The 71,269-nt window shown below is 40.6% G+C and overlaps 6 protein-coding genes across 11 annotated transcripts; 2 read left to right on the top strand and 4 right to left on the bottom strand.

Annotated features, from left to right (window-relative positions):
• Positions 1 to 18,453: 18,453 nt before the first annotated feature.
• On the bottom strand, positions 18,454 to 22,172 carry RB195_005811 (uncharacterized protein; the record flags this gene model as incomplete). Its single annotated transcript, XM_064178552.1, has 9 exons — positions 18,454 to 18,576; positions 18,658 to 18,732; positions 18,838 to 18,943; positions 19,242 to 19,318; positions 19,383 to 19,478; positions 19,550 to 19,660; positions 19,843 to 19,995; positions 20,291 to 20,388; positions 22,124 to 22,172. The coding sequence occupies 9 exons, from the start codon at positions 22,170 to 22,172 to the stop codon at positions 18,454 to 18,456; spliced, it is 888 nt and encodes a 295-aa protein (XP_064035588.1).
• A 1,142-nt stretch (positions 22,173 to 23,314) lies between these two features.
• Positions 23,315 to 24,424, top strand: RB195_005810 (uncharacterized protein; the record flags this gene model as incomplete). The annotated part of the gene is made up of 4 exons (XM_064178551.1): positions 23,315 to 23,364; positions 23,775 to 23,803; positions 24,125 to 24,180; positions 24,269 to 24,424. The coding sequence occupies 4 exons, from the start codon at positions 23,315 to 23,317 to the stop codon at positions 24,422 to 24,424; spliced, it is 291 nt and encodes a 96-aa protein (XP_064035587.1).
• A 910-nt stretch (positions 24,425 to 25,334) lies between these two features.
• Positions 25,335 to 34,338, bottom strand: RB195_005809 (uncharacterized protein; the record flags this gene model as incomplete). Of its 2 annotated transcripts, XM_013444559.2 has the most annotated exons (13): positions 25,335 to 25,449; positions 25,509 to 25,660; positions 25,721 to 25,850; positions 25,918 to 26,054; positions 29,180 to 29,311; positions 29,394 to 29,549; positions 29,608 to 29,721; positions 31,805 to 31,934; positions 32,100 to 32,236; positions 33,416 to 33,634; positions 33,703 to 33,834; positions 34,008 to 34,163; positions 34,222 to 34,338. In XM_013444559.2, the coding sequence occupies 13 exons, from the start codon at positions 34,336 to 34,338 to the stop codon at positions 25,335 to 25,337; spliced, it is 1,827 nt and encodes a 608-aa protein (XP_013300013.2). The 2 variants fall into 2 exon arrangements, with proteins under 2 accessions (XP_013300013.2, XP_064035586.1); XM_064178550.1 differs by lacking the exons at positions 25,335 to 25,449; positions 25,509 to 25,660; positions 25,721 to 25,850; ... (3 more) ...; positions 29,608 to 29,721; positions 31,805 to 31,934 and having other exon boundaries at positions 32,096 to 32,236.
• A 3,515-nt stretch (positions 34,339 to 37,853) lies between these two features.
• RB195_005808 (uncharacterized protein) lies at positions 37,854 to 38,855 on the bottom strand (the record flags this gene model as incomplete). Its single annotated transcript, XM_064178549.1, has 4 exons — positions 37,854 to 37,954; positions 38,015 to 38,080; positions 38,586 to 38,620; positions 38,743 to 38,855. The coding sequence occupies 4 exons, from the start codon at positions 38,853 to 38,855 to the stop codon at positions 37,854 to 37,856; spliced, it is 315 nt and encodes a 104-aa protein (XP_064035585.1).
• A 460-nt stretch (positions 38,856 to 39,315) lies between these two features.
• RB195_005807 (uncharacterized protein) lies at positions 39,316 to 46,483 on the top strand (the record flags this gene model as incomplete). Of its 4 annotated transcripts, none has more annotated exons than XM_064178547.1 (7): positions 44,722 to 44,808; positions 45,157 to 45,234; positions 45,341 to 45,380; positions 45,785 to 45,808; positions 45,916 to 46,078; positions 46,172 to 46,224; positions 46,305 to 46,483. In XM_064178547.1, the coding sequence occupies 7 exons, from the start codon at positions 44,722 to 44,724 to the stop codon at positions 46,481 to 46,483; spliced, it is 624 nt and encodes a 207-aa protein (XP_064035582.1). The 4 variants fall into 4 exon arrangements, with proteins under 4 accessions (XP_064035581.1, XP_064035584.1, XP_064035582.1 ...); XM_064178546.1 differs by lacking the exon at positions 45,785 to 45,808 and adding an exon at positions 45,673 to 45,721 and having other exon boundaries at positions 46,002 to 46,088; XM_064178545.1 differs by lacking the exons at positions 44,722 to 44,808; positions 45,157 to 45,234; positions 45,785 to 45,808; positions 46,172 to 46,224 and adding exons at positions 39,316 to 39,365; positions 42,769 to 42,862 and having other exon boundaries at positions 45,916 to 46,134.
• A 1,446-nt stretch (positions 46,484 to 47,929) lies between these two features.
• On the bottom strand, positions 47,930 to 48,262 carry RB195_005806 (uncharacterized protein; the record flags this gene model as incomplete). Of its 2 annotated transcripts, XM_064178543.1 has the most annotated exons (2): positions 47,930 to 47,979; positions 48,067 to 48,262. In XM_064178543.1, 2 exons carry the CDS (start codon positions 48,260 to 48,262, stop codon positions 47,930 to 47,932), a joined length of 246 nt encoding a protein of 81 aa, XP_064035579.1. The 2 variants fall into 2 exon arrangements, with proteins under 2 accessions (XP_064035579.1, XP_064035580.1); XM_064178544.1 differs by lacking the exon at positions 47,930 to 47,979 and having other exon boundaries at positions 48,044 to 48,262.
• Between the last annotated feature and the right edge of the window lie 23,007 nt (positions 48,263 to 71,269).

Below are 71,269 nucleotides of genomic sequence, written 5' to 3'. Positions count from 1 at the left end.
CCCCAGAATCGTGGGGTGATGCCTTTAAATGGAATGATAGAGATTAAAACGTTAAATTATCCTCGTCATTGATCTTGACGAGGCTAGACGAGACGGATCTTGGCGGTGTGGCTCTTTTCTATGTGGGAGCATAAATAACGTACATTCTGCAAACATGCACAATATGCGCACAAGGATCACATTTCACTCGGAGCGAATATCGGCAGGTTTTGAATACTATGTGGAATATATATATATATATATATATATAGTATATTTGTGGTTATATATATATATATATATATATATATATATATATATATATATATATATAACCACAAATCAATACTTCGGACCACCACTGTCTTTTTTTTCAAGGGAAAAGCGGCTAAAATGGATCTTTAGAAGTTTTGGAATTGAAAAAAAACTTTAAGTATGAAACAACGAATCTAAAAATAAAAAAAAATACTTTAGAGAATAAATTTCCAGTGCTACTTTTTTTTTGTAGGGAAGCGCTAACAAATCCAACAATTTTCTCGCTTCATTGAAGAGGTCTCTCATTAAAATAGACATTCAAATAATTGTGCGTGCGAAACATTAAGATTATATTTAATAACAACAATATATTTAACATTGTTTGACTTGTTCTTGAGATGAAGAGTTTTGTCTTTTGTGAAGCGAATAACCATTATTTGAGATGCCCACTTTAAATTCTACAGCACATTTCACTCCACTAAGCACTACTTTAGCTATTTCGTGAAATGTCACTACGTTCGGTGAATGAGTGGTGTTTGTGAAGAGAAAGGAGAAGGGAAGGTTAGACCGTGACTTTTTTCTTTTCGGATTCCGTCAAATGTTTGGGATTAGCCGCATGGAATAACGAGATAATTTGGCAGTTGAAAGATTTTTTTTGTGTTCACATGGTTCACGTATTTGTAAGTTCTCGAATCATTCATACATTTCTATAGTTACAGTTATGAGCTTCAAATTATGATATTCTGGGCTATTCTTTGAATCGCGTATCAACTGCACGGCTAACCGAACTTGTTTCTCGTTACATCACCTCTTTGGAATTACCGCTCATAACCTCATATTTTGCAGTTCATTGATTTGTTCATCCTCTATTCTACCGCTTATATATAGTTCCCAATTTTTTTTTTGTTGAAAAAAATGACGAAAAATGAAGCGCTTTTTTTCCGGCAAAAAGGTGAAAGTAATTTTTAGAAAGAGGAGAGGCAGGAGATGAATGAATTAACATTTAGTTGTGTAGATAGAAATTTAAAATAAAGATATCAATGATTTGTTGAAGAAGAGGAAAAGGCTCCTAGCGGTGCGGAGAAGGAAAAGAGCTGTGTCCGGAATGACAGACTTGAAACACGATAGAGACTAGAATAGATTTATATGTGGATAGAGGAAATTTGTAGAAAGACTAGAAAAAACAAGATATGTATAGACGGAAAATTGGAAAATATCTGGACACTGTGATACTTCACTAGTTTGATGCATGCAAAACATTTGTATATTATCATTTTTGTTTTTAAAAGCTTCTGTTGACCTATCTTCCAATACTTCTCCGTTTTGAGATGATACTTGACCTTGACAACGTTTTACTGTTCTCAAATCAAAAATGAATTTGTAGTCCCCTGAGGACTTCCTTTGTTATCGTGCTGAACGTACCTTTGACGTTAGTTTTTGAATCATTTAAAAAAAAGAAAGTCCAGAAACTTGTGGAGGGGCATCTTAGATCAAGTGCGATGATCAGTTGTAGAGGGTTAGAGAAAATAATCGAACATAAACTTGTTAAGCGAATATATTCGCTTTCCTAGGTGAATAGAATAACATAGGCATCATGCCATATAATAACGGGCTCATTCTGTCGTGTGTGTGTTTTGTTCTGCGCTAACTGTTGAGGAGAAAAAGAAGAAAAACTCATGCTTCGAATGTTTCCAAATTTTTGCGTAATCGATAGAACATATGTAGGTGTAAAATCAAGTCTGAACACTCTCCAAATAAAGTACTGGCGAATTGAGGAAGAAGACCAAGAAATCATCACTTCAATTCACGATTATTCTGTGAATGCTTAAATTTCTAAAACGAAAGAACGAAATGGTTTGGGACGGGTCTCACGGCGTCGAATTGGTGCATTGGTGCCGCAGAGCTGTAGAATGGGATGGGACTGGTCCCATGGTGTTGCTGTACGGTGGTAATAACTCGAAATGAATTTGTCAAGCACGAAACGCTGTGGACCATTTAATGGTAGTGAGAGTTCATGTGTTGTGTTCCACCGATACGTACTTCATCGCATGTCCATTCCGCCGCAAGTTTGCGTTTTCAGGACGGTAGCACCCATTCTTCAGAATTAGAAAACACGAATGCAAACGGCTGCTCGAATTGTAGCTTACATGATCTGGCGCGGAGCCTTTTCTTTATCACTAGGCTGATGACTTTCACGTCATTTCATGTAAGTACATTGGTCTGCGCTAATCGGTGTGGAGAGAGGGGAGAAAACGCAATGATCCGAATCATGTTTTCAAATTGCTACGGTATAGAAAGAATATATGTAATTGCAAAATCAAGTTTGAGTACTCTCCAAATGAGGTGCTGACGCTTTTGAGAAGAGAACCATGAAATCATCACTTCCATTCATCATCATTCTAAGCTTAAAGTAAAAAAAAAGAACGAAGGAGGCGTCGCTAGAAAATATGCAAATTTAATTTTACAAAGAATGCCACCACACTTAGTTTCTACTGGTCAATGAGGGCGGACGAAGCGTTCACCCACAAGAAGCCTGATGCCCAGCGTTAGCCTGACGTTCAGACTGGTATTAAATAAAGGGCAAAAAACAGAGCAAAAAAGAAGGGAAAAAAACAAAGGAAGCATGTGGAGAATTTCGAAAAATACTTTTGTAAGACTCAACTGAATCCAAATTCTGATGCGTTACTTTGATTTGGAACTGGCTCTATGCATCTGATTCTAATTCACCAGGACGAGCAAAGTCACCAGGATCACTTATTAGTTATGAAAAATGTCCCAAATTTAGTTCCACGTGTTGAAGTGCTAGTACTTCAGAAAATCAGGTTTGGAATGAATTTTCAGCGGAAACAACGGAAATTTTCTAGAAGATGCAGTTCTGGTTGGAAAACTCAGATTTTTCTTGTGGAAGATTCTTCCTCTGCTGATTGGCTGCTGTTTAAATGACTGTAATGAAAGAAAAAGAAACATTTGAGTGCAGTAAGGAATGGAAAAATGCAGTTATTATGTCTTTCCTTCCTCCTACTTCCTTCATTACCTTTCATTTCCCAGCTAACGCGATGTTGTTAACATCTGCGTTCCTTGATACTGGACTGGTTTTCAGGTGTTTTTCTTTTCAGACCCATACCGAATTGAGCAGACCTTTTTGTGCCCTCAATTTCGCGGTTTTTGAAGTGACCTGTTTCGTCGTTGATGTCATTGCGTGGGTGGAGCCTAATTCTATGATGATTGCCTGGCACGATGGACTGTGACTCTTTACCGGACGTCGTTGAAATTGAAATGAACTGTACGAATAGGTGCGTTGACCCGTTTCTAGTAGATTGGTTCCACTAGGCTTCTAAGGTACAATTTGTAGAAAACAAGCGTTACATGGTCTGTTGGGAAGTTTTAGGTGCGCATGAATTTTCCAAGAGTTTCCCACTTTCTATCCCGCTGACTTAGTTATTTCCACAGAAGTCTACGAAAACCGGTAATTCTCCTGCAATTTTGAGCCGATGTTCAGTTTTATGGAGGGGATCTATCTAGCCGAGCAGGATTTATGAGAGTGCCAAGTGGACCAAGTTCGCTCATGCAGTAAATCCCGCACGGCAACCGACAAAAAAAGATCATGAGCGAGTTTTCCGCGTCCGTTCCTTCGGTTGCCGTTTGCCTGACCTTGTCTTTTCCCTCATTATTTGTGCGAGCAGCACTCAAGTTGGTGAGGAGAGTCGGTCAATGGACAAAGTCTCAGCGAAAAAAAAAATTGAACAGGAGTTTGTAAGTTAAGAGGCGATCGACTTTTATTGATCTACTGACTGTTCATTTCGCACCATTTCTCAGAACTCTTCTGCTGAAATGTTCAACAGCGAAAATAATAAAAAAAATCTCTGAACAAGCAAATTCTATGCGAGAGCAGTTTTTTAAAGGACGAACGAAAAGGATTGCAGTTGGCTTGGAGATGCACAAAAAGACACGAAGATAGGCAAAAGTGAATATGCAAACATGACTGAACAAATAGATCAGTACACAGCAGCTCCATTAAAATGCAAATTCTACGTTGTCTTCCTTTGTTTTTCTTAATCGTGGTGAGTCAGACATAGAAAAAAAAGAGGGATTCAAAGTAATGCGCTGCACATTTTTCAGACGACGATGCACATTAGTAAGAATCATGGCGAAGTCCGCTTACAGATATTCCTGAGGAAGCTTCTGTCCTTTGCGCACAAATTTATATAATTGCTTGACTCTGCTAGGTGTGGAACATTGAAGTGTAGAAAACGCAATCTCGAAAAAGGTTGCTGACTATAAATTCATTGTCTGGTTGTTCTTCCAGGAAATGTTTCTTTCCGCTCCTTCCCGTATAAGATATCGGACCTAACAATGCTCATTTTTAATGGTGCATGCCAGGGTCCAACGAAGGAAAACCTCTCAAACTGCGAATTCCGGAAGGAAATCCAAGAAATAGAAAAGATATCCCCCAGAACCTACCGAATATATTTGTGTTGGTAAGTTGTCTTGGAATCATTCAAATATTTGTTCATCAAAACGACATCATCTCAATAATTTTGAACGAGACGTTTTTCAACAAACATCGTTGTACACGCTCTACCTCTGCTGCAGGAGGGTGACAAACCAAGAACTCTCCGACAGGACGATCACACCAAAAACTTTGCTTTCCGAATAAACCTCTGCAAAACAATTATTTCTGGAGTGAGTTTTTCTTCCGAGAAAGCGACCAATATTTGACGAATGTTTGCGTCACTAGCAGCCCCCAGCTATGTATACCGCGAAAGACGCTGGTCCATAGACAAACGCAGCCCAGGACCAACAGCAAACATCGCTAGGTGCAGTTCATAGTTTCCGGGTGCCGGAAACACACTCCGCAAATCCCGAAAAAGTAAACAACTACGATCACTGGCACTGGTGAGTGGCCAAATACCTTTACTGGAATCCTAATATCGCAGCTGAAACGGAGAATAATTTACTAACTCAAGCACTAATTATCACTGGTTTTGCCATTCACCCACACAAATTGACAATGGGGTGACTTGGTGACGGTTGAATATTTCAACTGCTATTATCCGTTTCATTCGTTTCACAATAGTCATATTCAATCAACGCTCATAACGTTTCCACTTGAATAGAACAGGTGGATATCGATCGAAGCATCCAAGCATGGACAAATGTTCCTGTTTGCTAAATATCACAGCACTTCTGCTAGAAACGCTTAAAAGCTAAGGAACATCGCGAATTTTTGAAAACCACCTGTTCGTATCCACTTTTTTCCTTGTAGCAAACCCAACTAAGGTATGTTGGATACAATATAATGGTGCAAGAGTAGAATTAATCGGATTTCAAGGGGATGCAGACGATTGCTGTACATGTGCTAAAATCATGCTCTATTGTTTCAAAACAATGCATGAAAAGAAACTGCGTTGAATACTGAATAACATAGAAATTTAGGAAAAAAAATCTGAAGCAGTAACTTTAAGTGCGAAGATAAAGTTTTTAGTGTCAATCCGCTTGGGATGCGCCCCCACGTTCACTTCAATTCAGAATCGTTTGAGGTTTACGAACGTGTAACTGGCCTATACAATGACTTGCGGGGGCTAGCCGATGAGTCAATTCAGTGCTTTTATCCTTCCAGACAACTCTGGTACCAAGTTATCGACCCTGCGGGGATGAAAGGCTTGGTAATCACTAGTGGGGATTCGAAACTCCGATCGATCGTGCACGAAGCGGAACCTTTAACCGCTACACCACACCCGCTCTCATCGTTGTGGAGATTACATTAGAATTAAGAATAGGATTAATAAAGAGTTCGAGAGAAGTGTGTCATCTTTAGGAAATCATTTGAACAAGGGATTTTAACGGTAGAAGTGAATGTCCGTCGTTTAAATGGGCTAGATTACGGAAACTGGGGTGGTTCCGCTCACCTCTCCCTGGATCACCGCAAACAGCCGCCTCCAGAATACTGTTTTGTACGACGCCATCTATTGCAATGTTCCATCCCTTGCGCCGCCACCGCCCTGCGATTCGTCGAAAATCATTTCGGACTGCCCCGATAGGCAGTGAGGGACGCTACGCGTGCAAGGGTGGAGCGTTGCAATATATGACGTCGTACAAAACGGTCTTCTGGAGGTGGTTGTTTGCAGTGATACAGGAAGAGATGAGTGGAACCACCACCGTCTCCAATCAAATCTAATCTAAGACTCCGTATACGAATACTCCACCTGAAATCCGCACCACTTCAGATTCGTGGTATGCTGCGTTTAAGATATTTGTACACGCTTCGCTTAGCTATAATCCAGCAGCTAACTTCAACCAACTGTTTTGATTGCGTTCCTAATGAAATTTCAATCCTAAATCACATGAATATGCTGGAAGGAAAATAGGAAAATAAAAGAACAGCGATAAATCCTCTTTGGGTTCGCTGGCGCTGAGATTGGAACTCTAACCTGACAAAAAAATTGGAGCAAGTAAGTTGTGATTTGGAGTTGGTGCAATTCTCGGAAGTGTGCCGAATTTCGAAAGGAAAGGATCGTCCAACATAATGCAACTTTTTCTATGGTAGTGTGACAAAGGTTTATTAGAATCTAGCTTTGTTTACTCCGAACTTCAAAATTTCGCCAAACATAATTTTTTTGTAGGCTTACAATTCCCTAAGTTTTGGTTTTAGAAAAAGAAGTAGATAGGGTGAGTTTCGCACAGTTTTATCACATGCGAATTTCGTCCAGTGCTTCTATCTATTTTTTCTTAGTGGGTCATTTAGGTAGGGGAATTGGAAGAAGTCAAACCATTATGTTCGAAGCAGTCTACGAAAACGAGTAAGGGACGGCACGAACGAGGAACTACTGGTGGGTGCATGCCTCACCGCATGATATAGTAATGATGGAATCAAGCATACAAATAAGACAACTTCCACATACCTTTCTTTCCCCTGGAAACCCTCTTTTTCACTAAATTTTATGTGCGGAAATGTCTTGATTGAGAACATCCCGTAGTTGTGGAGACTAGACCGCATCGCTGTGCCCCGCCGTGCATGTCCAGTAGGTGACGCCAAGAAAATATTGATGCGTATGAATGTAAAACAACCAAGTTATATGCAGAATAACGTGCCGTAAATGAGAAATGGTGCATATGTAATTTGTTTCTGAAAGTGAAACCACATATTGTAATGTTTCAACAAATTTTTGTCGATGACCCTCCAAAGAAGTTAAAGTCTTTTCAGCGCCGTGAACTATGTACGTTACGTTTGGAGATTATAGCCGAGCATATTATTTTGGAATGGATTACTTGAAAATTGTCTAACCGCAGGAAAGTGTTTAAATTACTGCTCTTTTGCACGTTACGGGTAGTGAACTTTTTTTATTCCATTTTTCCGTCTGAGTAGTTTTAAAATATGAACAAAACAAGGAGCACTATGTGCACCTCTTTCCACCTTGATGCAACCATTCGTATGTTGGCAAATGTGGCGTCAGGAGGATAAGTTATGGACAAATTGTAGCCAGGTTACAATTCCATTGTTGGTACTCGCTTCCGATAATCCAGTTTGAGTTAACCAAAAAAAATTAAAAAAGGAATTAAGAAGACTAAACTAAGTTACATTTGAAGAAATCTGCGACCGATCGCCATCCTCATATTCGACTAGATAAGAAAATATTCAGTTTTTTCCTCAACAAAAAAAAAAAAAAAAAAAAAAAAAATGTTTTTCAGGAATCAGGAGTTTCCAATACCACCCTTTCCTTACCAGTTTCGTTCGTCAATGCTGCACTCGCATATTTGTCTTTATTTTTCCCCTTATTCATAGTGTTTACAGAGCTGATTGTTTTCATTGCACAAGAACTACGATGACAGAAGCGGCGGGAACTTTCGGGCTCCACCCTCCGAGAAGCAAAATGTTTGAATTGTGGACTATTGCCTCAGGGTGGCAGCGGAAAAGCGGAAATCCGGTTTGTGACAGAGCGCGCTGCGTTGGAAAGAGACTGGAAAAATTGCTCTTTGAGAGGGTGGAAGAAACTATGGATTGAGTCTTTTCACACAATAATGTGCTTTGTAAGCATTTGGAGTAAAGCGATCCCACAAAAAAAGAGGAGCTGATGGGAATTGATGCTTCAAACGCTAAGCTGTTTAGTGGAGTTTTTGTGAAGTAATGACTGGCTACAAGGAATTAGCACCCACTAAGCGCTGCGAAAAAAGACTTTTGCTCCCGTTCACACGTTTTTGCCGCGATTCGCCGGCGCTGATAATCGTATCGTGTGACGAAAGCATCCACACTATTTGCACACTCTCTTCGGTTCAATATTTCATGTTTCGCACAAACAGTTTCCAATCCCTATGACTTCATTGAAAGAAAACTGGCAAGATTTCTTGAACGCCAGCCGCCTAGTGTCATGGATAGGCATTGATTGAGGAAACGTTCTCCAAGCAACACGCCACAAAACAGGTAGGATATGAATGGAATGTGGAATTTTCGGCTGAAGGTTGCTCTAGATCTTTTGAACCTTCAAATCGTCAGCTAATAATAGAAAGTTTCACCCTCGAAAGCATCGGACTGTTTTCTTCTGACATTTCGTCAAGAATGCCTTTCACGGATGGCCAGGAACGAACTGGGGTGGGTTGAATACCAAGTTTTTTGCGTTTTACTTGTTTGTATTTTGCAATAAACCGATGAATCTGGGATGCACGGTAAAATTCTCAGAGACGTAATGTTGTTTACTGAATAATGCGCATCACATTTTCCTTTACAAAAATGTGAGCATCGACTTTTATTATTCCCCATTTTGCAATTGCCCTTTTCGTAACAGATATGTTTCCTGACTGAAAACCCACCTATTATGGGGAGACAATTTCACTGTAATGAAATGTAATGGAATTATGTATTTAGGAAGATACCATGACCGCACATTTACAGCGGAGATTCAGGAAGTGTTTTTATACAGTTTACCGATCACTTCTACGGGAACGATTGGTGCGTGGGAAATAGCGTTGGTATTAGGAGATATTCCAATAGAAAAAAACATGTCATGATCTATAGAATTACAGAACTATCCTTAGAACTATTGATTTTTTCGGTTCATATGTTAGGCAATTGGGATATCAAGCAGATGTCGTTCAATAGTGAAAAAAAGTGTGCGAAAGAATTAGAACAAGAATTCGATAGAGGTTTGGAATTGTAGTTATACTGAGACGCCGACGAGTATGCTCTTTGCGAAGATACCGCAGACCTGGGCGCATTCTCTTGTTTAGTCAAACTCGCTCTTATAACTTGTTCGAAACTGAAAAAATCGTAGTTCATGGTGAATGCGGCTAAAATTGGTTCGGTACGATTTCACAGCATTTTTGCTGCGAAATTCCATCAAACAAATATTTCAACAATGGTTTCACTTTTTCCCATGAACTAGACATTCTTATATGTGAGTATTTGATTGAAAATGAATTTAATTGACAAGCAAACGGTTGACGCCTCTGTCAGAGCCTGGAAAGTAGAACATTTACAACCTATCCTGTCAAATGCCTCATTTCAGAACAAGTCGTCATCCCCTAAGATATCACTGCCGCGAACCAAAACCAAAATAGCTCAAATTTATGATTCCTATATGTAATGTGCTTTTTTAGCCATATTTTTCGTTGAAGGGTTATTTTTTTTTTCTGATGCTAGGAAGGTTGATCGGCTATGAGGCAGCGGATTAAAGGAAAAATTAAACAAATTTTTAGGTTGTAAGGAATAAGAACATAATTTTTGTGGAGAATATGCCGTTTTTCCAACAACTCCCGGCTATATAGAGTAAAGTGCACAGAAAAGTTTGGATTCTGAATCAATTTCTGGATAGAGGTGCTTGGGAGAGGAGATGAAGAGCTCCAAGACAATGAAAGAAATCGAGCGAACCGAACGATCGACAAAACTAACCAGCTTCGCCTAAGGAAGATGCTAACAGCAGTAGAAGAATGATCATACTCGTGAGTACGTGGCGCGACGCATTCGTGTGTTGAATGAATCGTCGTCGTTGGGGGCGTGACGACCGCCGCGAGAGAACACGTATAGTGCAGAGAGCGCTGACCAACGATGCAGCGTACTTATAGCAGAGGGCGCAGACAATTTCTATAATCGTAGGTGTGCGGTTACATTACCTAGCGGGATCGACGTGGATTAGCAACTGAGAGCGAACACGGCTAAATGATAGACGGTTCGGATTTTGTCGCAGCAGTCAAGTCAGCGAAAAACACCAAGAACTTCAAAGTTGTGGTTGGAACCAGTTAGGGCCTCACTGTTAAATTTCAAGCTCATTTCCTGAACACTTAACTTACGACGATCCACTGGCTTTAATTAACGATCCAACGTTTGAAGCGCTGTCAGAGGTGATCCTTAAAGCAGTTTGAAGAGCGGCCGCCTTTTCTTTAAAATTTCATGGAAATTCAATCTGGTTTTACTGCAAGAAGTAAGTTGTTCAGTCCCTTTACGTGCGTGGAGGGGCTCATGAGAACCAGTTGTCCTCCAAAAATCGAAAATTTTCATGCTACTGCGAACAGCGTATTTGATTGGAAATCAATTCTGTAATGTAACCCCCTTTCTCCGATTGTTCTTTGATAAAAAAAAATATTTGGCAATGTTTGGAGCTCCTAGAAGCAGTCATAAAAATCGAATAAACCAGTTAAATAAATCATTTATAGTGGGGTTCACCGCATTTCCAGATAGCGTTTACAAGGATCAATGGCTTACATCGTTAATGGTTAATCACCATAAGAGAGAAGATGATAGGCCTCCAGTTTTGACTATGTGCTTGCGCTCTTTGAAATGATAACCAAGAATGATTTCCTGGAATTTTTGAGTTAACAACAACTTTAAGATCCTTCGAAATAGAATGTGATGGTGCATCGATTTAATATCCGGTGACATCATCATCAAATACATTATCCATGTGCCCTATCGGTCTTGTAAGTGATCTTGTAAGTGGTTTGACAAAATCAAAGATTAAGGCTCAAGTCCCGCCCAACACAAACTCACTCGTGTTTTTCAACAGAGGAAGATTATTGCTGAAAAGAGAAGACCAGAACGCGAAAAGAACTGTCTAACTTGCAGATGAATCCGGATAAAAATACAGACCATCAGAGGCGCAAAGAAAAACCCACGAACTATGGCCTAACTTTTTTTCAACAATAAGGAATTGAACCAAATTATTATCCGGCATACGGTTTTCAAGAATTCAGTCAGGAAAAAGCTGCCTGAAGAACTTCCATTAACTTGATGGAATTTCCTTTTTCTACGTAGGGTGAAATCATTTTACAGTTTCATTTTTCTTCTTTCGTTTCTTAAAAAAAGGTTTTCCCCGTGCTGATTTTTCCTTTCCTTCCTCATTTTCTCTTCCACCCAGATTTTGGGAAACCAATGTTTTTTGCCGAGATCTCACAGAATTGAACAAATTATTGAAAGTGCCGCAATGATTACAGTGAAGAAGTCAAGTGTGCGTACTTTTGCGTAAATTGAGTTATGCACTCCGACGAAAGCTCCTGATTGAATCCATCGGATGTAGAGGACAGGTTTTTGGGTTGTAGAAATAACGGAATGAAGGATACGAAATTTTCTTGCTTTCTGAGGTCCTATTCTTGCGTTGTTACTGCAAAACAATAAGGGAACACGACCAGGCTATCCATCATTTTCCGGTTTCTCTCTGTGATTCCTAGCCTTTCCAGGAACGACACGGAATGTTTAGATTTTTGATTCACCGAAAATTAATTGACGAACTGACAAGTATTGATCTACACGTGCTAGTTCTTACAGAAATGGTTTTTTCTTTGACAAAATTCCCGATTTCCCATTATTTGTTTTTTTTTTCGATTTTTGTCATTATGATGTCACTGGGCTATCTGCCCTATTAATTCTTCCGTTTAATCACCCAACTATGTACTGGCTCTGATCCGGAGACAAAAATCACATCCAAGCTCTCTTTGTCGGAGCTCTACAGCGGTCTTGTTATATTTTGGTTTGGCCTCAGATGTGCTTGAGCTGAATGCCCACCTTTGAAATTCACAAAAAATCGCATTATTATCAGGAACACTGATGTGTAATTACTCTGCAGTTATGAGAATTAATTATTGTTAGAAGCCCATTGCATCTAGTGACTTTATTTGAATTCCACCTGTTGTTATGACGACAGTAGCTACTCTATAAGTGTGTAGGAAGTGGTGACGAAAAAAGCCAGTAGCGATCTATGATCTGATCCCTCTAATGTCTTATTTCCTCTTCCGGGAGATTTCTCCTTCTTCATACCTTTCTTGAATTAAATTTGCAGGATTAATTCGAACCTCTAGGAGACTGAATGAGTTATGATTGAGAAGGACCGAAGCGCTCAAATAAATCAACCGTGACAGTCGCGTCCCACGCTCTTCCCACACAACCGCGCACTTTTCTTACCTTTTGCATGTGATAGGTACGTTTTCTCATGATTACTGGTGGGGCAGATGTGTTCGCTGGTATCCTGATGGGTTTGTCTGGATGGGCCCACCTTTGTTAAATCCTCAACTACTTTGAAATATTTCTGGATAACACTTCTGATGGTTCATTGGTAAGGAGAGATTGTCAAAGGAGATGTTATTAATAAAGAGATACTAAGATTGTCGTGAGAATGAACATATAATTTTTTGAGCTTTCGATGGAAAAGACCGCACATCCATGCAATAAATGCCAATCAAAATGCTAGTATCAATTGATTTCTGTTGATAATGCTAATGTTAATGCGTGGGAATAATATGTATATTTCACATGGAATGTTTTTTTTTTAAATCAGGATTCCCTCATTGAGTTGTTTCAAGAGTTATTCTCTCTGGTTTATTTTTCAAAAGTGAGGTTAACCAAATAATTAAAGAATTCTCACACATTTTAAGAAGATATAAAGTTTTCTGATGGAATTGAGGCTCAAAGATTACTTTCCTTACTCTAAATGATTTCGTTTTCACTCGATGTGTCAGCAACAGTGTATTGTTGTTCGAAATCAAATAACCTGCTTTTTTTGAATTCTTATCCATTCATTTGCCTCGAAAACATCTACTAAAGTTCTTTGATGCTGTTTTTCTGAATATTTTCGTTTATCCTATCTCTTTGTTGAGGGCCCTTTTTAATGGCGCGTAAGAATTCTCATATCCGTCCTTTTTTCGCTTCTGCAATGTTGGAGGTTTGAACTCTCATCATCGCTCTAATATTTCATTGGCAAAACATTTAGATCTTTTCTGAATTATTGAAGGAAAGAGTAGACGTTAATTTAGAGTTTCTGGTTCAGAAACAGGGTATATGGAACTGTGAGAGACTAAATGGATTCACACATCATCTCATGTTTTCAGTTTTTTCCAACCAGAGCAGTTAATATTACTTAATCTCCTCGCATTTTCAAGACTGAACTGCTCTACTTTCAAGATTCTGGGTCAGAACTAACATAAAAGAAAAATATAGAAATCAAACTAGTACCACTTGAGGGCGTTTGTCCTTTCTCCCTTTTATTTTGTTTTTTTTTTGGCATTCAAACATCCCTTCAAAAATTAATCCCTCCTTTTTCATCACTTCTTCTGATTCAAAAAAATATGGATATCTTGATCTTCAGCTCAGTTGTTCTTCCGAGACCGTTATCTATAACAAAAATTGTTTTTTTTTTGAAACCTTGCCTAACTTTGGTTACTTTTTGTTTTACTGCAGGAAACACTAGGGCTTCTTCAGTGTAGGCAATTCAATCATCTATTTTTCAAAATCTACATCTTAGAGAGAATCCTCGGAGAACTTTTAAAGAAATGGTAATTCAATTCTGCGAATAGGCACAAGTCGTCAAGCATTACAGTTGATGATGAGTGAGATAAGAACCATTCGATGGAAATTGTTTCACTTGCGTGTTCTCCACTTCAGAATTATACGGCCTTGAAAAAAATTGGGAGAAACCAAATATTATGCTTGCGCCTAGCTAGCTTACTTCAACGTTTCACTCCACGAACCTGGAGTGGAACGGATTTCCGGTGGAGTATTCGTATACGGGATCGTAGATTACTGAGAGAAGAGTGATCCCGTCCATTTCTTCCTAATTGCCATAGAAAAAAGCCCGGAAGATATAGCTTCGAGCGTTCCGGCGCACTATTTTCCAGAAGGAGTTCGATTGGGGTGCGTCAGCCTTGTGCACGCGCGCATCTTCCGGGCCTTTTTTACGGCAATTAGGAAGAAATGGATGGAATCACAACCCTCTCCATTATCTACTATCCCGTGTACAAATACTCCACCTGAAATCCGCACCACCTCAGATTCGTGGTATGCTGCCTTTCAATTAGCAGCTGATTTGGTTCAATTTGCTCAGTGCAGTCGTGAAAAACCTGCAGCGTTAGTTTCAGTGGAACAAATTTTTAACCTTGATCACTGCAGTTACGCAGAAACAATGAAATGAGCTTGTTGCAGGCGAAAATGCCTTACACACAAATAACAGTTTTCCGATCGAGTTCGAGCTGTATCAGGGAAGTCGAGTGCTTTAGATAGGAAAGTTTTGGTCTGGGAGAATGACTTCTTTCTGGGCACCCAATCATATAGAATTATGTGCTTTTGAAAAATGCATGCAATCCGACTTTCCCAGTTTGCTGATCAGTTGAAACTGTTTACTGTCAAAAAGAAGAATATTTTCTGGAAGGGGAATCTTCGCGAATTTCGATAACACCCCGAAATTCAGCAATCCTACAATCAATTACTAGCATGAGTTTTTGAATAATTTGGAGCTCATTCTAAGGATATATCCTCTAAAGACTGGTGCTCGCTGATCCCCGTGGATTTAAAGCTATGGAAGATAAAAGTCATTTCCTTCATCAATTTTGGATTAAAATTTAAACAAAGACAACTCTCTAAGCAGTGTCGTTACCAGCATACGACTTAATAAACCCGAATAGATAGTTTACTTCAAGGTGCATGGACGATTTTACACAATTATTTTACTTTTTGCAGATCAGTGCAGGTGCAACACGTGAACACACCACCTATATGTACCTTCTGAAGAGTTCCGAATACTCGTGCAGTAAATCGATCAACGAATTTTCGAACTATATTTAACTAAATCTTATTTTTTTAACATAAGTTTATATTTGTGCGGTGCGAATCAGACTATATCCATCTTAGCTATGTTCTTGCTAGCAATTCTATCGTCTATGCTGCCTTTAGTCGAATCTAGATGCCGATGCTGCTGACGCTAACAGCGTCTAGATTCGACTAAAGGTGCACGTAACTACGGGCATAACCCGGATGCTCATATCATGTCGCTACTTCGGATCGGTCTCAATTACTGAACACTTACGAATGTTGCACAAAAAATTATGGCAATAAAATGTTCCAGGAACCGGACTTGAAGGTTATTTGAAAGTTTGAAAGATCGCGGCACCATTCAGCAGTAAAGCGACTACGGATGCGAGTTGTAATCACTGCTGAGAAGAAGAAACATCATTCATATATTGCGCCTTAAAGGAAAAAAACTATTAGAAGAAAAAAATCTGTTAAGACTTCAAATCAAATGAAATTTTGAGGTATTTTGCGCGTTCAGATAGACTTTTCTATATTTTTCCCACATTTGGTAATTTTGGTAATCGACGGTAATTATGTTTGTAGGGGTGACCATAATTCTCGCGCTGTAACTAACTACCTCCTTGTCTCACACCCTCTCCTTGCTCCCTGCCATGCTCCATCTGAACATGCATCGCAATCTATTGTTGGCAATAACTCTGCGTAGAAGTCCCTTTCTTTCTTTCCCTCTTCCTTTTCCTCCCTTTCATTCTTTTCTTCTATTTCTTTGTTCCGGACACAAGTTCTTCCTTCGTTCCTGACATAGGTTTATGACAAATGAAATGGGCAAGTAAATACATAAAATGCACATCCAATGAAATGAGTAAGCAAATAGATCAGATGGATATTACAGGGTAGAACGTGACGGACGCAGCATACACATGCAGATCTCTAACTTAACTGTGTTACTTTAGTCTCTCAGATTCAGTCATTAAACTAACAACTTTACCTAATGGAAATTTTACCACGCAAAATTAAGATTCACTTCCCGAGACGGCTAATATGATAGTCTCCAATCGTGGACTACTGAGAACTTCCTAACCATCAACATTTAAGAGTAGGAACACCTGTACTGTTCAGTAGTGTTCTTAGCTGCTCATGAACTCAAGTTCGGACTTCTTTCTGTCTGTTGCGTTTCAGGCAGTGCACTCCTTCGCTGCTTTTTCCAATGTTGAACCTGTTTGATTCAAAAGTCTATAAATGCACATATAATCAAATTAAGGCGGCAGCAAATATGCGTTTGCATTGGGCGATAATTGCTATTCGAAGTTGTCTTGGGTTCAGTTTAGTGCATTCCTTGCTCGGGATTCCTTTCTAGTTCTGGTTTTCTTGTTTGTAGTTCTTATGGGTCTCCGTAGCTGCAGTAGGAAACCCCACTGTAAAAAAAGACACCTGAGGGATCACCCATTCCTAAAGAACGCCAATTTTTCAGTAACTTGATAGGTTTCCAACAACATGTAGGTAGCAGCGAGAAAAACTACATAATCCTTCGATCATTGTGACAGGAGGATGTTGTTCCAAGAAGCAATTTCTTGGACAAATATTCAACGTCGTAAGTGTTGGTTCTCTTTTTGTAGTGGTGTTTTTTTCTTCCACAATGTATGGATGCCATTTTTACAACAAGATCGATTAGACGATTTCACTGGAGGCAAACATCTTTTTATGAATTACACGACTATTTATGCCATTCATCGACAGTGAAAGGGCAGGTTCTTTCGATACATCGTCAAAGTCGGCGAACTGCCGGGAACAGGAGAGAAGCTGATTTTTTACAAATGTAGGAATTTGAGTCAGAAAAACATGCATTTGTACATACAGATCACTGAGATCATTTTCGTTGCATCAGTGCTTGAATACTGTTGGAATGGTTTATCTCCATAGATCCATGTGAGGGCTAATGAGGAACAAATTAGAAGTAGGGGTTTTGTTCGACAAAACTGTAGTAGAGGCGCGTTACATAACAATGTCCTGCTAATTTCAAATTATTTCAAAAATTTATTTTGATAAATGCGTGACCTGAAAACTAGCAAAGTTTCTGCAAATTTCGTTAATTACTTTCACACCTTCCAAATCCTGCCATTAGCATATTCCGCGGATACATCTCCGGGGAAGAAAGAGATGCTCATGGGATTTGCGTTAACTTTGACGAAATGTTTGTTATATTGGTAACCAGGAGGTCATTTAGAGCATTTTGGTGCCCCACATCACATATCAGTTCGAAATTCCCATTCTCTTCATAAATTTACAAAGGTACTCCACTGAAGGTTAATAAAAGGCACACCTTTCTAGCTGTGGAGAATTTGCTCGAAAATTTTGCAAGTGAAATAATGCATTCTTTACAATAGTTCAAGTTGGCCTTGAAGGTTCTGGCTTTGAAGGTGTCCAGCCTTTTCATTGTCAAACTTACAACTTTGCTATATTTCGTTATTTGTTCCAATTTTAGAACAGCTGTCAGCGGCTTAGAATGAACGCTCAAGTCTCGCAATTCGGTACTTATCTAGCACTCCCCTTTCTGTACAAGATTTGGTTTAGGCGCTTACATTGAATGGCATCTGTTCGTGGTTTTCGAGTGATCAAATTGTAGGAGATTCCGACTGTTCTCACGAAACCGAAATTTTTCCAGCCTCTATGGTTTTTGTCGTGTTTGAAATAGGCAGTTTTCCTGCAGAGAGACGCTCATTCGAGTAATGTCACTTACCAACTCACTTCGACTTACCAACTTCAAAACTTCAACGCTGGCTCCGCCCACTTATAATATGATTAGTAAACGAAATGAAACCGAGAAAGAAAAAGAAAAGGAGTAGGAGAAAAGAAAGGACTGGATATTAGTGTTAAACTGAAAACAATGAAGAGTTCTAAAATTTCAGCTTTTTAGTCCCAACTTTTTTCCTCTGTAATGTTCCTTACTTTGTGTTTATGACTCCGTCCTTTGTTTATCTTTTCTTTCGGGAAATTTGTTCCATTTGTTTGTGTTTCTTTTCAGAAGCTTCTTAAGATGAGGAATCTGTCTAGTTCTGATGAGCAAGAACTTGTACTGAAGAGATTCGAAAAAAATAAAGAAAAAAAATGAAAAATGAAAAATACGCACAGAAAAGATGATGATCATATAACGGATCGGTATATGCACATTTTTATTGCAGTCACTACGACGGTTATAACTTATACACAAAAGCTGAAAATCATCCAGTATCACTTTTTTCTCCCGTAGTAGCTAATGTGAAATTTTGCGTCAGCTTTAAGGCTGCGTTCTGTTCTCGCAACCTCTCCACCTCTGCTAAAGCATCCGCCAACTCTGCCCGTACCTGCAAATAAACGTACATAGATTGGGAGGCTCTATCGCACTGAAGGAGATTGTCTCCAAGAATCGATATTGATTAAATCACCTGATTAAGTTCTGAGTTGTCGATTGCTCGCGAGTTTTCGATGTTCTCAGTGTAGCTGCGTTTTAGTTCCGCTATCTACAAACACAAAAATGGATTGACGTACTGATTCCTCCTCTGTTTTTGCTGAAGCGAGGAAGTGATAACTTAGAACTTAAAAATTAGCATTAGAAGCATGCGGACCTCTTCTGTCATAGCTTGCTTGACATCTTCGAGCTCTTTTATCATTTCTGCTGCAGAGTTCAGTTGTGTCTGTAACTCGCTACATTTTTCTTCAAGTTGTTTACGCCTGCAAAATAATTTTTAAGCTTTAACATGGACAAGGAGAATTTTTTCGAATCTACCGGATTGTGCGCAAAGGAGCCTAGCTTATTTGCTGTCGGTTGTAACACTCTAACACACGGCCCACCCAAACTCCTAACAATCCTTCCACCTTCACTTTTCTTCAAAATGACAGTGGTACAAAGCACAAATTCGAGAAGCAGAAAGTGAATTAATGAAAAAAGACGAATGAATGGAAGAACGAAAGGACGAAGGGTTTAATTGAATCGCCAAACAAATGAATAAGTGCACGATGTGTTACTTACTCTCGCTGTGTTAATGAAGCGCGTGATCCGAGAATACTCCTGGTTGACGAGATCATCTCCATCGATTCTGACATCGGCTAAAAATTGCGTGTGAATCAATAAATAAGAATCAGTAGGTCTGACTTGAATGCCAACGCTCACATCCTCATCGGTTTGGACTCCCTCTGTGAACAACTCCGGCTTCACGTCACATTCCTCGTCTATCCGCTCTACCGTAACTTCAGGAACTTCGAAAGACTGTAAATGAAAATCACATTTCACAGAGACAAACAACGCCGTTTAACACCGTTTCTTATTCTGTACCGTACCTTATTCTGTGAGATGCTGTTTTGTACGATTAACTTGTGAAGAGCGGACTTTGCTTTCATGAGTTCCATCTCCACTTCTCTCTTCTCCGATTGTATCTTATCGATTTTTGCCTGTAAGCTCAGAAACAATAAGAAATTACATTAAGTTGCTTGTAAGTTCCAGAGTGGATTCCAGTGCTTGTTCTATTCAAATTTATTAGAAGTTAGAAATCGCAGATACCAGTCAACAGCAATGTCTTTTTCCTACAGGAACATATACATGTGTTCCTACAAGATTTTCACACGCAACTCACATTAGCCTCTTCGTACGCATTTCTGAGCCCCTGACCTTCTTCACGAGCTCTGTTCCTCTCGTCCCTCACTGTGCTCCATTTTTCGCGCCAGCATGCTGTACATTCTGACCACCAACGCATGGTTTTCTCCATTTGTGCAGCTCGGTCTCGTGCCTACACAATGATTCTTGGTCAGAAAACATAGTTATTGATCTACTCGAGTGATACCTCTACACAAATCCAAAAATTTAAACAAACAGAGACAAGAACGGTTTTGCTAATCGGTGATGAATCCAGTTTTGTGAGGAATCGGTGATTCACTTCAAACGTTTCTTACTAGGATTCGTCGGCCCAATGGTTTGCTTTGACTAGTTAGTGGTGAAACTGCCATGTTTCCAATGTAAAGGAAGCGGTTTTTGTGCTCTGAAGCTCGTAATTTTTGCCTTTAACCCCATCAGTCTAAGCAAACCTCTTTAAGCTCTTGCAGTCGAACACTTTCGCATAAATCCCAGTCGGTGTGTCGGCATCGCCGGACGGCTGCTGTTCGGGAGAAAAGCGACAGAGGATCTGCGAAACTGTTGAATTATTGTTTCTGTTAGAAATTGAAATCAAGCGTAACATTTTGTTGCATAGTGCTTGATTCTTGACGGAACTTTTTTCTTCGATAAAAAGAGGAAATAGACTTTTTCCAAATACATTTCCAGAGTCCGTTAACGGTGCTGATACCCATTATGATTTGGTTGGTTACGATATTTTCGAATCAGGTTCAGTGATTCATTGATCACCATTAAATTTGTCTGACTTTTCAGCACTTTTCAGCGACAAATTAAAAATCAGCTTCAAATTTACCGATGTTATTATTTAAAAAAGTTGTTTTTCTAGACATTGACTATATATTTGATGATTGATCGATGCCCAGATGTTGGAAAAAACTCTGCACAATACCGATTATTAGTGGAGCAGTTCGTACGCATTTCATAAATGGCTCGAAAATAAATTTTGATTCAAAGTTGCACAGTTGTGAGTATCTGCATTTTCCATACAAGTCTACGGTTTAGGAGTTCAAGTTTGAGAAAATTTCAGTGTACAGTTCCTCGATCACGTTATCGATTCAAAATAACAATTTTGCTTTCTTCTCCGCTTCCAAAAATGTAAAGTAGCTGGCAAGAAAAGGAACAGAGAAGGAGTGTTCTATAAAAGGCAGCATACCAGGATTCTGGCGTGGTGCGGGAATCCATGGCAAAAGCTAGAGATGAAGTTGTAGATCGCGGGATCAGGGGTGATCCCTGTAATCTCTGCCTAACGTCGCAAAAACACTTCGTAAGAACCGCTTCAGTTCCTACGAGATATGTTAGAACCCTCCTCTATGTGCACGTTCCGGTCCCCTCAGCAGCGTATTCATTGGCTTCACTTGAATACGCTGCCGAAGAGAACTCACTGTGTTTCGACCGCTGCGCAGTCGGCGCGTGTACAAAGATGGTATGTTGCAGGTAAAATAAAAAAAAACAAAAACAAAAGAAAGCCAGAATAAAGGCAGAGTCTTCTAAGTCGATTTTAACGACGATTAGGGAGAGATGAGCGGAACCTCACCTGATCCCGCAATCTACGAGTTTGCACATCGGAAATCCACAGCATGTCAGATTCGTAGGCTGATGTCTTTAAAATAAAACGGGACAAGAACCAGTTCGATGTATCACGGCCATCTCCTCTCTCCTCACAACTTTGAACAGAAACTTACACCAAATTTGCCAAGGGATTGTTGTTAGTAAGGTTTCGAAAAATAAACTTTCCTCTCAATTCGAAGGAAAAGATGTGACTAAACCTAGCAAACCACAAAGTTAGACTACTGTTGAGCATAAAATTAGGTGCATTACTGTGAAAATCAGAGGTGCTTGTCTTTAACAAAAAAGGAAAGCAAAATCCAAATGGGCGTAGTCGATCTATTTTTTTTAATCCTATGAAATGTTCCAAAATAGGAGGGCTCGTCTCTACAACTTATCAAGAAGCGTTTTTTTTTCCAATTATTCCAATCAATAACAATAACTAGTATTAAATAGCCGTAAGTGAACAATCCTATCAGTTGTGAAAACGCAAATCAAGAGCTTGTTGTGGTGGTTTCACTTCTAAGAAAAATTAAGAAGACGAACTATGACTTTGCAAATGGACTGCTCACAATTTTAGAACCTTCTTCCTGCTTACAAAGATACACTGTGAGAAATCAAGAATGTGCGAAAAAATATGCGAACTTTACCTCACCCGTTGATTCTCGAATCTTGAGGAACCTCTCCATAGCAAAACGTACCGCTTATGTCTATGTATCGATTATAGACCGAAGAAGCCGGATCAGCCATGACGCTCGGCAACTGCGGGGCAAAGTGTCCATTCAGTCAGAGCCACTCGGTCGAGCGTTACAACCACAATCAGCTGTTCGCCAGCGGAAAACAGCATGCGGAAAGTGGAGACGCAGAAATGATCTGATGCGGCTCCATCGCACTTCTTTGCGTTGACAACGTCATGGATGTTCGGCGCAACTGCGTGCATAGTCACTATGTGGACTGGCAGAAAATTGTCTGGAATCATACATGCGACCAATTATCGATTAATCGATCACTTGTCAACGATTACACTGATGGTTTCGGAACATCTTAGCACAATTGATCTACCATTCGAACAACTGCAACTCTGTGTTCCTGCGGGCGGCATCGAACCCGTGGTATGACGAGCGATAACGGCGCCGTCACGGGGTGCGCTACGCTTCACATCGGTCGCACGCAAGGTGTCGCTCCTTTGTAATTGTGCTGTTCCACACTATTATGGCGACCTGTTTCCTGCATTTCTAAGAGTAGTTTCCAACGAAAAAAGATCAAGAAGTGCTAAGCATGGTGGGTCCGCTTCAATTCCTGTCAGCCAACAGCTGAAGATCATCGAATAAGGGGAATTGAGTGGAGAATTCCCGTCTTGCAAATCTCGTTATTTTCCGGCTGGCAGCGGCATCGGGTCATAAAAATCAACGCACACTGAGCAATGCCCTAGAGGTCTCTCGGACACCTCAAGAAGTTCTTCTATTTTCCTTGTCTCGTTCCCATCTTTTGGGTGCTTTTATCGCTTGCAGGTGGTATTTATTAGAAGCGATTTTTTCGAGGAAAAAGCCTTCAGAGAGTCAAATCGAGAGAAGATTTAAAACGGTGAATTAAATGGTTTGCGAAGGCCACAACTATTGAACATGATTATAACAGCTTCTAAATTTCTGTTTTTTCCTGTTAGACCTTTCGTGCTCACTGATTTTCATATTGTAATTGGCGGTAATTACAGCTGCTTCGAAAAGGAGAAACAGTTTCGGCGAGTGTTGTGTGAGCTAGTTCGTGTTGCAAAAATGTCGCTCATTCACAAATTTCAGGTTTAGCTGGCTATTTACAATAGTAATACAGTAATTGATGGCGATGGCAGCACCCTAAATAGGTCTCTCGGGAGTCCTTCACTATCGTCTGTAGCAATGAACTACCCATACGTCTTTCTTATCTTCACTGTTGCCTTCTTCCAGAGGTACATTGTTGATCTTCGAACGAAGTGATTTCAAACATACCCACAGCCTGAAGTTTGTCTTTCCCGGAGTATTGCAGTTCATGGTCTCCTTGGCGATTATGCGCCACTCCTACGAGACTTAGAAATGTTCCCACATTCTTAACAAAAAAGTCTATATTAAACACAGGCGGCGGTATTTATGTTGGCACCAGATGTGTCGGCTTCAAATCACGCAGTTAAAATCTGGATGACAAACACCACACGTGATTAAAGAAGAAACTGAAAAGAAAGTTAAAAAAAGTCTCAATCAATAGTTCGTTGTTTTGCTTCAAATCCAGGTCGAACCTCCGAGCCGCACTGAACCAACACATATACCTGCTTCTGTAACTTTCTTCTTCCGCTCGTTTATCTGTAAAAGGGTGATATTTTAGGTCCCATGCAAGCTTCGAGCACGCCCACGGTTTGTGCCGTTTTTGTAATATTTTGATTTTTTTTTACAAGCTGTGAGTGGCTACAGTAACTGTTGCAGATGGCAGGGCCTAAGGAGGCTATGAAAATAAAAATTTGGAGGAAGAAATGAGGGGAATTATTCAACAAAAAGAACTACTGGGGAATTTTTTTGATTTCTGGAGTGTAAGCGGGAGGAAAGATGTTGCATTGCTCTGTGCATCACTATTTAATGAGAACTTTATGGAAGATTTAGTTCTTACATTGAGATGCTGAGTAGTCACGAATTTAATGAAAACCAACATGGAAATCATTTCGAAGGGCACATTTCCAGAAATTCCCGCAGTTGTCCACTCAGTTCCAGTTGTTGCGTCCATTCCAGTAGCAGTGGTTGGTTTCTTTTTTCAGCCACCTACTATTTATACACTCCAGCATGCGTATTCCCTCTTGTATCTCACTTCGTTCTGGAAATTTCTAGCATGCTCACTACCACCATCCTATTGAAGTTGTCCATCACGCTCATTCCGTCCATAGCGGTAAATACGGACGTCATCTCATCGGTGAACCTTTGACTTATGCACAGGGCAGAATTGCGTCATCTCAACAATTTCAATGGAACGGTCAAATAGTTTAGACGTGTTCGTACCTTACAAAAATCGCAAACATGCTGCGAGAAGAGGGGCACACAAACATCACACAAGGAGGATCTAAGAAGGCCATCCATGGACCGCAAGATCAGCATCTGTCGGCAATAGCACATGTCTAAGCTGCTACCTACATTGTTCGTGAGTATCCGTTGACGCCGTTTTAAACATCTCATCGCGTTGATTGTGAGATTACAATTTACAAATGCTGTTCCGGAATCAAATAAACGACCTGGCCAGTTATTTTTTCATTTCCGATTGTTTTTGTCTTTTTCGGAATTCAACATCAGTATCGGTATTGGTCTTGTGTTTAGAGTTTCAGCATACACACAGAAAGTACTTTTTTGTCTTTTATTTCTGAAATATCTTCAGTCCATTTTGTTAGGTTCGGCAATGTTTTTTTGATTGTTTTTAAATTCAAACTTAACGAATATCATTCCAAAAAATACTGCAGGAACTAAGAATCTTGAGGTCACCTGATACTCATCATTATTCGCCGATGATTCGAGGTCTTGCATACATCCATACGTCCTAATACTATACATTTTTGCATTTGCGTACATTTCTTCTCTTGATTCCTAGACTGTTCGCTAAGTGTCTTTTATATCGCTGAGTACATCATTCTGTGCAACACCTACGTAAATAGGGTGTGGAATTAGGGGATGTTAGGATTGACTGTACAGTTCGGAAGAATGTGGAATACACATGCTCTTTTGTTAGGTAGAGAATGAAGGCGAACAGAAATTGCGTCAAAGACAACATAACAAAATTTTCTAGAAAAAAATCAGAAAAATTCAGAAAATTATTCGTTCGGAAAATTTGAAAGGATTCTGGAAGTGAAATCTGCTAATATCTGCTAATGACAACACCAGTCCCTACTTGATTCAACGAAATGATTAGTCAACGACGTATTTTTGAACAGGTATGAATATTTGGATTAACGGAAAGCGTGCGAGAATGGGCAATAGGGGATTTTTTGGTGCAAAGAATGTTGACCATCTGCTTCTGGACACTCCTAAAAATAGAAAGGCATGCACTTCTCGCCGAATTTCATGAGAAACCGATGAAACTCACTTGTTGATGCAAAAGTATGGCAGCAGGGTGGAATCATAATATGCTAAGTTGATGATACTTCTTGTCATCAGTCCTACAGCTGTCCTCTTCTCTTTCTCAATGAATTCCCAGTAGATGAAATAGGTACACTGGATGATCACGAACAAAGCCGTCTGTAAAGAATGATTTTAGACTCTTACCCATATCATTATCGAAAAATATGCATACAGCACCTGTATAGTCATTCGAAGTTCCCTATTGTGTTTCAACGACAATGCATGACGGCAGAATAGATAACCGAAAAGGATTGAATATGCAATGATATTTGAAATCCCCAAGGTGTAGTTGGCAATTCTTTCCGCACTTAATAAGTAGTTTTAAATAAAAAGAACTTGCAGAGTCATGAAGAAATTCATCTTGAGAAACTTACAATCGTAAAAATATCCATGAGTTTTCGGAAAGATCATCGAAAGAAAGAAGATTCGGCACATAATGGTAATGGACATCATTTGGGTGGGCAATAGCAATGAATGCTATGAAAAATGCCCATACGAACACCAGAACTCCCTATAAGAACTATAGCTGTTATCATGGGACCCACAACTGTTCGACACCGAGTGTGTTCATCCGAATGAATGCAGTACGCTTCTGAGCAGAGCAGGGCAAGGACCAAGGAGAGTGTGTGGGCTCAGCAGAGAAACCCATTGCGTTGTGACAGATAAAACTGGGGGTGGCCTATCATTACCTGAAGACGTCTTACGTTCTTACCTACCACTTAACCAACTTTTTTTTCAGTTCCTCAGGGCAGTTTCTCGATCTTCGCCTAATTATTTGCTATTCAGAATTATGTCCGTCAGCGTAAATTGGATTTCATGTGCTCATGCTCCACAATTACTGGTAGCTGATCACTTTATCATCTAGATTTCTTAGGATTCCGTAGAAAAGTGGCTTATGACATCAATTTGGTCATCAATTTGGTACGTTTGATTGTTGTTTAGAGGGTCCCTCATGTCGTGCTAACAAATCAGAACAGTTATATCAGATTTCCGACATGCCAGCAATTTATTTTTTCATCTGCATTGCAATTGTTATGGGTTACGTTGACTTCCCTTACATTATCTGGACGGTCACTCCTCATACGTTCAGTAGCGTTCACAATTTTTGTTGACCTGTGCCGAAGTCACAAGTTAGCACAATTAGTCGGAAGTTCGACGTTAGGGAAACAATCCCTTCATATTTTTCCTAGTTCCCCTCCAGAAACACTGTTAAAACATCCAAACCAATCCTCCTGTTGGATCCCACGATCGCGCCACTGTAACATTTCAACTGGCTTTGCATGAGGAAACACAGGACTATACCATGAAGGGAAACTTTAAAACTGTTGACTTTTCTCGGGTGAGAGCCCTTCTCAATCTGGTCGATTTGTACGGTTCGTTCAGTCTTGCAGAATCGCTAAATGACAAATATGAGAGTTTATTGCTACCTTAGAGCATTTTGTCGATTTGTTCCCAGCACCCCTACGAACGGCAGTTCCCTGGATACATCAATTCGTTTTGCCTACTGCGTTCCTTAGCCTGGAAAAAGTCATGAGAAATGAGAATCCCGTTTCTTGGATGGGGTCTATGAGAGCGCACGTGAAAGTTTCGAGAACTGAAGTTCAGCAGTTCTGTTGAAGAAAAACGTAATTGAATCAGGTGACAAACAAGCTTTCTATGATTACTTCAATTCTTGATTGCATTCGAAACAAAAAATGCGGGCCTTCAGATAAGAAATGCTAGAACAATTAATAGTGATTCTGAGAAAGCTCAACTATTTGCCGACACGTTTGAGAAATCCTTTTCATGTAACACTTCTTCATGCCGCATAGATTCCAAACAATTAATTATCCTCTTGAAGGACTTCTTCGAGGACGAGGACAGTATTTGGCTAAAGCAATGTATACCAAGTTTTGTAAATCACTTTCCGAACGGCTCAGTTTCTACGCACACCCCCTGATGAAATCCTGTTTAAGAAATACTGGTGTTGAAATTGCAGGGCCTCTCGCCTTAATCTTTAATCTCGGCTCCATGAGAGGAGGAGAAGTTCCCTTGAAATGGAAGCACTTCTTGGTCACTCCTATTCCAAAAGAGTACTCGGCAACCAAACAACTTTAGATTTATTAGTAATACCTCTAGTTTTGCAAGACTGTTCGAGAAAATTGAAGAAGTTTGTTAGTCATCGTGCTACTCATTCTATCATTAGCCCAAATCAACATGAATTTCAAATGGGAAATCCACAGTTACGACTACGCTCACATCCCTGAGTGACTGGACAAGTTCGCTTGGTAAAAGTGCAGATTTAGATGTTGTATACTTTGATTTCTGTAAAGCTTTTGATAATGCCACGCACGACAGTTTAATACCAAAACTTCGAGAAGTCACCGTACATCATAGGATCATCATCTAACTATCCTTTCTTTCGGATAGAACGTTTCAAGTTCGTGTTAAGCGCAACCTTTCTACAGTTCAGGAAGCATAAGCGTGTTCCACAAGGCGGTGTCCCATCACCTGCTCTTCCTATAATTTCCAAATTCGACATACTACAGATGATTTCTTCAAGTTGTGTTGAGCGCACAGCATTTACAGATGATATAAAGATCCATTACCCGATTTATAACGAGACGGATACACGTAAGCTTCAACAAGCTATCGATGGTGTGGTTGACTAGTGAGTACAATGGTGGCTACCACTATTAAGAGGAAAAGCCACGTTTCTGGGTTTCGGTTCTGATCTCAAAGAGAGGCATCACACATTAGACTCAATTTCTTCGCAAAATGTCAACGAAATCTGAGATTTTCTAAACGTTTTCTTGCAGCTAACGTCACATTCAATAAACACTGTGATGTAATTGCTTCGAAAGCATCCACCAAACGGTATGGTTGGTATAGATGTGTTATAATTAATGATATGCATATTATATTAAAGGCTTAAATGACCTATGTTTGACTTATTCCCGGAGACCGTACTGTTAATTTTAATTCTCATAAGCGAGGAGCCATAGGCAGACTTGAAGAATTTCAGAACAACTTTGTGATCAGGTCTTGTGGATTTGATTACGCTGCGGTACCTGGTGCACCATCCAGGAATATTCTGATTGATTTATCTGAAACAAAGGAGAAATGTTCGTAAAATCCTCTTTAGTTATAAGGTAGATAAAGGATAAAATACCTGGCGTTAAACAATCCGCTTGGGTTGCGCCCCACATTCACATAAGTTCAGAATCCCTGGAGGTTTACGAACGTGTAACTGGCTTACGAAATAAGTTGCGGGGCTACCCGATGTGTCAAGTCAATGTTTTTATCCGCCCAAACAAGTCTGGTACCAATTTGTCGACCGCGATGGGATGAAGGGCTTGGTTTGCACTAGGGCGGAATCGAACCTCCAGTCGATCATACTGCAGTCTCAGCGGAAACTCTTACCGACCGTGCTATAAATGGAGCTAATGCTTAGAGTCAGCGTGGAATCCTTGGTGACAGGTCTCTGTTTCATTACAGGCGGACATTGACGGCCTGAAGTGCCGCGGTCACTTTATGTCGATAGCCAGTTCCCGTAACACGCCAAGTCTAACAAGCTGTGGAGCAGTGACGAATGCATGGATTCCGTTCAAGCTGTTGCTGTAAATAATTTATTTACGTTACGTATTACTTACGTACTTTCATTAATGAAGGAAACAGAAACGTTGACGCTCGAGTGGCGCAGATAGTGTAGATCATTCGATGAATAGTCATTAGGATTGTGAGGAGAATTACAGTAAAGTATGCAGATGCATTGATGGAACCCAACGTCTGAAATTGAGAACGATAAGATCACTCTTTTCGTGGAGATCTGTAGAAATCTCATAAGTTCTGCTTTGCTCAGATCAATAACCGTAAACAAGTGATGATTCGCGCAGAAATCAGTGTAGGCGAGAGCAAGAATGTCGCAAACAATTTCGACCAAAAAACGAGTTATCGAAACCATCGACATGGATATCAACAGTGCGAAAGAGAAACTCGACTTCCATCCGGCCAGTCTACGGACTACCTGAAAATCAGTGATGACGGTAGTTCAGAACCACTTTTGGAGTTTTCTGAGAACTCACTATAATAAATAAACCATGTAGACCGAGAGAGACCACAGCTATAGTGATTAAACTAATAGCCGATATTGTGCGTGTACTACCCCAGAATACTGGGTCTGGATCGATACAGTACATCTAAAAAATAGGTTGATAATGAACGAACTGCATATCGCTCTAAATGGTCAACTAAACTTCTAAAATACTGCACCAAAGTTAGCGATTTTAATGCAAATGTCTGGATGAGTGGAATAATTCGCTGTCATAAGGAGTCCTTGAACTTTCATATACTTCTTGGAGAATTTTAATATTCACGCTGAATTAAATCAGACGAACTGAAATGTTTCTCCCAATTCAAAAACAGCCTCTGTGTAAATTTTCTTTCTCTCATTCAATGGGAAGAATTTATGCGGAAATTTATGAGATCATTAGTTTCACGTCACATAAATGTAATAAAAATGCAGAAAAAGAACAAAAACAAATTGAAATGTAAAGATATGGAAAGGATCTATCAGAATGAATCTTTAATAGAAATGAAGTGTACATCTTTCCAGTAGAACTCTAACATCGTCACATGATAACCGTAATTTTTTTTATTTTTTGGCATTTTTCCTAAACTAGACCTGAAGGGGAAGTGAGAAAAGTTGTTGTGCTTCGCCACTGGACGAGATAATGTGTTTTCCTATACAGGCTGGAGGCAAATGGATTTGCCTTGAAAGTTGTTTGGTCTTAAACAAAGTGTTAAGCTGTAGCGAATTCATTAAATAGGTCCCATATGTACATTACGTCCTGCCGCAAATGTCTATGTCGTCGCAAACAACTCAAACTTTGAATCGATGTGGTCGAACTGAGAAGAGTCTCGACATTTTTCGAGTTCTGATAGCCAGCAGAACTCTTTTTCGGACTTAAACTCGAGAGTATGCTTGATGTGGCTCTTCTCATTTGGTCAGAGAGAGAATCTCCCATAGAAAGAAATTTATTTACAAAACTATGCTCCTGTTTACCTCAGATGTCTTCACCTCTGCTTGGTCGATGCCGAATATGTCAAACCAGATGATATGCATTCGGTTAGGAGAGTAGGTTAAAAAGAGTGAATGGACATCAGCAACGTTTTCAGGAAAGTTAGTTGTATCCTGGCCAATGTGATAAAATTCGATTATGGCGTTTGTATCAAGTCATTCAATTTTTCTTGTCAAAAAAGAGAGTGGCCGGAAAATTCATCTGTTTACTCGGCTGTTTCTATTTTTGCGTACAAATACTCTATCCTAGCTTACATGTGTGACTGCTTCACTTTGTCGTGGTCGTGCTGGGAATATCCTGTTTTACTGTATGTTTGGTGGCAAACAGTATGTTTGGTGATTTTACTCATATCTAAAATCTGGGACTCCAGATTGTGTCGTGTGAAGCTGGGTGGGACTTTATTGGAAGGAGCGCTCTACAAGGCATGTAGAGAACTATGCAGCTTGTGTCTCACGGTTACTGCCACGTATGTTTGTGAAGACAGAGCTTCTATGACAGAGCTGGTGGGGTGGAAGTCACTGAACAACTCGACAGCAGGCAGATACAGTAGTAGACACGGTGGCAAATGACACAAATTCTTAACTGCTTTCATGAAAAGGGAATACAATGAAATACTGGGGCTTTCAAGGTTATAAAGTGAATAAGTGACGCAGTGCTGAGTAAAAGTTATCAGGACCAGCAAAATCTCTTTATATAAAATTTATATACTAAAAAAATTGTACAGAAGACGCTCACATCTGCAGATTGATACACAAAGAGATCTTGTCACAATAAGCGCTCAGAAATGAAATTCTCGAAAAAAAACTCATTTATTATGGATTTACGGCACAATTATCACTTGCGAGGCGACTGGAGAAAACCTTTCGTATACGGAATTTTGACGAATTTTTACAGCATATCATTTCGACGATTCGATTCTGGATCCTCCTAGAAAACAAAGATGTGTGCAGTGTTTAGTCATTTTTTGCAAGAAATGCATATGAAACATACTTATTTATTACCAAATATGGCAGCAGGATAATGTCGTGAAAAGTTAGGCTGATAACACTCCGCGTAATCTGTCCTCCAACTGTCATCGCTTCTACCTCAATAAACTCCCAGTATACGGAGTAAAGACACTGTATGATCACGGATAGTACCATCTGTAAAGGATCGAGGAGAGATGGGTGTCCGTTGGGTAACGCAACGTCTGGCATCTCACCTGTACCGTCATTCGAAGTTCGTTGTTGTTCTTGAAGGACAGCGAATGACAGATGAATAAATAAGTGAAAATAACCGCATACGTAATTACGCTGGAGAGGGCGAACGTGTAGTTGATAGTTTTTTGAGTTCTGAAAACTGCAAACTTATGAATAATATTCAATTCATATTCAAATATTCAGTTCTATTCCAATCTACACATTTCTTTCAGTTCTATTCTTCTATTTTTCCATTAAATTATGGTAAAAAGCAGAGGGGATAGATTGAGTACAATAGGTGTCTCGTCAGCAACTTACAATCGTAAAATTTCCCATGTGCTTTCGGAAAGGTCGTCATAGGAGAGATAGCTGGGCACAAAATGATAGTGCACATCATCCGGGTTCGCAACAACAATAACCGCTGCGAAGAACCCGCAAACAAGTACTAGCACTCCCTTAACGGTTTACATTATTGGGAAGCAACAAAAATCTATCACCATATTGAATTTTGAACGGTAGCAGTTTTGATGTTCACCTCTCAAGTGTTTTCTGAATAATATGATGGTTTCTACGCGCCGCCCGTCATGTTTTATGTTTCGTGTTCCATTTCAGTTCACCCTACCCACTGTTTTATGTTTCAAATTCAATATAAATATTGCTCTTTTCAAAAGCTCTGCTATATCTGCTGAGAGTACAGAAACTCCAGGCGGCGGAAAGCATTTGCTCTAATTCCGCTCAAAGAAGCCTTGGGTACTTCTGTCTTGGCGGTCCCGTAGCTCTTTTGCTGATTTACTTGGGCTGTAGCGAAAATTGATTATTGATCAGGCATTGATCTTCATTAACAGCTAATCCTTTGGCATTAGCACCTTACTCGGAGCCTGAAAAAAAATCAAATCCATCAGTGATTTACCCTCTAAGGCGCGTCATCACCTTACCGAAAGCGTTCAAACGACGGGGAAACTCAAAAAACGACACATCGACTAATGTTTTACTCAGATACTAGAGATTTGGCAACGCAACAGACCATCACACGTCACAACAACGCGTCGCAAAAGTTTTTATAAGGGACCTGACGGCCCCACTCGTAGATCAATGGACCATTAGTTCTTAGTTGTTAGAGATATTTCTAGAACGCATTTTGGGACGGTTCTGGATCGCTGTGATCACTTATGTTCTGTCTTGATTAACTTAACTTCGGATTTCTTTTCTCGGCATTCTGAACTCGATGAGCACCAAAATACTGTGTGATGTTGCGACGTTAAAGGTCGCATAACACGAAACTGACAGTGTTAAGATCTTTCGCTGAAAAGTAGGGCTAAGGGGTAAAGATCACGGATGAGCGTGCTCACGCCCGCTTCCACTAATCTTTCTGGAAAGCAGCTTGGAATACGGCCTTCAAATTTGATTTTTCCTGAGCGGCACCTCATACTTGGCGCACACGTTGCGTCTATGAGTAAGCGGACGATAATCAGTCTAGTAGTTTTGATGGAACGGCTGTTCAGGAAGGCTATAGATGTGGCGGTATGAGGAACTTCGTAGGAAAATTTGTACTCGGAGATCGTTCCCAACACCATTTCTTAGGAACGATTGGGTGGGTTCTTACGCTCACTCTCGAGTTTACGTAATCTACACACCACCTTCTCCAAGGAAGATCCCGAGATGGTCAACGCCGTGACAGATGCCTTTGATGAGTCTTTGAGAGACATGGGAGCCTCATGAACCTCGAGAATCCCGTTTCGGCCAAGGAAGACTGGATGAGATGCAGGAATCCGGTATATCTCTGGACTTTTCGTCGCCCGCATGTCCACTCCACGGGAAACGGTAGGAAGAATTTCGTGAATGTTCATGAACGCCTGCCAATAAGCTCAAGCTGATAGGTCTATGAAGTAGCGTTAGTCGGCACTAGCATGTGTTGACTTACCTTCATGAACCGAGGTGTTAGGAGGCTTGACGCTCGAGTGGCGCGCAATGTGTAAATCATTCTATGGATACTCATTAGGAGAGCAATGAGAATCGTGGAGAAGTATGCAGAGAGCTTGATGGAACCAAGAGTCTGAAATCGACCGCGTTACATAGGTCCTGTACAAACATGGATTCTGGTTTGGAATTTTCAGTCTTCCTTCCTTCCTCTCCAGTTCTGAAAGTCCTTCAACAAGAGTTCGTCTGGACATTTTCGCTATTTCATATGGCTCTGACTGTACTTCGAAAAGTCACTCAATCAATAACCGTAAACAGATGATGATTCGTGCAAAAATCCACATATTTCAAAGCGAGCATGTAGCACACGATATCATCCATGTAACGAAAAATCGCAATTGCTGACATGGTTATCAAAAGTACGAAAGCGAAATCCGATTCCCACCCAGCCATTTTATAAATCGCCTGAAAATCAGGGTGATCTTGGTGAGGATCCACAACTCTTGGTTTTTTCAGAACTAACCATGATAAATAGAACATGTAAACCTATAGAAAGTGCATCTACTCCGATCAGCGCACCAGCCACTGCCGTGCGTGTGCCCCCATAGAATATCAGTTCTGGTTCATTACAGTAGTACATCTGGAAATATGTCATCAGTCAGTTTGTTTGTGATTAGCAGCGAAGAGCTTGAAAATTGAGATACTACGTTTATAGTTAGGTCTTTTTTGGAAAACTGGAAGAAGATGAAGGAACAAGTAACGTAAAAGTAGTAACAGTAGTAACGGAAAAGTAGTAACAAGCAAAAATTGCAACATAATAAATTGGGTGATTAGTTTTAGGAGTAGAATAAAGTTCGACAACAATTTGAGACAATCTGTGTAACGTGCCGTTCGCGCTTGCTTGAATGTTCGGAGGGTTTCATTTCAAGGAAGTACTTTTAAAAACTATAAAACCACTTCGAAAAAGTGGAAGGAGTAGGTGGAAAGCAGGTGAAAGCCTCTGAGACTCAGCGAGAATGAAAAGAATCAAAAAAAAGTAAAATGAGAATTTAAATGGTGAAATAATCTAGAATAATCTATACTCAGAAAGTAAGGTGGAAGTTCCTACTCGACATTACAAATTGAAGGGAAAGGCTATGATCGCTTCGATTGCTGCTGCGGAAAGACTCTATCCATGATGCATACGCACCGGTTTTTTTTAGAATGTAATAGAAGATGAATCTTCAAATTTTCATTAGAAAATCGCAGCTATCCTGAACTGCCAGAAGTAAACTGATAGATCAAAGCCCAAAGTTACTTCAGTAACTTTATTGTCGCCAAGCAATTTTGAAGACTTTCCATCATATAAAACTCATTTGGGTTAACAGTTTATTGGGATTGTCGCTCAACTCCTAAATGTGAAAACAAATTGATTCAATCACTGCTCCGTAATTGTTTAACGTGGTACGAAACAATTTTCCTATTCATATTCGATTCGGGCACATTACATCGGCTTCATATTTTCCAGAGCTGCGTTTAGAACGCGTGAGAAGTGGAGAATAAGACAGCAGAAAACATTGTAGCACTGACGATGTAAATGAACGGACGAAAATTCACAACGTTGACGGAGGACGGACATTTCGATCAACAACTCATATAGTGAATGTATTGTGGGTTAGACTGCAGAATAGGCATCCATGAACTTCTACGGATGCTCCACATGATCTCGTGCAGGTTGGAAATGAGAGCACGCAACAAAGACTGGTGCGCGTCGTGAAATCGGTCATTGAAGAGCTGTGATTACTGGTCCCGTGGTGCAATTATATCATTTCAATCAACGCTTCTTGTCAACAAACTGCGCGCATAGATAATAATTTTGATCTGCACGTACCCACCAAATGCTGTCTGCTCACTCACTTACTTAGATGCAAACAGATGATGCATAAGCAGCTGCAAACATAGAAACCCATCTCATTTGTGGTCGAAATAATTTGACAACTGTTGGGATCTGCTTTCTATGTATGTTCTTTCTGTTCGTCTGTCGCCAACTCTTCTCTGTGACCGAGCGATGCATGCTTGACTTTCGATATGAATTCCAGTGGGTCGCGACAACAGGACATTTTCCTTAAGGATTTGGGAAGATCGGATAGGTGTTTTGTGACGTATACAGAATTTCAGAGCACATCTCTCAAGCGTTCTGTTGATTGGCAACAGCTTCTTAGAAGTGGCAGTGCTCCTCGTTCCTGCTATGTAGCGATGGAGGAGGGTCGAGTCGAATAGTTGAGGAAAAGTTATTTTTTCAAGTACATTGCAGCATCCATTACCTATACGAGGGTTGCCCTTCTTCCTTTCTCTTTTCTCAAGCCCATGAAGCAGGTGAGATTAAATAATCAACAACTAATAAAAGATTAAGTGGTTAAGCAATGTGATAATCTAAAGAGTAAGCACCAATTGATCCAGTGACACTACAGCTAATTGGATTTGCTTTCGTCATGTGAAGTATTACATAGACCTTTCGCACACCAACGTTTAAAATCGCATACCCCTCTGAACACTATTTGAATTGTTTGCTTTGAAAACAATGCCTTCACTGCTTTTACGTTTTGGATGGGCAAAGGTAGCAATAACTATGCTGGTCCCCGCCTGTGTGAGTGCTGAAAACTACGTTGTTTGAAAGAATATTTTCTACAAAAATGTGCTTTTCCGTGAGAGTAGCCTTAGCACCTGCTTTGGCTGTCTGCTGATCTAAAAATGAATAAATCTGAAAAGTCTCCAAAATAACTGTAGGAACAATGTAAAACCAGTGTCACTAGGCCTATTGCTATGAACTCATTTTGCCGCTTACTGTGCCTTACAAGGGTTCTTGGATCAAGATGCAGTCCTGAATGAGAGTCAAACATGGTTCCAAGAAAGGAGATAGTCTGCATTGTTATCAGAAAGGTGGATCTGCGCCGAAACTGTGCTTTATCTGAAAGAAGACTTTCACGCCAATGATACCGCTGTTTTATTCGCAGTTTCAATCACAAAGCATTCTATTTTCGTTCACTTGTCTAATGATTGCATACGCAACAAGCTTTCAACATCAACTTTCAAAAAATTAAAACGGTAGGAGTGGTATGAATCTTCGTTGGGAAACCGAGCATCAGAAACCCAAATGAATGCTTAACGACCATTGGTGACGTCTTTCCTTTCGCATCGTTATCTCAGTTAAAGATACTTGCGATCCCATTCCCCTGTCATGATCTCAGGCTAAAGTTCTAATATCATGTTCATATATCACTAAACTTTTCTCTTGCCGATGCTTCCCGTAAGATTAAGCGTGTAGACGTCGCCGTTATATCGTGGAATTTAAGGTTCATCGTGCTTACACCATTAAAAAAAATATATTCACCCAACTTAGGTTAGTTTCAATAGATTAGGCAGCTGCTGAAAGACACTACGTTGAAGGCTGCGTATCACGGGACTGATAATGTTGAGATCTCTACGGGCTGATGAAGAGTCTGGGGAAGTAGTTACGAACATGAACGCCCCCTCCCCCCAATTCTTCTTAATCGTCCGAAAGAACTTCGTGGGAAACGGTGTTTGTTATTACTAAGCACGTTAGAACGCGGCCCCTGCACACGCGCCGCAACCGAATGGTCGAGAATCGGAAAAGAAAAGTAGAATCTAGTCACTTGCTTATTGAATCAGAACCAACGAATAGGCTGCTGAGGGGAGTGCAGCGAGCGCAAGAAAGCGAGAGGCCTTCTAACGTACCTCGTAGGAGCGAATGCTGTTTCTCACACTGTTTTTGAGGACGATTTGAAGGAATTGAGACCATTCTTAAACTTCGTCCCAAAATCCACATCTATCCACAGAGACCCCAACGTCGTCGGTTTTTTTTCTTGATACGCCTAAAATGCTTCTACTCCTTCAAATTGCGAGTACGAAAACAGTTTACAACCATGGTGAAGACGTAAACGTCGGAAAGGAAGTGCTCCGCCTGACGAACAATAAGCTCTTATAAGATGTAGCGTATTATGATTTTTTGAAGAAAATGCACAGGTTCAAGGGCAAATGAATATGTAATCTGCGAGTGCAGTTTTATTTTCGAACCGTAAGACACCGATAGAAACACCGAGCGACACGTTTTTCAAGAACGTCGGACGAACTTCGCGTCGCTGACGGTCGCAGCGTTTAGTGCTTGTTCTTGTTCGCCTTCTTGTGCTTGATGTTCTTCCTTGCTGCGTGTTTGCGGTTTTTGAACGGGAACACGTCATCACCTAGGTGTCCGAATCCTGAAAATTGCACAAATGAAAATCCGTACAAGGTCTCATAACAAGCCAACAGTCACGTACCGCCCCAGAAGGAATGGAATGGGAAGTGATGAGAGAGGCCATGACCGTGGTCGAAATGGTCGAAATCTGAAATGCCCTTCTGTGGTGATCTTTACCATGTAAATCTTAGATCTACTGTTTCTACCAAAGTAGGGATCAAGATCTGAAGTGATGGCCATATTTTAATTGAAAGTTATGTGTGGTTCTGTGCAAGTCAATGAATATTTTGTTAATAATGGTTCAAGTGCGGGGCGGGGATCCCACTGCGGGCAACAAGTTTGGAGGCATTGCGGATTTGTCTCCGTAAAGGAGCGTTATTGCTTGAAAGATGATGTATGAAATGCTCTCCGCGAAGTTCACTTCTAACTCGAAGACGGGGTTTTACAAGGTGGAGGCTAATATTGCTCGGAAGATTTCCCTTGAAGCTCTTGAAAATGCACAGTCTACTCAGATTTGGATCACTAATTTTCCTCTAAGATAAATTCTCTAAGATAATTTGAATCCTTTACGATAATTAAGACTCTAGTTAAGATTTTAAGATTGTTCAATTACTACCTTAATATAAACTCAAAAACTAGAACAGCAAACAAACCTCCGAAGTGGTCGTGATCAAAGCTTGCATTGGAACTGAAATTTTGCTGAGTTATGCAATAGATTTCCTAATTTAATTAACTACCAATCCGAGAAGGAGGTTCTATCAGAAAGGAATCATTTTATTTTTTTTTTCCTATTTAACAAACAACGCTAACCTCTGAGTGAAGATGACTACGAGAGCGAGTAGAATGTAGAAACCGTTCATCGTTGCAGATGATGCTGAGACATTCGGCAGCTCCCATTTATAGTCGTGCCTATAGTTCCACATTTCGAAAACTTTCTATAAAGAAAAGCTTGAATTTGGAAAAAAAAGAGCACGTACAAACTATAACTCGTCTGCTAACATCTTAGAAGTCTTCCAGAAATCATCATTATCAAAAAATACTGTCATTACTTCTAAATTGCAACAACTTTACATGCGCGTAATTAGTGGCAACATTACAGCAGAACTAGATATATACTTTGCACGAAACTTCGAGCGTGATTCCTTTATGCGACACTCTTTTTCCTTGCAACTTGAAGGACATAAAACAGCAATTTTCTTTGCAATCAAAGGAGAAAAATCAGTATTGACGCCTTCTTCGAGTACCTACAACATCACCTAAAACACTCCATTAAAGATTTCAGGTTTATCTGGGAACTTTTTCTTGCGGAAGATGTGTGGAAAGTAGAAGAAGGGGCATGGGTATAAATGGGAGCTGTTGAAGGTTTCAGTATCACCTGCAACGATGTACGCTTCCTACATTCTGCTTGTTCTCCTGGCTGTCTCCACTCAGAGGTTGGCTTAGTTCGTTAAATAAGGGAAAATAGGACGGCCCCGTGCATTCGCATCTCTGCTGAAGAAAAAATGTCCATAAGCATGTAGTTCATAAATTTACAGATTTTATAGCCAGTTAATAGAATTCCGAGTTTTAAAGGGCAGTTGATACGATATGCAGTGGAAGCCTTTTAATTAAATTGTAATGAATTAAATTTGAAAAATTCTGGTTAAATTAAATTTATTAATTTAAAAAATAACTTAGCAAAATTTCAGTTCCGACGCAAGCTTTGAGCACGACCATTTCGGAGGTTTGTTTGCCGTTTTAGCCTTCAAATTCATCCTACGGAAAAACAAATGATGCAAAACGGTCCAATTATGTAAATAGAGTCGATTTGCACATGCCTTTTCTTACAACTTTTCCTATGTATGCGATGTCAGTCTTCAGTTTGCAGATCACCATGTTTGAATTGTGAAAAATTTCGAGAAAAATCTTTTAAAAAAAAAAAAAAAAATTATTTAAAATTTTTTTTGTTTTGATTTGAAAAATTCCTTTGAAAAATTGACATTTCTGCATGCCGAAGATCGGATCACTTTAGAACTTGATTGCCACCCTTCACATATGTCATTATAAGATTAGACGATTTACATACGACATACGACAATTTAGATTTCGGCCACTTTGACCATGGACATGCTTTAGCCGCTCCATTATTCCCATACGCACTTGTAAGTATATTGTATGTACAGAGGGAGGGAATAATTGAAAACCTGAGACGTTTTTCAGCACGCTCACCACTACCCATTCCATTCCTACTGGGGTGGTACGTGATGGCTACTTTCTAAAATGAGATTCGGTGCAACTTCTCATGTGTAGAATTTTAGGATTTGGTCACTTTGGTGATGAGCTCATTCCTTTCAAGAACCGCAAACATGCAAGGAAGACTGTCAAACACAGACGAGCGAGCAAGAACAAGCACTGAGAGTTGTGATTTTCAGCGAACTTAATCGAATATTCTTAAACAACGTGTTCTCTGTGTCTTTGAGTCTTACGGCTAGAAATAAAGCTGTAATCACACACTTCCGTAGTCTCAATCCATATTCTGATACTATCAGAATGCTGTGGATCACTGCAGCTGATGGTTTCCATTTTGTAGGACTATTTTATACGACAAATTACCAGATTTAAGCAGTGCTGTCGTCATTATCACCGCTGCTATAGTATCTCTTTTCCTTTTTTGCCGTCCTTTACAATAATATTTTATAATCAACCCGAAATTGTTGACATCAGAAGTAGTCAAGCTGTCCACGACTTTTGGATTTTTATTCATATTTTTTTTATTACAGGGTCGTTTGTCACCACCTACCTTCCATCGCCATCAAATTTTTTAAAATCTAATTTTGGTTAGAAGTGAAGGAAAAAAGAAAAGTAAAGTAAAAGGCCACAAATAGGAGTATAATGAATTCTAGAGTGAACGCTCGATTTGCATAGGAAGGAACCACGTTTATCTCGAAACCTCGTTGCCGAACTCCCACCAGATGCTCCTCAAACCATCTTTAGCAAAGCTTTTTATAGCAGCATTCAAAGCACTTATTCTCTCCGGTATGATCTTACCAGGGGGCGGGTGTGGTGTAGCGGTTAGAGGTTCCGCTTCCTGCACGATCGATCGGAGGTTCGAATCCGCTCACCAAGCCCCTCATCCATTCGGGGTCGATAAATTGGCACCAGACTTGTCTGGGAGGATAAACACACTGACTTGACACATCGGCTAGCCACCGCAATTCAATGTATAGGCCAGATTCACGTTCGTAAACCTCAAACGATTCTGAATTGAAGTGAACGTGGGGGGGCGCATCCCAAGCGGATTGATTAACGCCAGAAACTTTATCCTTTATCCTTTATGATCTTACCAGAAGCAATGCATGCAGTAACTGGAGAATATGGATCGAGATCAGAATTTTTGATTTTCAATGTCTAGCACTTATTCATTTCTACCTTAGTTCACCTTAGTTTCGTTAAATTCCTACAGTGTCACTCGCTGGACCCATTTCAGAAGAGCACTGAGTATCGAAGGTCAAGCGGACAGCAGGCGTGACTGCTTAGACCTGGAAAAGTCTCGAGCTGCTAAACTGCTATCGTGGCGTAACCACTTCAGATCTTAATGAGCACCTCAGACCGGTTGTGGATTCGCTCTAACCCGGTTGCCACTCTCACCCCAAACCTACCGTTTCTCGGTTTCTTCGTGCACGGTCACGGCAACTAGCATGGTACCCATTATTTCGAAAAGGCACAACGGTACATATAGTAAGGTCAAAACGACATGAAGTACTGTGCAGTACTGCATAAGCGACTGCGCTTAGAACGGCACGCTGCAGATGGCTGTTGGAATCGAGGAGGGATCACTGCGAATTGCAAATATGCACAATCCTCACTCATTGTGTAAGAACCAGACGCCTTAGACGTCTAACTTAAAGTCTCTCCGAGTGACGAGCTGCGTGTCAGGCTTCAAGGTCCGTCGGTTTGCCTCGTTGACAAAAAAGATAATAGAAATAGAACGACGGAAATGTCGAACGTGTGGACTACTGCGGAAGGAGAGCGTTGCAGACCCTACAGTCGTGAGAAATAGCGCGGTGCTCTAGCAGGAGACGCCCTGTACGCTGTAGTGAATATTGTTTCAGACGTTACTGACAGATTGAAAAGGTGCTGTATTAGATCGAAGCATGGATAAAGGAGTATTTACGGATTACGTGCCCTCGCCCATTTCCTCAAAGACATCACCCCACAAATCTGAGGTGGTACAAATTTCAGGTGGAGCATTCATATATGGGATCGTAGATTAAGGAGAGGGGGGGGGGGGTGATTCCGTCCATTTCTTCCTAACTGCCGTAGAAAACGGCTGGAAGATACGGCTCGAGCGTTCTGGCGCACCATTTTCCACAAGGAGTTCGACTGGAGCGCGCCAGCCTTGTGCACGCGCCGCATCTTCCGGGCCGTTTTTTATGGCAATTAGGCAGAAATGGACGGAATCGCCTCCCTTTTCATAATCCACTATTCCGTATACGAATACTCCACCTGAAATCCGTACCACCTCAGATTCGTGGAGTGATGACTTTAAGGATAGAGCATAAAGTGTCTGGCTTTAATCAATCACCATTGTTGCAACCCAATAAGTAAACAACTAGGCAGAAGGTTGGGTTCGTTTGGTTTAAAAAGGGATGTGAACAGGTTAGGCGAACCGGTAATCAATACCAGGGAAAAACCTAAAGACAACTGGCTGCCGTTTCTCAATGTCCAGGTTCATTTGTGTAGGAGAAATTGGAAAACAAAATGGTATCGAAAACCAAGTTGTAAAAACATTCTGATTCACTACCAATCGGCGCACCCCTGGAGAACCAAAAAGTCAGTCATTGAAAATATGTTTAGGACAGCGGCAACGGTTTCATCTGAAGCTCAAGGGCGCATTGCCTCCATAAACATGGCTAACCGCATTGCTCAGTCCAATGGGTACCCAGCAAAGGTCTCTTATTCAAATCGGAGCCATGCAATTGAGCGGCGGTGCCACAGGGTAGAACAAGCAACAAAGATCCCTTTCTGCCTTCCTTTTATTTCGGATGACATGAGCAATGCAGTGCGAGCAAGCTTACGACAGGCGGTCTGCAAGACTCAGTCAAAGTAGTGGACATACCACCTGTAAACCTGAAGAAGCTGTCCGCAATCGCGCATATGACGACTTTGTGAGACACCGAATTGCATCTTTGTCCAAACGGGAGGCAGGGTGATTGCGTGGTATCGGGGTTATCTACCTAATCACCTGTCGTTTTGTGGGGCTGTACATTGGCGAAACGGAGATCACTTGTATCCGCGTCAGGAGCACCTGACGGGCTCGTAAAATCAAAAACATTCCCCTTTGGTGCTCATCGCAGACAGTGTCTGACAACACCTTTCAGATAGCTGTCACTATCTTGGCACGCGAATCAGACGTTCTAGCGCGAAAACATTCGCGTTTTTATCACGCCAAAGTCCTTCTGATCGTAAAGAAGAATGCATCGCTGTGACCAACGAGCTGGCGCCATATCAGGACCTTTGCGGGTTTTGACCTACGGGGTGAGACGGGGGCATCGTTACTAGTTAATACTAGCGGCGCAACTCTCACACTGGTGGTCCGCTAACATCCATTTCGTGGCTATCAAGTGGGCTGGTCTGTTTTCTGACGTTGCTTTTAAATAATCTGTTTGCTAAATCATTCTTGTTGTTGACGGCTTTGAGGGTAGATTACACGTGTCTTTGATTTTTCCAGGCTCTGAAGAAGGCGACGACGCCGAAACGTTAGCCAGAATAAAGATCAATAACAATCTTGGTTCAGCTTAAGAAAGTAGTACACAACCAGCCAAACTGCTTGAACATTCGCTCGTACGCTGTGGGAAAAAAAACAGCTGGTAAAACTAGGAAGAGTCAGTATTGGATTTCCAATAGCATGATAACGTTCAAGCTGATGAATAAATTACAGACGTTATCCAGTCACATAGAAAAAAGGCAGTGTGGAAATATACTAGCAAACGTCAGGAAACCAGTGAGTGTAGAACCAAGGAGATCACTAAAGAATAAAGGATAAAGCGCACAACCCTAATTAATCACCTGGATTGCATTACGAAATTGACGCTCCACGAAAACCCCAGGGAACCCGCAGAGTCCGGGTTGTGCGTTACGGTTATGACGGGTATCCTCAAGCACCTTATTCAAGACTTAGACTCATGAATAGGCTGCCGAGGGGAACGGGAAGTGACCAAAGGGACTTGTTCCGACGCACCTCGTGGGAACCAACGCCGCTCCCACACCGTTTTTTGCGACGATTAGGGGAAGTTGAGCGGAGCCACTAGATGTTCCGTAATCTACAACCCAAATCTCTACGGGTTCTCTGAGAAAACGCTAGATTGGAGCGGTCTTGAACCAAGGATTATGCAGTCGCAGACGAATTTCTTTGGTTTGCTGATAAACTATTTGGGATGAGTATGAAGTTCTCAGGGGGCGATGTAGTGCAGTCGGTAAGAGGTTCTGGCGTGGCTGCAGGCGATCGAAGCTTCGAATCCGCCCCAGTGCAAATTAAGCCCTTCATCCTTCTGGAGTCGATAAATCGCTACCAAGCTTGTCTGGGAGGATAAAAACGCTGACTTGGCACAAGGGTAGCCCCGGCAAGTCATTGTAAGGCTGCACGCGCGTTCATAAACCTCAAACGAAGTTTGGGTTGAAGTCCAACGCGTGGGCGCATCCCCATAGGAATTGATCAACGCCGTGCACTTTATCCTATATCCTTCATGAAGTTCTGATGCATATAGTTTCTTTTCGAATAAGAAGAAAAATATGAACATGACCTGGGACATGGGTTTGACTCCGAGGTTTGAGATGCTGGATCTAATCGTACTCGAGAAAAAAGGTCAACCGCTTTTGTTACGCCGGTTCTTGAATGTAGGCGTAAGGACCGTACATGACTCGACAGAACCTTGATAGGGGCGCTTCGGGTCTTTTCGGTTTTCGTAAGGAAAGGGCAGAAAAAGAAGGGCCAGAATGTTCTGCTTTAGGAACTCACGCAATCAGGGGCAGAAAAAGTTAGATGGATAGAAGCAACACGAGAGTGGTCTTGCCACACATGCACAAAAGGTCACTTCCACTCTATGATGAGTGAAGAGCAATACAGGCATTGAAGCCTAATTCCTAGAAAGTTCTTCGCACTTGGTACATCGAGTTCACTTAGTGCTTTTTTTCGGTGGGAGGCAAGAAAGGGAAGTGCTTACAACAGTATAAAATCTGGTCTAGTTAGAATCGAAACATCACCAACGAAACGATGAGATCGTTCTACTGCCTCCTTTCCATCATCTTCATCAACACTCAAGGGTAATGCTTGGTTTTTGGAAGTTAAAAACATCGCGAAATTTTCTCTGACTCTGAGGAAAACGAACGAAATAATTTTCCCACGTTATAATAGCAAGTTAATTTTTAGATCGCTGGCCAACTGAGCTATCCAACTGCTGCCGTTGAAGGTTAGTGGAAAGTCTTTTTTGCTCAAAAGAAAAACTTTTCAGAGCAAAAAAGAACCTATAAAAAATAATTGAAAAAAGACTTACTTGATCATCGGCTGGCCCCGCAACTCATTGTGCAGACCAACACGCTTTCCAAAACCTCAGGGACTACGAATTGCAGTAAAACGCGTTGGCGCATCCCAAACAGATTGATTAACGCCGGTGACTTTATCTTTTGACTTTTGAAGGCAAAGTTGATGCTTAGAAACATTAGACTTTAGAAACTTTCCTAGAAAAATCTTTAGAACTTTAGAAACAAGTCCTACATCTAAATTATGGTGTCAAACGAAAAATAACAGAAAGTGAGATGTGTTCCAAAAGATTTCTATGATAAGAAAAACTAACATAAACAAACCTATGTTTAGAACGAGAGTTCGTAACTTCAAGGGGTTTTCAAGAAATTCTGCAATTTTTCTCATTTTGTGAGTTATCAAAACTAACTAAACTTTCAGAACACACTGATGAACAAACTAATCCTAAAATCTTTCAAAACCAGAACAACCAGCAATCGCAATCGCTCCTCCTCCAGCACCGATTGTTGAACCTGTAGTGGAAGCAGCTCCAGTTGTGGCGCCTGCACAGTACGCTCCAACTCCGGTTGTGGCATCAGCTCCAATTGTGGCACCACCGCCGGTGGTCGCACCAGCTCCTGCATTCCCGTACGCTGTGGTGAGAACATATAATCATTTCTCTTCATGTTCAATATCAATGGGTAGTTGGTACACTTTTAATTTGATAGCTTTCTTTTCCAGTACATCCACCACCATCAACCACGCACTGAACTTTGCTAAGTCTTATTCAAAGGGTCGATTTATGCTGCTCGAAATATTTTTGAAAGATTTTAGGATTAGTTTGTTCATCAGTGGATCTATTGATCATTTTCAGAAACTGGTCACACTTCCGACACTGCTGTGATCTATGAAGGCGGTCACTTCCCTTTCGGTCATTTACCGGCTAATCGCATCTTCGGTGACATGCACGTCGATGGACCGTTCCGAGCTCGCAAGAAGCTCGCCACAAAGAAGGCAGTTCTCGCGCGTATAAATCTGGAGAAGAAGAGCTGATATCGGAGTGATCTTCCCTGATCAAATAACACTTGGGCCATATTCTGGTCTGACCTTAATGTCAGACAATGCTTTTTATGTGCAAAAATAAACTCCGTTATACACTAATTCCTACGCATTTCACGGCGTTTGCGATTTGAACTGAAACTTCCTCAAATCAAGTGTTTTTCGAAAACGACCAGTGTATGTACAATAGAAGGAATTGAGAGCGTTCTTTAGAATTTCGTGAAACTATTCGAAGAAGACGAGAAACTTGCATGCGACGCATAGAAATATCTCGATCTATACCCTCTCCATACCCTTTAATTTTCGACTAATCAACAGGAGCAGGGAGGAGCTCTGGGATGAAAGTTAGCTCAAACTAGCAGATTTGTAAACACTTTTAATTCTTACAACCTCTAATCCTACGGCTTTTATGTATTAGGAAAAAACTACACTATAAACCAGAGAATTTAGAAAGAGCTGAATTTACAAACGATAGAGTCCAACCTCCGGTGTGATCATGTGAACGTTTTACTCCGTTTATAGGAAAATAAGCAAAAAAAAGATTGGAAAAAAACGCTAATGTAGTTTTCGCTGTAGTTGCTTGTAGTTCTCGGATTTGTAATAGTAGATTTTTCATTCCCTCATTCTGTCCTTGCGCAGAATTTAAAATCAACCAATATAAAGTTGAAAGGCTTGCAAAGTAATTGTATTTGTTATACAAGCAGTACATAATCCACTCGACTTACGCCCACGCAGATCTCTCAGACGCTCCAGCTGGCTTGCGAGCCTTTGCTGTCAAATGGTTGTCGTGGTGTGCTGTACAAATAGAGTTGGACCAAGAGGGGGCTGTCTATCGGGCGACTGTCGACGATTTGCAATCGACAACTGTATTATAACGCGATGGGGCTTCCCGGACCCGAAACACTTCCTTATTTGGCCTCGGAATAATCTTTTCTCACCTGAAGTTCAGAGTACTTGACCGCGAATTCAAATTTTGGAGTGATAGTAGCAAATTTCTTGCCTTAAATGTATAAAATCTTCAAGGTTTCCAAGTCTATCCGGGATCTCGTTGAACAGCTTGCGAAAGGCTGAATGCTGCTGTTCTCTAGAACTCCGTAAAAAGCGTACTTCGACTGGACCGGAAGACCAAACGAAAGCGGACTCGTCGTCGCTTTTTACAAGGTTGTCCGACCTCTTCCAGATCATCACCGCAACCATGTCTTCATTCTTACTCTCATGTCTGAGTCGTAGCATGTCGTTCCCTTAGGTGTTTTAGTATTTCTAGGACATTATCACAGTTGTGAATAATGCTTATGCCACATAGCACGTTCACATGATTTTTTCCTGATCGTTCAGACAGAACATGATTTGCATATATATTGATCTGTTCGTGGGACCAAGCATTTATACGTACGGTTATGACCCACATGAAAATGTTTAGTTTTGTGCCGCTCTAGTTCTTCAGGTTCCTTCAGGCCACGCCTCTTCCCATGACTCGTATTCCCTTGCGTCTGAAAAATAGCGCTCCATTGCAGATGTAGTTTTAACAAGTTCTTTGTTCTTTTTCTCTAATGACTACTCTGCTCTCAAATCCGCACCTCCAAGGAAATCGCCGCTGCTTCCCACATGAGCTCGTCCAAAATAGTCGCTTAATTCTATAATCTCTGTTTGAGTGGTCGGTATTTCGTCCAGAAATAGTCCAGACGACCGGCATACGGTTTGAAGTTTGTCTTGGAGATTTTCGCCACTTTGACGCATAGCCACACCCGACTTCAGCCGCGCTCGTAGAATCATACCACCTGGAATTCAGGTTTTTGCCCCGGAAGTAACTTTATTCTTTAAATCAAACTCAGTTGAATCTGACAAACAATGTCTTTATTGTGGTTGTTCTCAGCAATTCTAATAAAGGCTACAATTTTATACGTTTTCACTATTGAATCCCTGATATCAGGATCGGTAGATCGGGATCACTAGATTTTTTAAGTGTACGTAAATTTAATAATGTCACCTCAAAAATTTGTAGAGTGTTGTATCTTGTTTTTGAATAGACAAAGCTCTTTTTTAACTGCTTAACAGAAATTTTGTTTTCATCGAAATCGTAGGTCTACCCTGTTATGAATATCGGATCAAATCGCGGCCTACTCTGAAAAGGTATCGATAGGCAAAGTATTCACCGAACTTCTCTAATTTTTCTTGCCGTTCATCCCATTTATTCCTGTCTATTTGGTATTTTTTCTAGTCGCTCAGTCCTCCTTTCATTCTGTTCATCCATCATTCCAATCCGCATTTTGATTTCGTTCATTACACGTATTACGCATCTAAACTCCGAAATCTGTTTTTGTTTTACAAAAAAAGTCTAGTTTATAAAAATTGCATGAAACGCCAAGTGAAAATAGTGCACAACTTTGTTGGGTATGGCAAAGCGTTTACTGGTATGTGAATGAAAAATCTATAGTTTCCCTAGAAAATTTCAACTACTTTGTAATCCAATAGTGTGCGTACGCTGTAATAATTTTCTCTGTTCTCCATTTTCGTAAGCGAGGAAGATGAGGAGACTTTTTGCTTTCTATAACTTCCGGCACATTTTTTTTTGTTACGATTGCGGCATTTTTAACTTATGATTCTACTGATACCTAAGTCTGCTAATATCCAGTATAAATGTGCAAAGAAAGGAATATTTTGTGAAATCTAAGAATATGCATCAATTTAAGTTCTTCTCAAATCAACGTTACCAGAAACTATGGCAACTGTAGCGTTAACACCTAGAGGCACTGCAAAATCCCGTAGACTCTGCGATTTTGTGAGAAATCGATTTTTAATACGATTCTGATCACATCGATGCATCTATGTTTGTGCATGCAGGAAAACCTTTTCCAAACGATGTTCTTTTGAAAGCAGTTTTTATCACCGCAGCAGGGCTACGGTTGTAAATCAAACCACCACAAATGTTCCTGACGAAAAGAGGCGTAGCAGTTGTGGAGGGTGAAGAATGCTGCGAATTTTTTTTTGCTTCTGCAGCAGTCAATCATTTCTGGAATATATAAGTTAAAATGTATGACTTGAAGACTACCTCGAATTAAATTCTCAGCCTATTTTTCAAAAAGTGATGAGGAGTCAAGTCATTTACATTCTTCATGAGAGATCTTGAACTAGAATAGTGGTTTGAGACTTTTCGGTTCGGAAAGGATTCATGTAACTACGCATATATAAGTAAATTAAATAAATAAATAATAATATTGTTTGAAAAGAGTGACTCATTTTGCAAACGGAGAAAGAACACTTCTATTTCTAAGAAAATTTTGCGACTCTATGAAATTCTATAAAACAGTGTTCGTAAACATTTTTTTTGCATCCGGAAGCTTCTCCTAGAAAACTGGTTTTCCAAGGTTCGAACTGTGACAGCCGAAGGTGGTTATTTCCGTTAGTTTTTATCATAATTTTCAGGAATCGTAAACGTACCATAAATCACTGCAAATGCAATGTTACTCGTCTATCATGGAAATACCCCAACAATCCTCCAAAAAAAAAGGATAAAAAAAACAGAAATCTTCGGACTTTACTCTAGAATACTTCAGGTTTTTTGCGAATCTGAACGTAACAATGCTGCCGAGTAGATACATAATTCAATTAACACGGACCTAAAACATAAAATATAGTGATGGAGCATTCGAGCAGAAATGTATTGATCATACATGTGGGCGTTGCATTTTTTCTTCACTGGTGTGTCTGAAAAATAAAACACTTCCATGTTATTCTCTGTCCTTTTTGATATTTCTCTAGCATCATGACAATCGACAAAGTGCACTTACGTTTCTCCTTTTTCCACTTTCTCGATCTCTTTATGTAACGGAATCGTGGACTGATCTTAGGATTCCAAGACTGGTCCTGTGTTACCGTATACACTATTTCGAGTGTTGTCGGTGTCGACATCATTGTCGTTGTGGGCACACTAGTCTCTAGCTGTATTTATGTACGTCGGTCAGATGGATTTCTTTCAAGGATGAATAGAAATCCTTGGACATGTTCCATGTCATTCTATCTCAACGGTACCTAAAACGACTTCATTTCGATTGATTTCACTTTTTTTATGTCACAAAATCTATGCAATTGGATGTTTATTCAGTTGCATACATACTCGTTGTTAAATATCAGGCATTTTCCTTTCGAGTGCCATTTTTAGCAAAGGGAGAGAATCCCGGAGAGAAGAATCTAACAGTTCCTTTTTGTTTTCTTGATCAGAATTATGAAAGCGCTCTCGCAAATGAGGACAGAGAAATTTGAAAAGCCCAACTCCTTGAATCCTGGACGATGCATACCCACCTGACCCCTTCATCCCCTACCCGGTCACCCCTGAATTCTGAGGATAATTCTGCATCGCTCGATGAAACATTCAAAACCAAGAGAATGTTTTCATCCGTGGCGATGATCCAGAATGACCACCGAAATACGGTCATGACCGGAAAACTCGGTATACTTCAAGGTTCAAGCTTCACCAACCTCAATTTTGATCGCCTGCCTTTTTTCTAGCAGTTCGTTCTTTTTCTGATACTAGTTTTGTGATGTGAAAAAATACTTTTCATTTTTACTAATGTGCTTCAGTTTCTGACTTATGCAGCAAATCCAACGGTTTTGTTTTGCCCAAAAGAGTTGATTAAAGTTTTTTCATTGCACATTCCATGGCCCACGTTAACAATGGTGGACTAACAGAGGACTTTTTTGACGGCTGATCTTCCTTACTTCACTGGAATTCACAGTATTACCTCAACCCTCTTGTGAGGTAAACATTCACCAAAATCACTGGATAAACATCTTGCAGGCTGAAATGTTTCACAGCAATTTTTCCTCCGGTTATTAACTCGGAGCTATGTACCCCCGGGTTCTGTTCGTCACCGTCATATCGCGCTCTCGACTATTTGCTTATTTGCACTTTTTGCAACTTTTTCCCTTTTTCCTCAAAAAAAAAAAAAATCGCTTATTCTCGATGCTTCTTCTTTAATCACTGCCTACTGCTTCTTTATTCATGGTCAATTCAACTTTTTTCCTTTTTCCTCTGAAAACTCAATGTCCACTTGGTATTTCAGTCTTTCTTTCTGGCATCTTCATCGCTGGAGATTTCTTTAAACGAACTTTTTTGCCTATAAGTAACGCTATTTTAAATTGGGCACAGATCGGGAACTCTCTTGCTGACCACAAAGAGGCTCCAAAAAATTATCTCAAGAAGTTATTGCCAGTAGATTGCCAATCTTAAAATTCCTTTATTTAAACAGAGACAATAGAGAATTCTCTGCTTCGGAAACCTGTTACTTTCTCGAATCTTCTACGCCAGGGTGGTGTGGTCCGACGTCACTGCAGAAGTCCTGAGGGGTTTTGACCACCGGGTTTTTCTACTGTTTGTAAAAAGGTAAGAAATTGCGCCTTCACCATTTCCTCGTGGTGGGTAAGTATATGTAGTTATAAAACGAACTCTTCCTCTTTTCTTGAAGAGCCATCAAACAGAACTTGGTGTGGACTAAATGCTGGAATACTCTTCCTGACCTCTCGGCAAGAAGAGGTTCTTCGTCTTCCCGGTCGCCTAATCCACCAGACGGAGCTAGGGCTTTGTGAAACCGGTCGCTACCCCTTAAACTCGCACCCGTCGGACAATATCTTGGCACTCATTGACAAAGAATATGCGCGACGGTTGAGGTCATCGATGAAGAGGTGGGCGTCGGAGCATCGATTCACTATGAAACATGTTTAGTTACCGTCGTTTTATTCGGATGCAATGGGACTAATGGGGACGGATGGTGCGACAGCTCCTACTATCTTCTCTCGAACAAGTTTTTCGAAATCCCACAGTTTCTGCATCAAAGCGGCTACTAGCTAGATGGCCTTCTTTTTTCGGTGGGGTGACGTTTTCCTTGTCGTCAGTGACACCCAGACTGTGCCAGTTGTCCATTCGTTTACCCGACGTTGATGGTTATGAATTTCTCCAAATTTGTGCGCCAAGCAGGAGTGTGTAGATCACATCACTCAGTCGTCAACGCCGTCTTAAATGAGGTCGTAGTACAGGAAAGCACTGAAATCCCTCATAGTTCCAGGTGCTCACTGTAATCTGTTTTGTATCAGTTGCCCGTTTCCATCCCAACCATGACGGATTACCTGTTTTTTTTTCGAATCGTCATCAAGATTTCTTCTACTTGTCGATGTTTTACGGGTGGGTCTACATACGTTACATCTACAGTGGATCTTGGCATAGTTATTTGGGAATAACTATGGCAAGATCAACTGTGTAGTGGTCCCTGTGCTCTCGTTTGTGCCTTTGTCGTTTCTCTATCGTATACTCGTCCCTAAGGATCAAACGGTCCCGGTGGAATGGTCATTTGAAGAGGACAACTGGTGTGTTCATGTTTGACTTTTTCTTTTTTTGCTACAACATCAGCAAGTGCTTTAATCTTCTCTTCACGTATTCAAATGCTCGAAATTAATGGTTCATACTTGAGGTAGGCGAATTTTCGGCTTCTTTTCCTGTTATCTGAGCATCCTGTGGACCATCTTCTGTATTTTACTTCGGGAACTTCCCCATTCCTGTTGAAATTATGGAGTCAACTGATAAATTGTTCTCTTCCATTGCGAAAATGTGCGGAATATTACCTGTTAAGGAAAAAACACGTAAAGAGAGGTGCATTTTTTGTCAGTTGTCCGCTGCACACGATAGGTTTATTCATGATTCGTCTATTGATTTCATTGCATACATGCGTTAAGGCCTGTTTTGCCTATATCCAGGTTAGTATTGTGACAGTTGTCCTCCCTCTGCACCACTTTCGGAAATGTTTTTTCTGCGCTTTGACCAGGCGAGTTCCTGTAATCTTCGCGACGTTGATTTGAAGCTTTTTTATGGTTATTTACAATCGCTCTGTGCCGTCCAAGCTAAGTTATTGGGGGATTGTGCGATCCTACAGCTTTTTCTCCGTTTTTTCTTTCTAACAACGGCTAAGTTCTAATAAAATTCTAAAAAAAGCTTCTATCTCTTTTCTTTTGGGGGCAGTATAATGAAAGGAACGAGTATCTAGCAAAGGTAGCTCTCCCTGTCTCCCTGATCGCGGTAATCCTTGGAATGGGTGTGTCGATGTGAATCAGCGGAGAACACAAAACCAGCCACTACCCTGGGCCCTTTCCGTTAGTTTCTCGTCACAGTTCCGTAGCCAACTGAGATAAGAGCGCTTAGATAAATTTGGTTAGATTTTTGTCGTTAATCGGTTGAAAATTACATTCGTTCAAAAGTCGCTTTGATTAGACAGCTTATTTGTTGGAAAAGCTAACATACGAAACTTTGCACTGTAAGTTAAACTATAGAGGCGAAATAAAAGCAATTTACAAAAAATTCTCCCAGAAAACAAATCCACAAGTCAAGTTTCGGACAGAAACCTTAAGAAAGTGCTTTAAAATGCAGCAATCTAGTTCAACAATTTATTGTTGGCGCCAATCACATGGAAACACAAGTTGCTTCGCTCACTTCGCTTTCCTAAAGTTCTCGAACCTTCTTCTTCTCGAGTTCGTGTTGAATTCATTCGAGAAGATCTTCCATTAACGCAGGCTCAAAAGTGTTTGACCTCTAAGTTGCGTGCGATCGAAGTTTTTGCCAATTTGTGCTAATTACCAGTATCATCACCCATGATGCCCTAGTGGCCCGGAATCAATGGTCTGTATGTGCTCCGAAAAAAAAGGAGGATTCTGATTTTGAAGATACCACATTTTCAAGACGACCTGCGGAGTTTGTAGCAGATTTGCTGTTGCCTGTTGTTTTTGTGAAGAGCGTTAGATATCTGTTCGTTTATTTATTTATTACGCTCAGCGCTCAGCTCAGAGGCATGCAACAAGGGCAGACAGGAACAAATCGAGTAAGTATGTAGTGAAAAAACAGAAAGGAAAAGAAACAAAGAGAATACAGTAAGCACGGATTAGCTCTGTGTACGATTCTGACCCAGGTAGCTTGGAAATATATAGCGTGTATGAAATTACCCAATGCAGAAGTCACCGCCAGTGCTGTAGCTGCAAAACCAAATTAACGTAACTTTCTGGAAAACTTTAGCAAATTTGGCCGCCTTCGAGATTACGTCGCTTTTCAAAAGTCGAGTTTTGTCATATTCATCATCGTTCATGTAAATTTACGTGCTTTTGCTTATTTTACTTTCATTTTACAGGTGATGGATGAACTAATTTTCTACACCTAATTTCTTAGTTTCTGATTGATGTTGATAATTGATATAGTTGATGAATTGATTAATGAATTGATATAGTTCTTCAAACGTGGCGGCCAACAGCGACCAGTTGAGATGGATGGATGGTCCGTAGAAAAGGTATAAACGCATCGATGCTCTAGAAAAAAAAGAGCATTAATAGGGAATGATGAAATCATCGTTAAGCGGGTGAATTGCAACGCATAGCAATCGATCGATGTGATTTTCCATCAATTGGTGGTGTTTTGATCTAGATCTCCCATTCGATGATGAAGACATGTCTGAGTCCTTTTTCTCACTTAACACTCACTTGACTTCCCGATCGAAATCCTATTCCTGAACAGCCGATGCGTTTCATCTTTAAATCTGATACTACTTCCGCTACCCTTATAGATTTGTATTCACTGAACTACTAATACGCTGGTTTCTCGTTTGCTATGTAGGAGAAGCCCTTAGATGAGGTATTCAAGATGTATTTGAAGTGCTAAATTTAAACTTGTTTTTTTTACTAGTTCTTAGCAACAGTTTTGATATAAGAATTTGAACCCGGGTGCAATTGCTCAAACAGTTGCGTTAGATCATGTTTACGAGGAATATACATTGATTCCTTTGATTTTTTTTCCTGGATTTTTGAACTCATTTGAAACATCTTGCTGATTTCCATGTCAAAGCTGCGTCACCCTTGTTATGTAGCCAATTCGAAAATGACATATTCATAGTCGATGGGGATTAATATTGACAGGAAAGCTGTGCTTTTTTTTGCATCCCATACAATGTTCCGATTTCGTAAAACCAGAACCAAATGAACCAGAAGGCGGAATGCTGAAAGCATGTATAGTTCGACTACAATCTTGCTTCTGCTCAAAAAAGTAGCGCCCGATATTCTATTTCTCTCATTTTGAACTGTGATGTGCTAGTTCTCTCTGAGATCCCTAGGTAAGCAGCAAATACTCCTGGGAAGCTGCTCGATCCCTGAAAGTTCCTGAGCATCGCATGCCAAATCTCGTTTCATACAGTGGATAGCATTCGTTCTATCTAATGCCAGAAAAGTATGTAGTCGGCCTACCAACCAGCTCCCTGAATGCTGTTATCCTGCGAACATTCCAGCTAAAACATGCTTTTCTGTGCTGAGTTTTTACTGAGTCAGAACTTTCGTAAATGTGCGGCAGTACACTCTCGAAGATGCCCACTTACTTTAACTACCAAAAAACAGAGTAATATCGTGCGAACAATAGCAAATGAGAAGATGATAATCCGATCGCTTGATTTTTCCGAAGAACTGAACGATTCCTAAAGCGCCTGAGTGAATGCATGCTTCCCAAAGATTCTTAGTTTGTTTACATCATGCAAGGACTAAAGCTTAGGCACTGAGGAAATTGGAACATTGCCAAACATAAGTGAATACATCTGGAGATGGGTAAATGGCTTGTAGTCGATCCATACTCCTTCTTAGTGTTTTTCCAACGATTCTGGTAGCCGAATAATGGGCATAATCCTTTTATAGCAGTTTATGTGTTCAGTTTTCTTTTCTCGACGAGGCCACGCCATGGTTGTTTGAGGTTGAAATTTGAGGGAATGGAAGATAAAAAGCAATAATTTTCGATTCCTGCACCCCACACCTTGCCTTGCCATTCCTTTTCTGTGTTCGGACAACAAACTGTTGTTCAATGGTCGAGTTCTTCTCAAAGCTACGAGAAAGTTGGAGATTGATAGCTGCCAGGTCAGGAACTCTATCTCAATTTTTACTGTAGCACTGTAACTTCTGGAGAGAAGCAGGTTCCGTTGATGAGAAGGTGCCATTTTATTAAATTAATTACATCTTTGACGAGAAAAGTTGCAGTCATCGAGAGGACGATACTACTTTTAAGTTCCCATAAATTTGTGTACGAAGGTATTACAAAGGTTTTTAACCGCGAACTTCAATTGAGCATACACTAACTCAAGCGAAACTGGATTAGTCGTAGCAGAAACCACTAAAATCAAAGTATTTTTCACTACCGGCACACACGTTTGTTTGTACGGCCGCATGAAAATGTTTGTATAGTTCTAGAGATTATAGACTCATTGAAGATCGCTCTGACTTTTGACGCACTTCTTCGGAAGAATTTTATCGAGATACTCATAGCAATGGTAGTCGATGAGGGAAAGATTCGCTGATAATGGTAATCAGCACCAGCTTCGTGTAGATTATGGAAGGTCGCTTCTCTGGCGGGGATTGTTACACAAAGTGATTGGACTTCTTCTGCCGATAAGTTGTGGATATTTTAGAATTGACGGTAGAATTCGACAATTTGCTGAAAGTGTTTGTGCGACACAATTGTTTCCCAGAATTCAGGAAACAGTGATCAGTGAGAGCGGCTGAAGACCACAAAACAGGCAGCTCGATCTTCTTTTGATGCTGTGCTCCTCCGTCGTGGTCTAACTGCGTACTGAACAATTCGTCGTCAGTTGTCGTTGAGAATCTTCTCTTCTGTTGTTCTTTCAAGACTTGATCAAGGAAGGATCTTTTCGTCAGCGTGAAATAAAAGACACTTTAGATTAGCGTACTTGATTTTCATCCAACGGATGCGTGACTCGCCTGCAAGCCTTCCTTGACTTCCCAACCTGGAAGCGAATGGTTGAAAATCGCACGGTTCAGAAGCGAGCTCTCGATCAGTAGCAGTGCGCAGATCCGCTTCGAAGCAAACCCCTCAATTAGCTACTGCTGTCCATCTCCTATTTATGGTCGACCACTACGCTTACTCTCGGAATTTTCAGCGATCCCGTCATCTCTATGAAACTTTGCGAACCACCATTGCGCACTACGTTCACTGGTGGTTCCCGAAAATTTAGTTGATACTGCGACCGCTGTCTCCTCTTCGTCCGCATTTGAACTAGAGCGGCAAAATCGGTCGCATTTATGCTTTATACTTGCTTCATTCAGTTCACAGTGAAAAAGTAAAATCTTTTTTAGACTAAAACTGAAAGGATAAAACGAAAACACTCCCCGAAGTGACATGTGACCGCAAAGAATTTTCCTGATAATATGAGATTAGAAGCTGAGAAATTTGAAAAGAACTTCGGCAACTTTGTACATAACATAATATTCTATTAATTCGTAATTTGGACACCGCTGTTCCAACTTTCAAACCTAAATTTTTCTCAAACACTTCAAAGAGAAGATTTTTGACATGAATTCACCTCTAATTAATCACTACATACTCAAAGCAGATTGAGTCTGCTTGCCAAAAATTTTGAGATTTAGAGAAAAAACAAGTTATCGGAACTCGGAAAAAAATGTTTGGATGTCTATGCAGTGAAGTTCTACATTTGGAAGAACTATCTAGGGGTTTTTGATTGAAGAAACTCCTGGTCCGGCACTTTTTCATGCTGTTTTAGCATTTTTTTAGTGATTTTGTTTTGAAATAACCAAGTCTGCGAGTAATTCGAGTACTTGGTAACTTTATGAATAACTCTATCGTTGGTTAGCATTTTATCAAGGCGATGATAAAAACAAAAATTCCATCTCACTTTCTTCTAGTTCTTCTTCTAGCGCCAATCAGAAAATTTGTGGTTACACCTTGTGTTTGTGTTTCTCATGGGTAACGAACGATTCGACGCTGTAACAGCCGTGTTTCTGTAACTCAAAGAATGGATGGAATCCAGACACCTTGGGATTTATCCTTTTCTTTCCATAGCACCGTGGAAAAGTTCGATCCCCTTCCTTCCTGTTGAAAGTGCTGACAGCATGATACCTGCTATTTGATTGTGTACCTATGTAAAAGTTAACAGTAGCATAAGAAGCACCGAATTTATGGTTATCCATGTTATGATTATTATTATGATGTTATTATGATTGTTTACTTTTTTTTTTCTGCACTCTGTTTAGTGATATTGATTAGAACTGTATTCGAGCAGTGAATAAGTCTTGCGTATGTTTTAATAAAAAAATAAAAAAAGCAAAAAAAAATCAAAAAGGGAATCATTAATTAGATTTTATTTTTCTTTTCACTTTTTACTATTTTTTAAAATTAAAGGAAATAATGTGATCGGATTTTATTTTCTTAAAGGCATCACTCCACGAATCTGAGGTGGTTCAGATTTCAGGTGGTGTATTCGTATACAGGATGGGAGACTATGGAGAGAGGGGTGATTCCGTCCATTTCTTCCTAATTCCCGTAAAAAACGCCCGGGAAGATGCGGCGCCGCACAAGGCTGGCGCGCTATTTTCTACAGGGAACTCGCCTGTAGAAAATAGTGCGCCAGAACGCCTGAAGCTGTATCTTCCGGGCCGTTTTTTACGGCAATTAGGAAGAAATGGACGGAATCACCCCCTTTCCATATTCTCCCATCCCGTATACGAATACTCCACCTGAAATCTGCACTACCTCAGATTCGTGGGGTGATGCGTTTAAGTACATATTTAATTTATCCAGAGTTGCTGCAACTATGTATTTGCTGAACTATCGTTATAAAGGGTGGAAAATTAAGGGTGGGGTGGGAATCTAATGCTCCGGTTTTTTTATGGGAATGCACTCTATCGAGAGACAGCACGCTTTGATATTACTACATTATTGTTATTAACTCGTAACGCTTGCTGTCATTCGCTAAACCTTTCACTTCTCAGCAATTGAAGCACCAAGAATTAAAATAGTTCAAAACTAAAGTCAAAGTGTTCAAAATACCTCAGTTTTTCAATTTAAAAAACTTCTAAAAGCTTGAGAATATATTGATTCTGTGGCTGCCATTTTTGCTGTACGGTAATATGTTGCTTATGTTAAGAATATTTCTGTCCCTATTTGTCTATTATATATTTTATTTAAAATATTACGTTAGTGCCAATAAATTCAACAGCTAAAAATCAGCAGCGTTATTCTGATCATACAGGATAAATAACCTTATTTCACAGAAAAACAACTGTAATCAATTATGCTCTTCATATGACAGGTGGACAGAAAATGTCTACATCTCAAGGATTTTTTCAAGGATTCGGTTGGGTCAAGGAAAGAGCTCTGCTTTTTACTTGCATCCTCATGTCCTCATCTTGGTCACAAAAACATGCTCTTTGTCCTAACAATGGAGAAGTTTACTTTTTGCAACACCAATCTGTACAAATTTATTTGTTCCTTGCGAAGGTGTGGAGACTAATTTGAGAGAAAAACACTGGAAATGGTCTCGGTTAATGCCCATACTCATTATACGGATTTAGCAACGGAGAGGGTTATTAGAACGAGCGCAAGAGGTGACGGGGCTAACCCCGTTCAAATCCGCTCAACTCGAGATTGTTAACCTCAATGCGCGAGCGTTTCTGATAGCCGCGCCCACTGCGTAACCATAAAACATCTACCGTTTCTTATCTATACTGACATGATACTCCACATTTTTAGGACATCGATCGGTCCTGTAAGCCGCACCGACTCAACAATTCGAAGAGTTATGCGTGACCGTGCCATCTCTTCTCTCTCGAGAAATAGCTATTGACTGACCCTTTGTTTTACCTGCCATATTCGTTGCGAAAATATTTAAATGGTCTTGTCAGGGTTCGAGAGAAAAAACCGATCTTTCGCGCAACCTGCTTAACGATCCGCACCTACGACGCGCACATCCATCCGTGCTGTGCAGAACGTGCAATTATGCGCAACTAATCATTGATGCTGTAAAAAGAAAGCGCCGCCCATCTTTGACACCACCCAACTATCCATTAGCCGACTAGTCTTCTTCTTAGGATTATTTCAGTAACACGTTCTAGTTGGATTGTATGTACGATCCGTGCAACTCCCATTTCAAAAGAGATTTATTTTCAAACGATAGCAATTTGTAAGATCGTCCGCGATGATGTGCCAGTGTAGAAGTTTCCGATAATTTTTTGGCATCTGCTCATTTTGAGCATATTGTTTGGAGCTCCAACATTAGATTTCAGATTTTCGACATCCGATATGTGCACTAATCCAATTATTTCGATGCGTCATAAAATGTAGGTATACTGCGATTTTCTTCTTTGAATTTCCTTCGATGTTTTTGCACACTTCTTTGAGATTTTTGTACCGCATTTTTTCTTTGAGAAATAGGTTTCCTACTGGAAGCAAAGTATGCATATCTATATGTAAGAGAATAATCTTCAAATATCGTTTCAAGATGCGTTTCGTGGAGTTGTACTTGTGAATATCAGTTCTCTCCTTTAACTCTTACAATAAAAAGCGTTTTGTGGTTTAGGTTTGTTTGACGAACCCCGTCCATTAAAGGCAACACTCCACGAATCTGAGGTGGTACGGATTTCAGGTGGAGTATTCGTATACGGGATGGGAGACTATGGATAGGGGGGTGATTCCGTCCATTTCTTCCTAATTGCTGTAAAAAACGGCCCGGAAGATACGGCTTCAGGCGTTCTGGCGCACTATTTCCTACAAGGAGTTCGACTGGAGCGCGCCAGCCTCATGCGGCGCCGCATCTTCCGGTCGTTTTTAACGGCTATTAGGAAGAAATGGACGGAATCACCCTCCTATTCATAATCTACTATCCCTTATAAGAATACTGAAAACCACCTGAAATCTGCACCACCTCAGATTCGTGGAATGATGCCTTTAACTCTAAAGTCATTGAGTAACTAGTTCGGGATAAAACTCACAAAAGATGACTGGACTTGCTCATGAGCCCTGTAAAGCATTTCTTTCTTTATTATTGCTGTTATTGTTATCACATGATTATTATTATTAATGTTATTTTTGTTATTTCAATCGATTCTTCTTCCCGGCACATCATGATCGATAAAAAAACAAAAAATGGGTATTTTCACGGAAGCGCACTGATCATCACCTACGTCTACTCTCGCATTGGGATTTTTTTATGCTTTTTTCACTCGCTGGGTCATTGCATTTGGGTCGTTAAAGTAGATAAGTGCCGAATACCCCGTTCTTTGGAACATCGCGCGGAAACGTTAAATTTGCGTTTTGGAGGTGTTTGCTCTCCATGTTCCCTATTTCTTATGTTCCGAGAATAACGAGGATTTGTCCCGTTAGATCAGTCAAAGTTCTCTAGAATTTCTAGGCGACACAAGACCAGACGGCACTTTCACGCTCTCAAACAATCGAGTATTCGATTATTCAACTGTGCAGGTGCTTCGAATTGTTTGGATAACAGCGTTACTCCAGAATTTTTCCCTTTGTATAATTCCCTTGATGATAGTCCACCTTAGCAAAGCGTAAAAGTTGTAGATTGAAGAATTCATCGTGGAATGCGTTCCAAAGGCATTTGACTATGACTCAACAGGTCATAAAATTACTGTCGGATCAGTCGAATGTAAGTAAATGAAACTGTTTCCAGGATAAGGAGCACGAATCCAATGCAACTTTGTGATCACTGGTGTAACTGCATTCTTTTGAAATCAGAGTGGATTTTACATGATTTGGCTGGGTCTAAGACTAATTAGTAGAGATTCACGTCACATTCGATGAAGGTGATATCTATGAAACTTAACCAGTTTTATAGTATTGAAATTTTTCGCAACTGTAGAATGTGCTACTGTTATCTTCTGCACAAACCACAAAAAATTACGGATCATGTTATCCTTGATTCTCACCTAACTTCACCAACAACGCCATAAACAACACGCCGACGGCTCCGTGACCTACTGGTGCATCATGGATTTTAACAGCATGGAACATTTGATCCGTCGCTGAGTCATCGTTTAAAATGCAACATTTGGCACCTATATTACTTCATAAGATAGTGGGACCTTGTGCAATGACACAGATTCCTTTTTCATTCATCTATACTCTAATCATCTTCGTGACAACGATAATTCACCCTTGTGACGTGTAATCCTATTGTTCTTCTGTTTGATCGAGGTGCTCCCAATAATATTTCCATTTCTGATCATATTCAAAAGTTTTCCGCCTCTACTTTTGCGTGGCTTCACCGTCGGCCAAAGACAGTGCATCAAATTTGTCTCCAAAAGACTTCCTTTGGAAGTCGGTTCGGTGTACGTTTTCTATCGCATGGAACTCAATTGCTGATCATTGAAACGCACCATGTGTCCTGCTTTCCCTCTTTTACCCTACTTGGCGGTTAAAAGAGGGAGGGCCGCGTCTCAGATTTTTTTATCGTTGACGTAGGATACAGAAGCTCTCGTTTATCCTCGTGAAGCAAAATACTATCATCACCATTTCTCAATGGTGCGCTCAATGATGCTGATCCCATTTTCCTCCTGTTTGCAAAGTTTCCAAGTTTCTGAAGCGTATGTCGAAAATATAGATGCAGAAGTGTAAAGATAGGGTCTCAAAGTCAAATGCTATCGACTTCTCTCACTCGTTACTTTCCTAGACTCACCAAGTGCCCCTTTTCCCCCTGCCCAGCTCCGGGTCACGTCATCCTAATGTTCAGTTCCCGATTTACTTAGATACAGATGGTTTGTGTATTCGAATAAATTCGCTCCATTGTGCGTGGATGGAATAACGTGGATCTGGGAACTACTCGTTTTCGTAAATGTCACCCTTCGTACATTCGGATAAACAGCGACACGTTTCGTCGATTTGTCGTTTTGGTCAGCATTCGTTCCGCTTGACTGATGCTTCGAGCCATAACAACGATGTCATCAGCGAGACTGAGGTGATATAACTGCCAGTCGTCAACTTTCACTTCCATGTTATCTCATTCCTATTTTCGCATCACGCTCGAGAGACTGGCGCTGAACCTCTAGGTCAGATTTTACTTTTTCATTTATTTTTCTATTGTTTTCTCACAATTGATGAAGTCCTTTGGTTGAAGAAAAGATACAACTCTCGAAGTAGCCTTGTGCACCGAATATTATCTTTTTTATCTGATTTGAATTGAGGATCTCGTTCAGGTCGATGGAAGTGAGACACATCAACAGTTGTACTCCGGCATCTTTCAAAGCCACATGTATGCGGTCGCTCGGGCTGATTCCTTTTCAAAATCCTGCTAGCTCTCACGGCTGCTCTTCGTCTAATACGTTTTCGTCCCTGTTAAGGGCCACCCTTGTAAAGCGCCTATAGATAACAACCTGTAAGCAGATTGACCACTGATTACCGATGTTCATGCGGATCTTGTACAGTTGGACAGTGTTGCGTGCCTTCCAATTCCCTGATTCGAAACTTTGCATTCGAACAGGTACTTCCCGAAGAACCTCGTCATGGTGTTAATGAGGAATAGCGGTACGCTCTCCATAATTGAATCCGGTTTCGTCCAATAAATCATAATAATAGGAATGAATGCACGCACCGCTACTATCCTTACTATGAATTCTTGTCTATAACAGGCGTAACTTCTTTTCGATTGTATTCGATTCAAAAAATCGATGTTTAGGTAATTCTGCGACCAAGCGAGCAGTACCACCTCCGCAGAAGACTGGAATTTTACCCGAAAAACTCGGATGAGGTCCCCCTATACAGTTTCCTCATTTTTCACAATTGATCGCACGGGTACTGACTTACGCATGGTGCAGATTGCGGCAAAAGTGTTAACCGTTTGAAAAAGCGTATGAAGAGCAAGAAATACGAATGAAACTGCATGAATTTCTAAATAAGGTCTCCAGCGTATCAATCCACTTGAGAGGCGCCGACGCGTTTTACTGCAATTCGCAATCGCTGAGGGAGTAGAACGTGTGTTGGTCCACTATACAATGATTTGCGGGCCCACTCGATGATACAATCGGTATTTTGTCCTCGCAGACAAGTCTGGTGTCAACCTACCTACCCCATACGGATGAAAGGCTGGGTTGGCACTAAGGCGATTTCGAACCATCGACCGTGCGACCACGGTCCTCTAACCCACATGTGCCACACTTGCCCCAGTTCCAGATAAAATATGGCGAACTAGCACCCTACACGCACTTGATCGTTCAAATTCGATTCGATCACCTTTGGCGCCAGCACACCTGCGAAGAGGGCGGAGAAGGCATCAACGGTGCAGCGGCGTAGTTGTCGTCCAATTCATCTCCAGCTTTCTCCAGAGCTGCCTTCAGCGAGTACCTGCACTATGGGCAGTAGCGCGAGCTTTGCTCTCCAAGGTGCTTCAGAGGGAATAGTCTAAAGGATTAACATCCGGATGCCTTTGCTGTGAGGTGATGAAGTGAAGGTGAAGGTTTTTGTGCCGTGTTTCATCAGGCCATCGCTGAGGTAGTTGTGTTGATCGATTTTGACTCCGGCATGGACAAGGACAAGTTATTTTTATCGTTTCCTGGTTATCCCTCAACACTACAGCTTCTGGGTGTCGAGAGAGGCGACCGTCAACGGTTCCTCCAGTTGTTTTGAAAAGTTGAGAGAACGTCGGACGGTTGCAGGTGGCGTCTCTGCGATATTCTTGATGTTGACATGCCGGCGGGTGCCGATACACCATAGAGGAGTGCTTCGGATGAGGGGCTACCATTTTAATAAAACTAGAAAAGGCCTATCAAATAGATAAAAAAAAGGGAAATGAACAATTAAAACAGAAAAAAACAACAAAAAAAGAGAAGAAGAGAAAGTCTTTGGAAAAAGCATCCGTCCTTCGTTGAAGTGCGAAGCCAATGCTTTTACCGCACCCTGTATTTTAGAGCTGTTGCTGTGCACTTCCTCGTATTTTTCGGGTAATTTTTGGGGGTAAGTCACCTTGGGTAATTTTTTGGCGGGGTACCCTGTCACAGTTCTCAACGTTACCTCTTTCCAACATGATTGATTATATCGCGATAATTGATGGCATCACCGACTGCTTCCTGCGGACCGTGTATTGTATTCTACAGCTGCATTCGTTTTCCATTCTTGCATATCAAGTTTCCATGACATTGCTTCTGATTCAACATCCAGTCCGTTGCAAATTGTGCAATCTGCAATTGCAGAACGCTCAAATTGAATCGACACATAGCGATTTCCATTCCACGCCCCAATTAGCCGTTTAGGCATCAGACCACAGTTTAATCTATCAGAATACGACAAATGAGATAACGATTTGCTAACGGACGAGTTCTCGCTTCTAGACGTCGTATGAAGCATTGCATGTTCGCTTTTAATTGAATGGCTGGGCGTTCGACCTGCTGAACACTGGGACGAAGTCCCACCCCCTGACCCACGCTGCACGCTTCGTCTTCTATGGGCGGGCAGCCTCATGTAAGCAGGTAGGCTCACTTTTTCGCTGACTTGAAATAATTCTGCTTCAAACACTGTTTCTGGGACAGTGTTCCCGGCCATGCCCAACTTTGTAATTTTGAAATACTTTTGAAATACTAATATTTTCGCTATTTTTTTGATATAGTAATATTTTCAAAAAGACAGGAAGGGTACAAAATGACCCTCCGTCTGGTTTCCCAACTTTCTTCAATAATTCTCCTTACACACCTCACTATAGGAAAAGGCGGGGATTTTAACATCCCGGATTCTGTTACCGAAATTATCCCGAAAGATGGGGTGAAGCGACGCGAAAGAGGAAAAAAGCTGTATAATTGTGAGAATCTTCCGATGTTAATAGCGCAAGAAAATGGAAACGACTAGCTTTACCTCATTATCTCCTCGTGGTTTTCATTTTATAGCTCCTGCACTCTAAAACTCTACGTACAAAATTTTCTACGAGAAAATTTCTCAGATGACAGCATTGGAATCAACATGGGTGCTTCTGCAGTTTTGTCTTTGAAAAAAAAAAAACTTTCCACCAAAACATGGCGTGTTCTTCTTCTACGAACACAGGCAAGCTCTAGTGCACACAAACGACGCGTACCGCATGAAAAAATTGTCGAGTGGGACGATTTTTCCGGCTAGTGATTTATTGGGCGACCATTCAAATGTGTGGAGATATATGAGCGCAGCACTGGAGGCGCGGCTGAAATGCAACATCTACTCTGGACGTCTTTTTTACCTAACGCAGAAATGAAATGAAATGAAAATATTGGAACTTTCAGCTGCTATTCGTTTGTTCTTTTTAGCACGTAAGGCGAGATTTCCTTCGTTCATCTCTTTCGATTCATTGGCACGTTACCTATGGTGAAACTCGCTCCTTTTTCATATTTCATTAATATTACTTCATTCATGTTTGGTAAAAGTGGTGCTTTTATAAAATACTTCTTATTAACAAAATGAATACGCTATTTCAATTTGTCTCAATGGAAACAACTGCGCAGCTTTGCATACTGGAGTTTCCAGAAATACTGTGAATGAAATATTTGATCTACTTAAAAAGATGAGAAACACGAAGAGTTGATTACTATTGATAAAACCCACCGATTATGCTTATGCGCAACAAAATTGGGAGTAAGTGCTGTTTGAAACTGATCAAATCCGTGAAAGATAATGTTCTCATTGATTGTGCTTCCAACAGCTTTTACACTGTTGTCCAATGATGTTATAATCTCGCGAAAAACTTGTTAATATAGGGATTTTCTTATATTTCCTCTTGTGCATGTCTTCCATGTCGTTTTGGACATCTAAGAGTGGTGAGATCCAGTATTATTTAGAAAGGTCCGCTATTACTTAGGATTTATTATCTATCTAAACTTTAGATGACCAATCCATGCAGCTCTTTTTTCTAGAATAGTTTTGAATTTCTGGGAGATCCACATCGAGTAGTGGACTTTCTTAGCGTCTTCATTCTGCGGTTAACTTCGAAGATTCATATCTTTTGATATCTCGTATGTCGACTAAAATGGATTCGAAGACATTAACCAAGCGTTCGTGGTGTAATGGTTAGCATGGATGCCTTCCAAGCATTCGACGGGGGTTCGATTCCCCCCGAACGCATTGCCGTTTCTCTTTTAAAAAGAAACGGATGTACCTCTATCAGGGAGATATAGCGGTGCCTTTTCGATTCTCATTTAAATCCTTTAACACTGGTTTTCTTCGATAACACTCTGAGGAAGCTGTTTCACTCTGTTCACTCGAAGCAGCCTTCCATCCTAAGGCTTTCACCATCGTTTCCATTTCTTACCTCATTCTTCCCGTAAAACATCTGTACACTTTAAAGGTTAATTCTCTGTATGCGTGTGCATGGGTGCTTAAATCAGATCACAGTGTTTTCACAGAACAGTGCGACCCTTTAAAAGTAATTGAGTGAGTAATGTGAAGTACATGTCATGGTGCAACAAGTGGATTTAATTTGCGCTGAATATATTAAGCCAGAGATGAAGATTTTTCAAATTCGTGCCAAGTGCCCTAAGAGTTGGCAGAAAGAAAAATTTCAACTCATAGGTATGCGATAATAAGTACTCGAGAAGATGCTAGCTGTGGTTCAGAGTAGATCGGATCTCGGAATACACTGGACAAACAGTTTTCATTTATTACATTTAGACTTATCATCGCATCTGTGTCCACAGGAAATTTTGCATTCGACATTTCCCGACATCTAACTATGATCCACGCACATATACCGCTTTGTAACCAGATTTCCGCTGTTTATCGCTACCCTCTTGTTATCTGTTCGCTCTTTTCTTGTTTTTTTTTTCTTGAGAATAGTTTTTACAGAAATATTTTAGCATGGATATCAGCAGTGAAACAGCGGGATGCGCCATGGATGGTTTCATTTTTCAAATTCGCTCTTTGCTTGTTCTCATTTTTTTTCTTGTCCTCAAGAACTTCTGTCTTCTTCGGCACGGAATATTCGCATTCTGCAATTGTTACTGACTTCTTGGGTAGCTAAAAATATCGGATAGAGAAACTTAGTTATGAGAAAGTCCACCACTTCGACGCTGCCTTGCCTGAATACAGGTCAATCCATACACCATCGCCTGAACAGTAACAGCTCTCGTTCGCTTTTAGGTTTTTACGCTGAGGGAAAGCGCTGACCCTGGGATCACCTCTTTACTATTACTTCGTCGTGCAAACTCAAAAGTGAATGAGATGGTCTCGAAAAGTTTGTGCAAACTCGGTGACCGTGTCTTCCCATGGCTGCTGAAGCGCAGAAGTGTTTGTCAGCACTTATCAGCTTAGTTCAGTAATCATTTCTCAGTTGATTCTCGTCTGATGATCGAAACCGGTTCTTAAGACTTCACAGTAACATGATTCACTACAATGACGCGGCCGCTCTACATCCGGTCCTCTCACTTTCTCGTAAACGATTTCTTCTCGACCATTTCCATACGTGCTGCGTTTTAATTCCGTTCTTATTGTTTTTTGTTGTTATACGGGAAGCCTATTCTAGTAATAGTGAGGTGTGTCCTTTTCTTCCTCAACGCTGTTGTTTAGGAGGTGTACTCACGGCATTTCTCGGATGCCAATTAACCATCTCACATTCTCTTTAATGTACTGGGTAGAATGTATTTTGAAGTGGCGCTCACTTTTCACCGACAACTGGATGAACTTCACCACCTGTTCTCATGTGTTAAGTGAAATTCCACCTTCTCGAATTTCGGAACTCCCAAATTTCCCCCCTAATTTCGTTATATTTCGGACAATAATCACTTAAGAAAACACATTGAGGAATAGGTGCGACCGGTTGGCTGCTCTAAACATGAAGCCACTTTTTTACTAAAAATATTTTTTGTGCTTCTCGACTTCGTCTGCAAGATTGTATGAAGAGGTTGTCTAGCAGAAATTTTGGTGTACATTAGATTATGAGTCAGTAGTTAGTTTTCCCGCAGTTAATATGTTACTCTTTGTTTTAAGCTGAGTAACAGTGGGCTGTGCTTTGAACACTATGTAAACTTTATTAACACTGATTGGAGGCGTAACTATGGAGTAATTCCGAGGCACTGTCGCCTAAACTATTTCTCGGCAGGTTGCTGCCACCGCGCATTTACTGTAGTACCCTTGATTTCGAATACTACTGAGATCCTACAAGTTTTATAAGAATTACGAGGTTTATGAGATTTCCGTCGAATCCTCAGAGATTTTTCAGTTTATCCAGAATCTCTTTGTTCCCCTCACGTTTCTCTTCAAGAGCTTTTTGGCCATTTCTCGGCTTGTTTCGCTTCTTATGTGACCATATTACTGCTTTAATTTAACCTCTGCATAGTCAGAGCGTCATTATGTTGGTGGAAATCTGCTTTCTTCCGGGTTTTGTTGACTAAAAGATAATTCTCACCTCACAATGCAAATGTTTCAACTGCTTAGCCGTCGTTGATCACTCAGCCCCTCCTCCTGCACGTCCTTTTGGGCTTATCTTCTTTTGACCTTTACATATTTAGCTATCTTTTGTTATTATTTTATTATATTATCATTACTATGATTCGTTATTATTAGTTCTTCATTACTGCTACTTTACATACATTTACTGATTTATTTTTTCGCCAACGTTGCAGAAAAGGAAAAAGAAGATATATTCGAGCCAAAACAAAAACTTCACACTTACTTTTTATTTGTTGCAGTAGAGTCTGGCACGGTGCTCGTTGGAGAGGAAAATCACGATGTTTTACAAAAAAAAAACAAAAGGTTCCTTACGATATTTGTCTATTCTTTTTCTCAGCACACCTAGTTTTTCCAAATTCGCCGGGTATCTGACTTGACCAGTATGGGTACATAGAGTTCACTTCAAATGATTTCACGAATTAGAAAATCTGAGATGTCATTAGCTGCTTACTAACCGGTCTTACGCCAATGTTTTCCTTTTTCGGTGATGGACGAAAATTCGGACATTGATCATCCAATAATCTATGGATCTCATTACATTAACGGACCTGTAGCCAATACGTTGCCGATTCTTTACAGATCATTTCTTGTCGGTCGTTGTGTAAATTTCTGGCCAGTCCGATTTCTAATGCTAGACAGATGGATTTGCTTTTTCAATGACATTCAACTATGATTTGCTGACTTAAAAGGCATCCATTCGGGGATTTCGTACTTCTATGCGTCTTCATGTGTACAGTGGCTGGGATAAAATGTAGTTGGGGGACTCCCTTATTTTTGAAAGTAAATAACTAAATCAATCGGGGCCCTAAGACCTAAATATTAGCCCTAGAGGATCTATGACATGTAAGCTAAGCTCACTGAGAGAAAAGAGTAAGATAGAGCGTCCAGAAATAAAGACACTACTGTGTGCGCCCACCTCCTCCCCCACACCCCAACTACGTTCCCCGGAGGTGGTGTATAGTAGGCGTTGAATGTGACTATTTTGGTGCGGATGGTTAGTGGAGGAGACGGAGGGAGCGCAGCGAAGTACCGTGCGTTGCGTTCACTCGACTGAATGCATTTGCTAGCGGCTCAACAATTTTTTATCCCCTAGTTTGCGTTCCGTCATTCTTTCTTTCTTGTGTAATATTCTCTCAACAATTTTTATCTCGACTAGAGTCCACAGTTTGCTGATGTTCCAGAAGTTTTCTCTGGCCGTCAGCTACTGATGTATTCGTCTGTTACATAGCATGTGTTGCGATTACTTAACCATTTTACTTGTTTTAGTTGCTACATCCGCCTACCCATGCTGATTAGTCGAAGATTTACAATCACCTTCTGTTTGATACTCTGTTCGATATTTCGCGAAGTTCCTCACAATCATTTCGAATCCCAACCTATTTAGATATCTACATGGTGATAGTCCTACTGTATGCCTAAGTTGTAGTGCTCAAATAAGTGATTTGCTGTTGGGTAAACTACTTCGATTTAATGAGTTGTGGTCAAGGCTCATGTTGGTCCCATCCCAAGAGAGCACTTCTGAAGTCCGCTGATTTCCCACACACCCAACAGCTGTTGGTTCC

Source organism: Necator americanus, chromosome I (assembly GCF_031761385.1).
Source record: "Necator americanus strain Aroian chromosome I, whole genome shotgun sequence".
Classification (NCBI taxonomy): Eukaryota; Metazoa; Nematoda; class Chromadorea; order Rhabditida; family Ancylostomatidae; genus Necator; species Necator americanus.
Note: the sequence above shows the minus strand (reverse complement) of the source record. Positions and strands in the feature narration are given on the sequence as shown.